The following is a 66,304-nucleotide window of genomic DNA, read 5'->3' as shown; positions in this document are numbered from 1 at the left end:
GAGAGACAGGGCTCTATATAGTACAGTAACTAGATTATAGAGAACAGGGTACCAGAGAGACAGGGCTCTATATAGTACAGTAACCAGATTAAAGAGAACAGGGTACCAGAGAGACAGGGCTCTATATAGTACAGTAACTAGATTATAGAGAACAGGGTACCAGAGAGACAGGGCTCTATCTAGTACAGTAACTAGATTATAGAGAACAGGGTACCAGAGAGACAGGGCTCTATATAGTACAGTAACTAGATTAAAGAGAACAGGGTACCAGAGAGACAGGGCTCTATATAGTACAGTAACTAGATTATAGAGAACAGGGTACCAGAGAGACAGGGCTCTATCTAGTACAGTAACTAGATTATAGAGAACAGGGTACCAGAGAGACAGGGCTCTATATAGTACAGTAACCAAATTATAGAGAACAGGGTACCAGAGAGACAGGGCTCTATATAGTACAGTAACTAGATTATAGAGAACAGGGTACCAGAGAGACAGGGCTCTATCTAGTACAGTAACTAGATTATAGAGAACAGGGTACCAGAGAGACAGGGCTATATATAGTACAGTAACTAGATTAAAGAGAACAGGGTACCAGAGAGACAGGGCTCTATATAGTACAGTAACCAGATTATAGAGAACAGGGTACCAGAGAGACAGGGCTCTATATAGTACCGTAACTAGATTAAAGAGAACAGGGTACCAGAGAGACAGGGCTCTATATAGTACAGTAACCAGATTAAAGAGAACAGGGTACCAGAGAGACAGGGCTCTATATAGTACAGTAACTAGATTATAGAGAACAGGGTACCAGAGAGACAGGGCTCTATATAGTACAGTAACTAGATTATAGAGAACAGGGTACCAGAGAGACAGGGCTCTATATAGTACAGTAACTAGATTATAGAGAACAGGGTACCAGAGAGACAGGGCTCTATCTAGTACAGTAACCAGATTATAGAGAACAGGGTACCAGAGAGACAGGGCTCTATATAGTACAGTAACTAGAATATAGAGAACAGGGTACCAGAGAGACAGGGCTCTATATAGTACAGTAACTAGATTATAGAGAACAGGGTACCAGAGAGACAGGGCTCTATATAGTACAGTAACTAGATTATAGAGAACAGGGTACCAGAGAGACAGGGCTCTATATAGTACAGTAACCAAATTATAGAGAACAGGGTACCAGAGAGACAGGGCTCTATATAGTACAGTAACCAGATTAAAGAGAACAGGGTACCAGAGAGACAGGGCTCTATATAGTACAGTAACTAGATTATAGAGAACAGGGTACCAGAGAGACAGGGCTCTATATAGTACAGTAACTAGATTAAAGAGAACAGGGTACCAGAGAGACAGGGCTCTATATAGTACAGTAACTAGATTATAGAGAACAGGGTACCAGAGAGACAGGGCTCTATCTAGTACAGTAACTAGATTATAGAGAACAGGGTACCAGAGAGACAGGGCTCTATATAGTACAGTAACCAAATTATAGAGAACAGGGTACCAGAGAGACAGGGCTCTATATAGTACAGTAACTAGATTATAGAGAACAGGGTACCAGAGAGACAGGGCTCTATATAGTACAGTAACCAAATTATAGAGAACAGGGTACCAGAGAGACAGGGCTCTATATAGTACAGTAACCAAATTATAGAGAACAGGGTACCAGAGAGACAGGGCTCTATATAGTACAGTAACCAGATTAAAGAGAACAGGGTACCAGAGAGACAGGGCTCTCTATAGTACAGTAACCAAATTATAGAGAACAGGGTACCAGAGAGACAGGGCTCTATATAGTACAGTAACTAGATTATAGAGAACAGGGTACCAGAGAGACAGGGCTCTATATAGTACAGTAACTAGATTATAGAGAACAGGGTACCAGAGAGACAGGGCTCTATATAGTACAGTAACTAGATTAAAGAGAACAGGGTACCAGAGAGACAGGGCTCTATATAGTACAGTAACTAGATTATAGAGAACAGGGTACCAGAGAGACAGGGCTCTATATAGTACAGTAACTAGATTATAGAGAACAGGGTACCAGAGAGACAGGGCTCTATATAGTACAGTAACTAGGGATGTAACTAACTAACAGTAACTAAGGATGCTTCAAAATGACCTAAGTCTTAGGGGATGTCGGAAGAGCCTGCAACTTTTTGTAATCCACGTTTTGAATGGATACAGATTGGTTTCCTCTGTAATCCTTGCCAATCAAACCATGATGACATTTGAAGTAATCATGTTTATGTAGTTGTAGTAATCATGTTTATGTAGTTGTAGTAATCATGTTTATGTAGTTGTAGTAATCATGTTTATGTAGTTGTAGTAATCATGTTTATGTAGTTGTAGTAATCATGTATGAGGTGGGTTGTGTTTATGTACAGTGCCTTGCGAAAGTATTCGGCCCCCTTGAACTTTGCGACCTTTTGCCACATTTCAGGCTTCAAACATAAAGATATAAAACTGTATTTTTTTGTGAAGAATCAACAACAAGTGGGACACAATCATGAAGTGGAACAACATTTATTGGATATTTAAAACTTTTTTAACAAATCAAAAACTGAAAAATTGGGCGTGCAAAATTATTCAGCCCCTTTACTTTCAGTGCAGCAAACTCTCTCCAGAAGTTCAGTGAGGATCTCTGAATGATCCAATGTTGACCTAAATGACTAATGATGATAAATACAATCCACCTGTGTGTAATCAAGTCTCTGTATAAATGCACCTGCACTGTGATAGTCTCAGAGGTCCGTTAAAAGCGCAGAGAGCATCATGAAGAACAAGGAACACACCAGGCAGGTCCGAGATACTGTTGTGAAGAAGTTTAAAGCCGGATTTAGATACAAAAAGATTTCCCAAGCTTTAAACATCCCAAGGAGCACTGTGCAAGCGATAATATTGAAATGGAAGGAGTATCAGACCACTGCAAATCTACCAAGACCTGGCCGTCCCTCTAAACTTTCAGCTCATACAAGGAGAAGACTGATCAGAGATGCAGCCAAGAGGCCCATGATCACTCTGGATGAACTGCAGAGATCTACAGCTGAGGTGGGAGACTCTGTCCATAGGACAACAATCAGTCGTATATTGCACAAATCTGGCCTTTATGGAAGAGTGGCAAGAAGAAAGCCATTTCTTAAAGATATCCATAAAAAGTGTCGGGTAAAGTTTGCCACAAGCCACCTGGGAGACACACCAAACATGTGGAAGAAGGTGCTCTGGTCAGATGAAACCAAAATTGAACTTTTTGGCAACAATGCAAAACGTTATGTTTGGCGTAAAAGCAACACAGCTGAACACACCATCCCCACTGTCAAACATGGTGGTGGCAGCATCATGGTTTGGGCCTGATTTTCTTCAGCATGGACAGGGAAGATGGTTAAAATTGATGGGAAGATGGATGGAGCCAAATACAGGACCATTCTGGAAGAAAACCTGATGGAGTCTGCAAAAGACCTGAGACTGGGACGGAGATTTGTCTTCCAACAAGACAATGATCCAAAACATAAAGCAAAATCTACAATGGAATGGTTAAAAAATAAACATATCCAGGTGTTAGAATGGCCAAGTCAAAGTCCAGACCTGAATCCAATCGAGAATCTGTGGAAAGAACTGAAAACTGCTGTTCACAAATGCTCTCCATCCAACCTCACTGAGCTCGAGCTGTTTTGCAAGGAGGAATGGGAAAAAATTTCAGTCTCTCGATGTGCAAAACTGATAGAGACATACCCCAAGCGACTTACAGCTGTAATCGCAGCAAAAGGTGGCGCTACAAAGTATTAACTTAAGGGGGCTGAATAATTTTGCACGCCCAATTTTTCAGTTTTTGATTTGTTAAAAAAGTTTGAAATATCCAATAAATGTCGTTCCACTTCACGATTGTGTCCCACTTGTTGTTGATTCTTCACAAAAAAATACAGTTTTATATCTTTATGTTTGAAGCCTGAAATGTGGCAAAAGGTCGCAAAGTTCAAGGGGGCCGAATACTTTCGCAAGGCACTGTAGTTGTAGTAATCATGTATGAGGTGGGTTGTGTTTATGTAGTTGTAGTAATCATGTATGAGGTGGGTTGTGTTTATGTAGTTGTAGTAATCATGTATGAGGTGGGTTGTGTTTATGTAGTTGTAGTAATCATGTATGAGGTGGGTTGTGTTTATGGAGTTGTAGTAATCATGTATGAGGTGGGTTGTGTTTATGTAGTTGTAGTAATCATGTATGAGGTGGGTTGTGTTTATGGAGTTCATGAAAATATAATTTTCTTGAGAAGTTAATTGTCTTGAATAACTACTTCCAAGTGTTAAAATAATATTCAGGGCTTTTATAAAATGTCTGAGACAAGCTCTGCCAGTCCAAATCTCAATGGCAGGATGTACATCAAATTTGACAACACACCTATTTTACAAGCTTCCCTTCTGACCGCTAAGGGCCCCATTTATTCAACATTTGCACTTTACATCAGGTATCAATATTGCACAGTAAGTTTACCATAGGGAATTGGACATAAAAGGTTAAATGAAAAGGTAAGAATAAAGGTTCAGAAAGTGAATCATTTATCAAGTATAAATGAAGACAGTTGGCTGTTGTAGCTTTGGTGTTTCATCTAATAAAAACAGGTGCAAACTTTTCACCAGTTCCAAATGCATAGCAAATGTGAACCTTAACTCTGTTCTGGAAAATACCAATCAGGCTAGGTTTATATGCCATTTCACAAAAGGTTTCAGACTGCACATTGCAAAATAGGAATTACACTCTTAGAAAGAAATCTAGAACCTAAAAGGGTTCTTCTGCTGTCCCAATAAGAGAACCCTTTGAAGAACCATTTTAGGTTCCAGAAAGAACCCTTTTGATTCCAGGTAGAACCCTATTGGGTTCCATGTAGAACCCTTTCCCAGAAGAACCCAAAGAGTTCTACCTGGAACAAAAAAAGAGTTATCTATGGGACAGCCAAAGAACCCTTTTGATTCCAGGTAGAACCCTATTGGGTTCCATGTAGAACCCTTTCCCAGAAGAACCCAAAGAGTTCTACCTGGAACAAAAAAAGAGTTATCTATGGGACAGCCAAAGAACCCTTTTGGAACCCTTTTTTCTGAGAGTGTAGGCGGTATGATTACTGAGCTACTGTAAAAGTGAGTACAGAACCTATGATGCCTGTATCTACTCTCACCTAGCCCCAGTAATGTTGTGTTGTATCTAGTCTCACCTAGCCCCAGTAATGTTGTGTTGTATCTACTCTCACCTAGCCCCAGTAATGTTGTGTTGTATCTAGTCTCACCTAGCCCCAGTAATGTTGTGTTGTATCTACTCTCACCTAGCCCCAGTAATGTTGTGTTGTATCTAGTCTCACCTAGCCCCAGTAATGTTGTGTTGTATCTACTCTCACCTAGCCCCAGTAATGTTGTGTTGTATCTACCCTCACCTAGCCCCAGTAATGTTGTGTTGTATCTACCCTCACCTAGCCCCAGTAATGTTGTGTTGTATCTACCCTCACCTAGCCCCAGTAATGTTGTGTTGTATCTACTCTCACCTAGCCCCAGTAATGTTGTGTTGTATCTACTCTCACCTAGCCCCAGTAATGTTGTGTTGTATCTACTCTCACCTAGCCCCAGTAATGTTGTGTTGTATCTACCCTCACCTAGCCCCAGTAATGTTGTGTTGTATCTACTCTCACCTAGCCCCAGTAATGTTGTGTTGTATCTAGTCTCACCTAGCCCCAGTAATGTTGTGTTGTATCTACTCTCACCTAGCCCCAGTAATGTTGTGTTGTATCTACCCTCACCTAGCCCCAGTAATGTTGTGTTGTATCTACTCTCACCTAGCCCCAGTAATGTTGTGTTGTACAGTGCCTTGCGAAAGTATTCGGCCCCCTTGAACTTTGCGACCTTTTGCCACATTTCAGGCTTCAAACATAAAGATATAAAACTGTATTTTTTTGTGAAGAATCAACAACAAGTGGGACACAATCATGAAGTGGAACGACATTTATTGGATATTTCAAACTTTTTTAACAAATCAAAAACTGAAAAATTGGGCGGCAAAATTATTCAGCCCCTTTACTTTCAGTGCAGCAAACTCTCTCCAGAAGTTCAGTGAGGATCTCTGAATGATCCAATGTTGACCTAAATGACTAATGATGATAAATACAATCCACCTGTGTGTAATCAAGTCTCCGTATAAATGCACCTGCACTGTGATAGTCTCAGAGGTCCGTTAAAAGCGCAGAGAGCATCATGAAGAACAAGGAACACACCAGGCAGGTCCGAGATACTGTTGTGAAGAAGTTTAAAGCCGGATTTGGATACAAAAAGATTTCCCAAGCTTTAAACATCCCAAGGAGCACTTTGCAAGCGATAATATTGAAATGGAAGGAGTATCAGACCACTGCAAATCTACCAAGACCTGGCCGTCCCTCTAAACTTTCAGCTCATACAAGGAGAAGACTGATCAGAGATGCAGCCAAGAGGCCCATGATCACTCTGGATGAACTGCAGAGATCTACAGCTGAGGTGGGAGACTCTGTCCATAGGACAACAATCAGTCGGATATTGCACAAATCTGGCCTTTATGGAAGAGTGGCAAGAAGAAAGCCATTTCTTAAAGATATCCATAAAAAGTGTTGTTTAAAGTTTGCCACAAGCCACCTGGGAGACACACCAAACATGTGGAAGAAGGTGCTCTGGTCAGATGAAACCAAAATTGAACTTTTTGGCAACAATGCAAAACGTTATGTTTGGCGTAAAAGCAACACAGCTGAACACACCATCCCCACTGTCAAATATGGTGGTGGCAGCATCATGGTTTGGGCCTGCTTTTCTTCAGCAGGGACAGGGAAGATGGTTAAAATTGATGGGAAGATGGATGGAGCCAAATACAGGACCATTCTGGAAGAAAACCTGATGGAGTCTGCAAAAGACCTGAGACTGGGACGGAGATTTGTCTTCCAACAAGACAATGATCCAAAACATAAAGCAAAATCTACAATGGAATGGTTCAAAAATAAACATATCCAGGTGTTAGAATGGCCGAGTCAAAGTCCAGACCTGAATCCAATCGAGAATCTGTGGAAAGAACTGAAAACTGCTGTTCACAAATGCTCTCCATCCAACCTCACTGAGCTCGAGCTGTTTTGCAAGGAGGAATGGAAAAAAATGTCAGTCTCTCGATGTGCAAAACTGATAGAGACATACCCCAAGCGACTTACAGCTGTAATCGCAGCAAAAGGTGGCGCTACAAAGTATTAACTTAAGGGGCCGAATAATTTTGCACGCCCAATTTTTCAGTTTTTGATTTGTTAAAAAGTTTAAAATATCCAATAAATGTCGTTCCACTTCATGATTGTGTCCCACTTGTTGTTGATTCTTCACAAAAAAATAAAATTTTATATCTTTATGTTTGAAGCCTGAAATGTGGCAAAAGGTCGCAAAGTTCAAGGGGGCCGAATACTTTCACAAGGCACTGTATCTACTCACACCTAGCCCCAGTAATGTTGTGTTGTATCTACCCTCACCTAGCCCCAGTCATGTTGTGTTGTATCTACCCTCACCTAGCCCCAGTAATGTTGTGTTGTATCTACCCTCACCTAGCCCCAGTAATGTTATGTTGTATCTACTCTCACCTAGCCCCAGTAATGTTGTGTTGTATCTACCCTCACCTAGCCCCAGTAATGTTGTGTTGTATCTACTCTCACCTAGCCCCAGTAATGTTATGTTGTATCTACTCTCACCTAGCCCCAGTAATGTTGTGTTGTATCTACTCTCACCTAGCCCCAGTAATGTTGTGTTGTATCTAGTCTCACCTAGCCCCAGTAATGTTATGTTGTATCTACTCTCACCTAGCCCCTGTGCTCTTGAAAGCAGCCCCGTTCACTTGGCTTATAAATAGGGCACACAGGAACTAGCCACTTCCTGACTGATCTCCTCTCTTCTTTAGATCTCTCTTTAGGCAGAGACCAGATCATTTGTATCACACTGAAATGCAGTCCTAGGTGTTGCTATGTGCTAAAACAGACTAAGACTTAGAAGCTAAGTGGTATTGAAGGACCGTTGTATTAGACCGTTAGGGCATCCATTTTGTTTTAAAGGGGCTTTTAAGGCTATGAAATCTTGTTTTGTCAGGTATTTTCTTATTTTATCTTAGCATTAGGTTTAACCTTGGTCTGCTTCATAGATTTGACGTTATTGGGTATTGACCAATTGAAACAGAAGGATCTGATCCATTTTGATGTGAACTCAAATGTGGTTCCTACCTAACATTTGTCCTTTACAAATGCACAGCAAGGATGATAATGCCTTGTCCAAGACTTTAGGAAGTAAAATATGTAAACATGATTAGTTTTATATTTTTAAAGTCTAAAGTTGTACTATTAGGTCTAACGGTAGATACTATGTTAATTAATCTATTGTTATTTTGAATATCAAATTGCACATAACACATTTTCTTATGAACTACTTAATATTTAAGTTATTCATCTTGTCACACACTCCTTGTGGTTGGTTGGTCCGTCATTGTAGAAAAACAATAGATTTATCCCCTCAAACTGGCTTATAGCTGTAGCTGAGTTGCAAATGTATGTTGAGCTTTGTAATATTGTTATGTAATATATGTCATTGTACAAATGCTCTTACTAATAATTGGACTGATAAGGTTTATACGCCCGTAGACATTTTGACACGGTTTAACATGTGGCTTTATAAAGCATGTCTGAATAAATGTTGCTTTCTGTATGAAATATCTTCCGTCACATTTGTTTGATGTGGTACAACTAATTCATTTACATTCATCATATCCATGTTTATTTTCTTATTTCACCTTTATCTAACTTTATAAAACATGTAATCCAAACGACACTACTGTATTTAGGATCAAGCACTGGAGTTATAGCAACTAGAGCCAACTATATTTGTCTGCATCATTTTCTTTACAGTTCCAAAAGCCTACTTCCTCTTTCTGAAGTAGATAAAGCGAACAACAGTTTCACTACAGTTCAGAAGTAAAACAGGAATCAAAATTGTATCGCATTTGTCTCTCTAATCTCAGGCATGAACCCACGTACTCCAGAGTAGTTTTTCAATTTGCTGTCAGTTCCCCATCTGCTCACTGCTGTGGCAGTCATTTACAGTCTTATCAGTCAGTAGTGCATCTCACAGGTCTACCTCCTATAATTCACATGTTTCTCCTCATTGACAGCCCTGCTGCCTATCTCAGATCCACAGGGAATAAGATATGAGCATCAGCTGCCCTCAGACCGATTGTTAAAGGATAACCAGGATTAGTAAGACAGAGCTGACCTCTATACAAACAGCACACAGCGCAACAGAGAGAGCTGACCTCTATACAAACAGCACACAGCGCAACAGAGAGAGCTGACCTCTATACAAACAGCACACAGCGCAACAGAGAGAGCTGACCTCTATACAAACAGCACACAGCGCAACAGAGAGAGCTGACCTCTATACAAACAGCACACAGCGCAACAGAGAGAGCTGACCTCTATACAAACAGCACACAGCGCAACAGAGAGAGAGCTGACCTCTATACAAACAGCACACAGCGCAACAGAGAGAGCTGACCTCTATACAAACAGCACACAGCGCAACAGAGAGAGCTGACCTCTATACAAACAGCACACAGCGCAACAGAGAGAGCTGACCTCTATACAAACAGCACACAGCGCAACAGAGAGAGCTGACCTCTATACAAACAGCACACAGCGCAACAGAGAGAGCTGACCTCTATACAAACAGCACACAGCGCAACAGAGAGAGCTGACCTCTATACAAACAGCACACAGCGCAACAGAGAGAGCTGACCTCTATACAAACAGCACACAGCGCAACAGAGAGAGCTGACCTCTATACAAACAGCACACAGCGCAACAGAGAGAGCTGACCTCTATACAAACAGCACACAGCGCAACAGAGAGAGAGCTGACCTCTATACAAACAGCACACAGCGCAACAGAGAGAGCTGACCTCTATACAAACAGCACACAGCGCAACAGAGAGAGCTGACCTCTATACAAACAGCACACAGCGCAACAGAGAGAGCTGACCTCTATACAAACAGCACACAGCGCAACAGAGAGAGCTGACCTCTATACAAACAGCACACAGCGCAACAGAGAGAGCTGACCTCTATACAAACAGCACACAGCGCAACAGAGAGAGCTGACCTCTATACAAACAGCACACAGCGCAACAGAGAGAGCTGACCTCTATACAAACAGCACACAGCGCAACAGAGAGAGCTGACCTCTATACAAACAGCACACAGCGCAACAGAGAGAGCTGACCTCTATACAAACAGCACACAGCGCAACAGAGAGAGCAAGAAGAAAAGGGACGTGTTTCATGGCTTGAATGGCAAAACATTACTTCATTATGTGGTTGAGAGATCTGGGGAATATATACCGTTTACTGCATGTTGTTCTGGTGGGGGAGTTTCTCCACACAGCTTTTGTAGACATTTATCATGGGACTTCTAGTTTGCACAGCCTTGTATTCCAAATGTAATGCTCGCTAGTTAATATCTGTATACAGCTGTCCACTGACAGAACGTAAAACAACAACTCATGAAAGGGATGAAGGCTCTCGGACTGAAACTGAAACCTTACCTCTGGACTAGAGAGAATACTGACTGGGCTTGTGGTTTAGTTCCAGAGGAGGAGAGTGATGTGACTCACAGTGTGTGTGTGTGTGTGTGTGTGTGTGTGTGTGTGTGTGTGTGTGTGTGTCCTGATGAGAGGGGAGATAAATTCTTCAGGCCATATTTTGCTCACCTACATAATGTGTGATGATGTCATTTCATGATGTGTGCAGCAAATGTCTGATGTAAAGTTGGTTGTTTACTGTGTGAGTGTAAACAGAGGATGTCTGGTGTTTACTGTGTGAGTGTAAACAGAGGATGTCTGGTGTTTACTGTGTGAGTGTAAACAGAGGATGTCTGGTGTAAAGTTGGTTGTTTACTGTGTGAGTGTAAACAGAGGATGTCTGATGTAAAGTTGGTTGTTTACTGTGTGAGTGTAAACAGAGGATGTCTGGTGTAAAGTTGGTTGTTTACTGTGTGAGTGTAAACAGGATGTCTGGTGTTTACTGTGTGAGTGTAAACAGAGGATGTCTGGTGTAAAGTTGGTGTGTTTACTGTGTGAGTGTAAACAGAGGATGTCTGGTGTAAAGTTGGTGTGTTTACTGTGTGAGTGTAAACAGAGGATGTCTGGTGTAAAGTTGGTGTGTTTACTGTGTGAGTGTAAACAGAGGATGTCTGGTGTAAAGTTGGTGTGTTTACTGTGTGAGTGTAAACAGAGGATGTCTGGTGTAAAGTTGGTGTGTTTACTGTGTGAGTGTAAACAGAGGATGTCTGGTGTAAAGTTGGTGTGTTTACTGTGTGAGTGTAAACAGAGGATGTCTGGTGTAAAGTTGGTGTGTTTACTGTGTGAGTGTAAACAGAGGATGTCTGGTGTAAAGTTGGTGTGTTTACTGTGTGAGTGTAAACAGAGGATGTCTGATGTAAAGTTGGTGTGTTTACTGTGTGAGTGTAAACAGAGGATGTCTGGTGTAAAGTTGGTGTGTTTACTGTGTGAGTGTAAACAGAGGATGTCTGATGTAAAGTTGGTGTGTTTACTGTGTGAGTGTAAACAGAGGATGTCTGGTGTAAAGTTGGTGTGTTTACTGTGTGAGTGTAAACAGAGGATGTCTGGTGTAAAGTTGGTGTGTTTACTGTGTGAGTGTAAACAGGGGATGTCTGGTGTAAAGTTGGTGTGTTTACTGTGTGAGTGTAAACAGAGGATGTCTGGTGTAAAGTTGGTGTGTTTACTGTGTGAGTGTAAACAGAGGATGTCTGGTGTAAAGTTGGTGTGTTTACTGTGTGAGTGTAAACAGAGGATGTCTGGTGTAAAGTTGGTGTGTTTACTGTGTGAGTGTAAACAGAGGATGTCTGGTGTAAAGTTGGTGTGTTTACTGTGTGAGTGTAAACAGAGGATGTCTGGTGTAAAGTTGGTGTGTTTACTGTGTGAGTGTAAACAGAGGATGTCTGATGTAAAGTTGGTGTGTTTACTGTGTGAGTGTAAACAGAGGATGTCTGATGTAAAGTTGGTGTGTTTACTGTGTGAGTGTAAACAGAGGATGCCCCCCCCGATGATGATCTGGAGGATGATTTTGAAGTCGCAGGCAGGGCTACCTCATCACGTGACCGTGAGCACATTAGGCAGAGTTACTCATCACCTGAGCTTAAGTTCAATCCATCAGCTGTTGCTGTATGTGTTACTGTGTAGTGAGGAAGGGCCTTCTACCATTTCATCTCATGTGAGTTAAAACCTAGTTAGACAAAGAGGACCTCAGCTCTGAGAATCTCTCCGTGCTTCTACATTCCCCACAGAGCATTCCTGAGTCAGAGCCAACAATGATGTTTATAGAACCAAAACATTAGAAAAGACTAGAAAAAACTACCTCAGGCTGTTTCACTACTGGGACTGTACCTGGGAGTAGTCAGAGTGGAAGACATTTAATGAATTATGAGACAAATTACTGTAATTTTGGATCAGTACCTGCAGTTGCCTTTTAAGTCTTTGTGTGTGTGTGTGTGTGTGTGTGTGTGTGTGTGTGTGTGTGTGTGTGTGTGTGTGTGTGTGTGTGTGTGTGTGTGTGTGTGTGTGTGTGTGTGTGTGTGTGTGTGTGTGTGATATGTGTGAGTGTGTGGTATGTGTGAGTGTGTGGTTAGAGTCCAGTGAGTGTACGTTGGGCCTGTCTGTGGAGGTGTGTATATCATTGTGCTACATGTAGACACAGTTCTGTATTTCTCAGTGGATCTGTTCCATTCCAAGCTCCAGTAACCAAATTATAGAGAACAGGGTACCAGAGAGACAGGGCTCTCTATATAGTACAGTAACCAGATTATAGAGAACAGGGTACCAGAGAGACAGGGCTCTATATAGTACAGTAACTAGATTATAGAGAACAGGGTACCAGAGAGACAGGGCTCTATATAGTACAGTAACTAGATTATAGAGAACAGGGTACCAGAGAGACAGGGCTCTATATAGTACAGTAACTAGATTATAGAGAACAGGGTACCAGAGAGACAGGGCTCTATATAGTACAGTAACTAGATTAAAGAGAACAGGGTACCAGAGAGACAGGGCTCTATATAGTACAGTAACCAGATTATAGAGAACAGGGTACCAGAGAGACGGGGCTCTATATAGTACAGTAACTAGATTATAGAGAACAGGGTACCAGAGAGACAGGGCTCTATATAGTACAGTAACTAGATTATAGAGAACAGGGTACCAGAGAGACAGGGCTCTATATAGTACAGTAACTAGATTAAAGAGAACAGGGTACCAGAGGGACAGGGCTCTATCTAGTACAGTAACTAGAATATAGAGAACAGGGTACCAGAGAGACAGGGCTCTATATAGTACAGTAACTAGATTATAGAGAACAGGGTACCAGAGAGACAGGGCTCTATATAGTACAGTAACTAGATTATAGAGAACAGGGTACCAGAGAGACAGGGCTCTATATAGTACAGTAACTAGATTATAGAGAACAGGGTACCAGAGAGACAGGGCTCTATATAGTACAGTAACTAGATTATAGAGAACAGGGTACCAGAGAGACAGGGCTCTATATAGTACAGTAACTAGATTAAAGAGAACAGGGTACCAGAGGGACAGGGCTCTATCTAGTACAGTAACTAGAATATAGAGAACAGGGTACCAGAGAGACAGGGCTCTATATAGTACAGTAACTAGATTATAGAGAACAGGGTACCAGAGAGACAGGGCTCTATATAGTACAGTAACCAAATTATAGAGAACAGGGTACCAGAGAGACAGGGCTATATATAGTACAGTAACTAGATTATAGAGAACAGGGTACCAGAGAGACAGGGCTCTATCTAGTACAGTAACTAGATTAAAGAGAACAGGGTACCAGAGAGACAGGGCTCTATATAGTACAGTAACTAGATTATAGAGAACAGGGTACCAGAGAGACAGGGCTCTATATAGTACAGTAACCAGATTAAAGAGAACAGGGTACCAGAGAGACAGGGCTCTATATAGTACAGTAACTAGATTATAGAGAACAGGGTACCAGAGAGACAGGGCTCTATCTAGTACAGTAACTAGATTAAAGAGAACAGGGTACCAGAGAGACAGGGCTCTATCTAGTACAGTAACCAGATTATAGAGAACAGGGTACCAGAGAGACAGGGCTCTATATAGTACAGTAACTAGATTATAGAGAACAGGGTACCAGAGAGACAGGGCTCTATATAGTACAGTAACTAGATTATAGAGAACAGGGTACCAGAGAGACAGGGCTCTATATAGTACAGTAACTAGATTATAGAGAACAGGGTACCAGAGAGACAGGGCTCTATATAGTACAGTAACTAGATTATAGAGAACAGGGTACCAGAGAGACAGGGCTCTATATAGTACAGTAACTAGATTATAGAGAACAGGGTACCAGAGAGACAGGGCTCTATATAGTACAGTAACTAGATTATAGAGAACAGGGTACCAGAGAGACAGGGCTCTATATAGTACAGTAACTAGATTATAGAGAACAGGGTACCAGAGAGACAGGGCTCTATATAGTACAGTAACTAGATTAAAGAGAACAGGGTACCAGAGAGACAGGGCTCTATATAGTACAGTAACTAGATTATAGAGAACAGGGTACCAGAGAGACAGGGCTCTATATAGTACAGTAACTAGATTAAAGAGAACAGGGTACCAGAGAGACAGGGCTCTATATAGTACAGTAACTAGATTATAGAGAACAGGGTACCAGAGAGACAGGGCTCTATATAGTACAGTAACTAGATTATAGAGAACAGGGTACCAGAGAGAGAGGAACTGATATCATCATGCTCAACAGCCCACTCATCGTATGGCCCCTCATCTCCTTCCCAACAAACCAATATCGAATACCAAATGTAAATCCCTAACAGCACCCTATTCCTTATGTCATGCACTCCTTCTAGTCAGAGGTAGTGCACTATATAGGGAATAGGGGGTCATTTGGGACACAGAACCAAGCCCAATGAGACTACTGGGAACAATCACTGCCCACTGCATAACAGTGATGTTACCGTACAGTCCGTGTGAAGTAAGACTTGGCACAGAGAAACCTAATTATTGAGAGTTATGGCATGGAAGGGATTCAGAAAAAGTTTGTGAATTTAGAGAGAAAAAATTACCCTTACTGTCCCAAAATTACACATATCGTTTAATATGTGACTGGCTGGTCATAAGACTACATGGGCTTGTGGTTTAGTTACTGAGAAGGAGAGGTGTGTGTGTGTGTGTGTGTGTGTGTGTGTGTGTGTGTGTGTGTGTGTGTGTGTGTGTGTGTGTGTGTGTGTGTGTGTGTGTGTGTGTGTGTGTGTTTTTCTATCCAAACAAATCCCTGAAACTTAGCTCCTAGTCAGGTGTGAACCGTGCACTCTCAAACCACCATGACATACAGTTGAAGTCAGAAGTTTCCATACACTTAGGTTGGAGTCATTAAAACTCATTTTTCAACCACGCCACAAATTTCTTGTTAACAAACTATAGTTTTGGCAAGTCGGTTAGGACATCTACTTTGTGCATGACACAAGTAGTTTTTCCAACAATTGTTTACAGACAGATTAATTCACTTAAATTCACTGTATCACAATTCCAGTGGGTCAGAAGTTTACATACACTAAATTGACTGTGCCTTTAAACAGCTTGGAAACTCCAGAAAATTATGTCATGGCTTTAGAAGTTCTGAAAGGCTAATTTACATAATTTGAGTTAATTGGAGGTGTACCTGTGGATGTATTTCAAGGCCTACCTTCAAAGTGCCTCTTTGCATGGGAAAATCAAATGAAATCAGCCAAGACCTCAGTAAAAAATTGTAGACCTCCACAAGTCTGGTTCATCCTTGGGAGCAATTTCCAAACACCTGAAGGAACCACGTTCATCTGTACAAACAATAGGACGTAAGTATAAACACCATGGGACCAGGCAGCCGTCATACCGCTCAGGAAGGAGATGTATCTATATCCACAGTAAAACGAGTCCTGTATCAACATAACCTGAAAGGCCGCTCAGCAAGGAAGAAGCCACTGCTCCAAAACCGCCATAAAAAAGCCAGACTACGGTTTGCAATTGCACATGGGGACAAAGGTTGTACTTTTTGGAGAAATGTCCTCTGGTCTGATGAAACAAAAATATAACTGTTTGGCCATAATGACCATCGTTATGTTTGCAGGAAAAAGGGGGAGGCTTGCAAGCCGAAGAACACCATCCCAACCGTGAAGCACGGGGGTGGCAGCATCATGTTGTGGGGGTGCTTTGCTGCAGGAGGGATTGGTGCACTTCACAAAATAGATGAAATCATGAGGATGGAAAATTATGTGGATATACTGAAGCAACATCTTAAGACATGAGCCAGGAAGTTAAAGCTTGGTCGCAAATGGGTCTTCCAAATGGACAATGACCCCAAGCATACTTCCAAAGTTGTGGCAAAATGGCTTAAGGACAACAAAGTCAAGGTATTGCAGTGGCCATCACAAAGCCCTGACCTCAATCCTATAGAACATTTGTGGGCAGAATTGAAAAAGAGTGTGGGAGCAAGGAGGCCTACAAACCTGAGTCCGTTACAACAGCTCTGTCAGGAGGAATGGGCTAAAATTCACCCAACTTATTGTGGGAAGCTTGTGGAAGGCTACCCGAAACATTTGACCCAAATTAAACTATTTAAAGGGAATGCTACCAAATACTAATTGAGTGTATGTAAACTTTTAACCCACTGGAAATGTGAAAGAAATAAAAGCTGAAATCAATCATTCTCTCTACTATTATTCTGATATTTCATATTCTTACAATAAAGTGGTGATCCTAACTGACCTAAAACAGGGAATTTTTACTAAGATTAAATGTCAGGAATTGTGAGAAACTGAGTTCAAATGTATTTAGCTAAGATGTTAACTTCTGACTTCAACTGTATTTCTCTTCTAAGGGATGAGCATGGACATGGGGAATGTGTGAAGGGTTTTAGATTGATGATCAAACTAATGTGATGCTCTAGTGCTGTGTTGTAGTGATAGAAGAGGAATCTATCTATGACATGGGGTGGTTACTGGTCTCTGTGTTGTAATGATAGAAGATGAATCTATCTATGACACGGGGTGGTTACTGGTCTCTGTGTTGTAGTGATAGAAGAGGAATCTATCTATGACACGGGGTGGTTACTGGTCTCTGTGTTGTAGTGATAGAAGAGGAATCTATCTATGACACGGGGTGGTTACTGGTCTCTGTGTTGTAGTGATAGAAGAGGAATCTATCTATGACACGGGGTGGTTACTGGTCTCTGTGTTGTAGTGATAGAAGATGAATCTATCTATGACACGGTGTGGGTACTGGGCTCTCTGTGTTGAGTTGATCATGTACTAGTCAACCTTTCTCTGTGTGTGTGTGTGTGTGTGTGTGTGTGTGTGTGTGTGTGTGTGTGTGTGTGTGTGTGTGTGTGTGTGTGTGTGTGTGTGTGTGTGTGTGTGTGTGTGTGTGTGTGAGCATGTGCGTGTGTTATTTATAAACCAAACCCTCTTGCAGAAACTCAATCTACTCTGTACAAATGAATCTCACAGCAAAACAAAAATTATGAGGTGAACATTAAATGTGTTGGTTAATAAGGCCAACTTGTTTATTATTTTTCCTATAATTTTTCGCAGTGTGTGGTGGTGGGGAGACTTTATTATTGGAACCTGTATCTGCTTAGTTCCCATAGCAACAGTGTGCATTGGCCAACACCCATAACAGAACTACAGTCTGTCTGGCTAGGACTGAACACTGTTCATCTGTGTGACAGAAGGGAGCAAACTGTGAATACCTCTCACATCGCTTACAAGACGTAGGTGTTTCATCAGAAAACTCAATATTGTTAGTCATTTCAGCTCCAATTTACTGTTCTGTCACGCCTACCTCATGGCCATAAAAACTAATTCACACTATTTGACCAAAACTGACTTGCAGTGAAAGGGGAATGAGCATGGGGAACTCTTACAGGGACCCCTGGTGGCTGATATTAACAGTACACAGAGGACATACAAGAGACTTGTTAGGGGATGTTGGGTGCCAAACACGTATCCCATTAATGATGTGATTGCAGATCTTGGTTAAACACCATCACACAGGCTCCCTGCAGTACAGAGACCTTGGTTAAACACCATCACACAGGCTCCCTGCAGTAGAGAGACCTTGGTTAAACACCATCACACAGGCTCCCTGCAGTAGAGAGCCCTTGGTTAAACACCATCACACAGGCTCCCTGTTGTACAGAGACCTTGGTTAAACACCATCACACAGGCTCCCTGCAGTAGAGAGACCTTGGTTAAACACCATCACACAGGCTCCCTGCAGTACAGAGACCTTGGTTAAACACCATCACACAGGCTCCCTGTTGTACAGAGACCTTGGTTAAACACCATCACACAGGCTCCCTGCAGTAGAGAGACCTTGGTTAAACACCATCACACAGGCTCCCTGCAGTACAGAGACCTTGGTTAAACACCATCACACAGGCTCCCTGTTGTACAGAGACCTTGGTTAAACACCATCACACAGGCTCCCTCAGTACAGAGACCTTGGTTAAACACCATCACACAGGCTCCCTGCAGTACAGAGACCTTGGTTAAACACCATCACACAGGCTCCCTGCAGTACAGAGACCTTGGTTAAACACCATCACACAGGCTCCCTGCAGTACAGAGACCTTGGTTAAACACCATCACACAGGCTCCCTGCAGTACAGAGACCTTGGTTAAACACCATCACACAGGCTCCCTGCTGTACAGAGACCTTGGTTAAACACCATCACACAGGCTCCCTCAGTACAGAGACCTTGGTTAAACACCATCACACAGGCTCCCTGCAGTACAGAGACCTTGGTTAAACACCATCACACAGGCTCCCTGCAGTAGAGAGACCTTGGTTAAACACCATCACACAGGCTCCCTGCAGTAGAGAGACCTTGGTTAAACACCATCACACAGGCCCCCTGCAGTACAGAGACCTTGGTTAAACACCATCACACAGGCTCCCTGCAGTACAGAGCCCTTGGTTAAACACCATCACACAGGCTCCCTGCTGTACAGAGACCTTGGTTAAACACCATCACACAGGCTCCCTCAGTACAGAGACCTTGGTTAAACACCATCACACAGGCTCCCTGCAGTACAGAGACCTTGGTTAAACACCATCACACAGGCTCCCTGCAGTAGAGAGACCTTGGTTAAACACCATCACACAGGCTCCCTGCAGTAGAGAGACCTTGGTTAAACACCATCACACAGGCTCCCTGCAGTACAGAGACCTTGGTTAAACACCATCACACAGGCTCCCTGCAGTAGAGAGACCTTGGTTAAACACCATCACACAGGCTCCCTGCAGTACAGAGACCTTGGTTAAACACCATCACACAGGCTCCCTGCAGTAGAGAGACCTTGGTTAAACACCATCACACAGGCTCCCTGCAGTACAGAGACCTTGGTTAAACACCATCACACAGGCTCCCTGCTGTACAGAGACCTTGGTTAAACACCATCACACAGGCTCCCTGCAGTACAGAACCCTTGGTTAAACACCATCAGACAGGCTCCCTGCAGTACAGAGACCTTGGTTAAACACCATCAGACAGGCTCCCTGCAGTACAGAGACCTTGGTTAAACACCATCACACAGGCTCCCTCAGTACAGAGACCTTGGTTAAACACCATCACACAGGCTCCCTGCAGTACAGAGACCTTGGTTAAACACCATCACACAGGCTCCCTGCAGTAGAGAGACCTTGGTTAAACACCATCACACAGGCTCCCTGCAGTACAGAACCCTTGGTTAAACACCATCAGACAGGCTCCCTGCAGTACAGAGACCTTGGTTAAACACCATCAGACAGGCTCCCTGCAGTACAGAGACCTTGGTTAAACACCATCACACAGGCTCCCTGCAGTAGAGAGACCTTGGTTAAACACCATCACACAGGTTCCCTCAGTACAGAGACCTTGGTTAAACACCATCACACAGGCTCCCTGCAGTACAGAGACCTTGGTTAAACACCATCACACAGGCCCCCTGCAGTACAGAGACCTTGGTTAAACACCATCACACAGGCTCCCTCAGTACAGAGACCTTGGTTAAACACCATCACACAGGCTCCCTGCAGTACAGAGACCTTGGTTAAACACCATCACACAGGCCCCCTGCAGTACAGAGACCTTGGTTAAACACCATCACACAGGCTCCCTGCAGTAGAGAGACCTTGGTTAAACACCATCACACAGGCTCCCTGCAGTAGAGAGACCTTGGTTAAACACCATCACACAGGCTCCCTGCTGTACAGAGACCTTGGTTAAACACCATCACACAGGCCCCCTGCTGTACAGAGACCTTGGTTAAACACCATCACACAGGCTCCCTGCAGTACAGAGACCTTGGTTAAACACCATCAGACAGGCTCCCTCAGTACAGAGACCTTGGTTAAACACCATCACACAGGCTCCCTGCTGTACAGAGACCTTGGTTAAACACCATCACACAGGCTCCCTGCAGTAGAGAGACCTTGGTTAAACACCATCACACAGGCCCCCTGCAGTACAGAGACCTTGGTTAAACACCATCACACAGGCTCCCTGCAGTAGAGAGACCTTGGTTAAACACCATCACACAGGCTCCCTGCAGTACAGAGACCTTGGTTAAACACCATCACACAGGCTCCCTGCAGTACAGAGACCTTGGTTAAACACCGTCACACAGGCTCCCTGCAGTACAGAGACCTTGGTTAAACACCATCACACAGGCTCCCTGCAGTACAGAGACCTTGGTTAAACACCATCAGACAGGCTCCCTGCAGTACAGAGACCTTGGTTAAACACCATCACACAGGCTCCCTCAGTACAGAGCCCTTGGTTAAACACCATCACACAGGCTCCCTGCAGTACAGAGACCTTGGTTAAACACCATCAGACAGGCTCCCTGCAGTACATAGACCTTGGTTAAACACCATCACACAGGCTCCCTGCAGTACAGAGACCTTGGTTAAACACCATCAGACAGGCTCCCTGCAGTACAGAGACCTTGGTTAAACACCATCACACAGGCTCCCTCAGTACAGAGACCTTGGTTAAACACCATCACACAGGCTCCCTGCAGTACAGAGACCTTGGTTAAACACCATCACACAGGCTCCCTCAGTACAGAGCCCTTGGTTAAACACCATCAGACAGGCTCCCTGCAGTACAGAGACCTTGGTTAAACACCATCACACAGGCCCCCTGCAGTACAGAGCCCTTGGTTAAACACCATCACACAGGCTCCCTCAGTACAGAGACCTTGGTTAAACACCATCAGACAGGCTCCCTGCAGTACAGAGACCTTGGTTAAACACCATCACACAGGCCCCCTGCAGTACAGAGACCTTGGTTAAACACCATCACACAGGCTCCCTGCTGTACAGAGACCTTGGTTAAACACCATCACACAGGCTCCCTCAGTACAGAGCCCTTGGTTAAACACCATCACACAGGCTCCCTGCTGTACAGAGCCCTTGGTTAAACACCATCACACAGGCTCCCTCAGTACAGAGACCTTGGTTAAACACCATCACACAGGCTCCCTGCAGTACAGAGACCTTGGTTAAACACCATCACACAGGCTCCCTCAGTACAGAGACCTTGGTTAAACACCATCACACAGGCTCCCTGCAGTACAGAGACCTTGGTTAAACACCATCACACAGGCTCCCTGCAGTAGAGAGACCTTGGTTAAACACCATCACACAGGCTCCCTGCAGTACAGAGACCTTGGTTAAACACCATCACACAGGCCCCCTGCTGTACAGAGACCTTGGTTAAACACCATCACACAGGCTCCCTGCTGTACAGAGACCTTGGTTAAACACCATCACACAGGCTCCCTGCAGTACAGAGACCTTGGTTAAACACCATCACACAGGCCCCCTGCAGTACAGAGCCCTTGGTTAAACACCATCACACAGGCTCCCTGCAGTACAGAGACCTTGGTTAAACACCATCAGACAGGCTCTCTGCTGTACAGAGACCTTGGTTAAACACCATCACACAGGCTCCCTGCAGTACAGAGACCTTGGTTAAACACCATCACACAGGCCCCCTGCTGTACAGAGACCTTGGTTAAACACCATCACACAGGCCCCCTGCAGTACAGAGACCTTGGTTAAACACCATCACACAGGCTCCCTCAGTACAGAGACCTTGGTTAAACACCATCACACAGGCTCCCTGCAGTAGAGAGACCTTGGTTAAACACCATCACACAGGCTCCCTGCAGTACAGAGACCTTGGTTAAACACCATCACACAGGCTCCCTGCTGTACAGAGACCTTGGTTAAACACCATCACACAGGCTCCCTGCTGTACAGAGACCTTGGTTAAACACCATCACATAGGCTCCCTGCAGTACATAGACCTTGGTTAAACACCATCACACAGGCTCCCTGCTGTACAGAACCCTTGGTTAAACACCATCGATGATGTTGTCCCCACAGTGACCGTACATACCCCAACCAGAAGCCATGCATTACAGGCAACATCCACACTGAGCTAAAGGGTAGAGTTGCTGCTTTCATGGAGAGAGGCTCTAACCCAGACGCGTATAAGAAAGCCTGCTATGCCCTCCGATGAACCATCAAATAGGCAAAGCGTCAATACAGGACTAAGATTGAATTGTACAACACCGGCTCCGATGTTCATCGGATGTGGCAGGGCTTGCAAACTATTACGGACTACAAAGGGAAACACACCCGCGAGCTGCCCAGTGACACTTACTTACCAGACGAGCTAAATTACCTCTATGCGCGCTTCGAGGCAAGCAACACCGAAAAAATGCATGAGAGCACCAGCTGTTCCAGAAAACTGTGTGATCGCGCTTGTCGCAGCCGATATAAGACCTTTAAACAGGTCAACATTCACAAGTCCGCAGGGCCAGACGGATTACCAGCATGTCTCTGATTGAGTCTGTAAAACCAACATGTTTCAAGCAGACCACCATAATCCCTGTGCCCAAGAACACAAAGGCAACCTGCCTAAATGACTACAGGCCCGTAGCATTCACGTCCATAGCCATGAAGTGCTTTGAAAGGTTGGTAATGTCTCACATCAACACCATTATCCCAGAAACCCTAGACCCACTCCAATTTGCATACCGCCCAAACAGATCCACAGATGATGCAATCTCTATTGCACTCCACACTGCCCTTTCCCACCTCGACAAAAGGAACACTTATGTGAGAATGCTATTCATTGACTACAGCTCAGCATTCAACACCATAGTACCCTCAAAGCTCATCACTAAGCTAAGGATCCTGGGACTAAACACATCCCTCTGCAACTGGATCCTGGACTTCCTGACGGGCCACCCCCAGGTGATGAGGGTAGGTAGCAACACATCCGCCACGGTGATCCTCAACACTGGAGCTCCCCAGGGGTGCGTACTCAGTCCCCTCCTGTACTCCCTGTTCACCCATAACTGCATGGCCAGGCATGACTCCAACACCATCATTAAGTTTGCAGACGACACAACAGTTGGTAGGCCTGATCACCGACAACAACGAGACAGCCTATAGGGAGGTCAGAGACCTGGCTGTGTTGTGCCAGGACAACAACCTCTCCCTCAATGTGATCAAGACAAAGGAGATGATTGTGGACTACAGGAAAAAGAGGACTGAACACGCCCCCATTCTCATCGACAGTCATGACGAGGGCACGACAAAATTGACTCTGTACCAGTACCCCCTGTATATAGCCTCCACATTGACTCTGTACCGGTACCCCCTGTATATAGCCTCCACATTGACTCTGTACCGGTACCCCCTGTATACAGCCTCCACATTGACTCTGTACCGGTACCCCCTGTATATAGCCTCCACATTGACTCTGTACCGGTACCCCCTGTATATAGCCTCCACATTGACTCTGTACCGGTACCCCCTGTATATAGCCTCCACATTGACTCTGTACCAGTACCCCCTGTATATAGCCTCCACATTGACTCTGTACCAGTACCCCCTGTATATAGCCTCCACATTGACTCTGTACCAGTACCCCCTGTATATGGCCTCAACATTGACTCTGTACCAGTACCCCCTGTATATAGCCTCCACATTGACTCTGTACCAGTACCCCCTGTATATGGCCTCAACATTGACTCTGTACCAGTACCCCCTGTATATAGCCTCCACATTGACTCTGTACCAGTACCCCCTGTATATAGCCTCCACATTGACTCTGTACCAGTACCCCCTGTATATGGCCTCAACATTGACTCTGTACCAGTACCCCCTGTATATAGCCTCCACATTGACTCTGTACCAGTACCCCCTGTATATGGCCTCAACATTGACTCTGTACCAGTACCCCCTGTATATAGCCTCCACATTGACTCTGTACCAGTACCCCCTGTATATAGCCTCCACATTGACTCTGTACCAGTACCAGTACCTCGTTACTTTCTATTTTCTTCTCTATTTATTTGTATTATTTTTATTGTTTACTTCAGTTTATACTTTCTTAAAACTTTTTTAATTAAACCGGCATTGGTAGTTAAGGGCTTGTAAGTAAGCAGGTCTACCTGCATTCGGCGCATATGACAAATAACATTTGATTTGATTTGATTTGACCACACAGGCTCCCTACAGCACAGAGACTTTGGCAGCTTGTGCACCATCATGCTTCCCATGAAACATCCTCTGAACCACTTCTGTCATACAGAAGTGGTTCAGTGTCCCACCGACTGAACCAAATGTTCCTCCAGCAAAAAACAGGCTTTAAAGGGATAGTTCATGCAAATTACAAAATTACACATTGGTTTTCTTACCCTTTAAGCAGTCTATGGACAATGTATTAAATAATGACAGGAATACATGCTTTTTCTTTACTTGGCCACAGTTTCAAAATGCCAACTTTTTAGCATTTGTGGCACATTCTAATGCAATTCAATGTTACCGATATCAGCATTTTAATTTGGGTGAACTATCCCTTTAACCTAACTCAAAAAGAGCCTTTATTCACCAGTGGATCCTAATCATTCAGCTGTATTGGCTAGTGCAGAAATCTCTTAAGTTCCAGATCAAATGAAATGTTATGTTTTGATGCAGGCCTTCAGAATGCAAAACACACTTTCACCGACATACCTCACTTTATTGATACCTATCAAGTAATCTACGGATTCTGAGAGTCGGGACCAAAATATGGGTTTGTTTACCGACCTTAAGCTTATGCTATAATTGTTTGGCTGCAAAATAAGTTTCAAAGTTTCAACGTTTATTCACCATGTGCCGAGGATACAACAGGTGTAGAACAATACAGTAACATTCTTACCTTGAGAGCTCTTTCCCAACAATGCAGTGATAATAATAATTATAACAATAATAATTACTAATAATAATTATTACTATTATTATTATAATGATAATAATACAATAATAATAGAAAATATATACATTACCAGTCAAAAATTCTGGACACACCTACTCATTCCAGGGTTTTACTTTATTTTAAATATTTTCTACTTTGTAGAATAATAGTGAAGACATAAAAATTATGAAATAGCATATGGAATTATGTAGTAATCAAAAAAGTGTTAAACAAATCAAAATATATTTTATATTTGAGATTCTTCAAAGTAGCCACCGTTTGCCTTGATGACAGCTTTGCATACTCTTGGCATCCTCTCAACCAGCTTCACCTCAAATGCTTTTCCAATAGTCTTGAAGGAGTTCCCACATATGCTGAGCACTTGTTGGCTGCCTTTCCTTCACTCTGCGGTCCAACTGGGTTGAGGTCGGGTGATTGTGGAGACAAGGTCATCTGGTATCGCTGCAGAATGCTGTGGTAGCCATATTGTTTAAGTGTGCCTTGAATTCTAAATAAATCACAGACAGTGTCACCAGCAAAGCACCCCCACACCATCACACCTCCTCCTCCGAGCTTCACGGTGGGAACCACACATGCGGCGATCATACGTTCGCCTACTCTGCATCTCACAAAGACACAGGTTGGAACCAAAAATATTACATTTGGACTCATCAGACCAAAGGACAGATTTCCACCAGTCTAATGTCGATTGCTCATGTTTCTTGGCCCAAGCAAGTCTCTTCTTCTTATTGGTGTTCTTTAGTAGTGGTTTCTTTGCAGCAATTCAACCATGAAGGCCTGATTCATGCAGTCTCCTCTGAACAGTTGATGTTGAGATGTGTCTGTTTCTTGAAATCTGTGAAGCATTTATTTGGGTTGCAATTTCTGGGGCTGGAAACTCTAATGAACTTATCCTGTGCAGCAGAGGTAACTCTGGGTCTTCCTTTCCTGTGGCGGTCCTCATGAGAGCCAGTTGCATCATAGCGCTTGATGGTTTTTGTGACTGCACTTGAAGAAAGTTAAAAGTTCTTCAAATTTTCTGTATTGATTAACCTTCATGTCTTAAAGTAATGACGGACTGTCGTTTCTCTTTGCTTATTTGATCTGTTCTTGCCATAATATGGACTTGATTTTTTACCAAATAGGACTATCTTCTGTATACCCCCTCATGTCACAACACAACTGATTGGCTCAAACGCATTAATAAGGAAAAAAATTCCACAAATTAACTTTTGACAAGGCACACCTGTTAATTAAAATGCATTCCAGATGACTACCTCATGAAGCTGGTTGAGAGAATGCCAAGAGTGTGCAAAGCTGTCATCAAGGCAACGGGTGGCTACTTTGAAGAATCGAATGTAAAATATATTTTGATTTGTTTAATACTTGTTTGATTACTAAATGATTCCATATGTGTTATTTCATAGTTTAGATGTCTTTACTATTATTCTACTATGTAGAAAATACAAAAAAAAATAAAGAAAAAACCCTGGAATGAGTAACTGTGTCCAAACTTTTGACTGGTACTGTATTTAAACATTAGAATACAAAAACACAGTCATGGGAAGCACAAATAAAACATCACAAATCAGGTGTCTATACTTCAACACCAAAGTTAGATGAGATGATACAAGATGCAGTAATGAGTATCAAAACTGTTACCTGTAAGGAAACGAAGGGCACTATGGTAGATGGCATCCAAAGGTTTAAGAGTAGTAGCAGCTGCACTTTGATAAATACTATCACCATAATCAACAACAGATAAATACGATGGGAGTTAAAGAAACATGAGAATGCAAGTATAGTGTGATAAGAGATGCATACTGGCTACTTCAAACGGCAGATACCTACATCGTAAGGAATTGCTTAGAGATGTCTGTCTCCCTCTTGTGGAATACATGATGACTGGCAAAGATGTTTCTTTAGTTTCAGTATTGTCAGCTATGAGCAAACAGTCTGGGGTTTCTTATTGACTGTTCTCTCTCTCGCCCCATTGATACAGAAGGTGGAGATGTGTTTGCCATAAGATGAGAGAGTAGATTTCCCAAGAAATGTGATTGTGTCAGCTATCAGACAGGGGTTTCAACATTTTTTCTCAATTAAATTATATTCGGTTAAACTTTCTATGAAGTACCTACCTATAATGCTTTATCATAAGACACTGACTATAAGCGTCCATAACCACTCATAAGTGGTTATTAAAGTCTGTATGATGTTTTATAGATTATGAACTATAATGACTTGTAAGAATATATACTGCGTAATAAATAACAACCAAGCTGGTTTAAAACACACAAAAATATAGTTATTGGGCTACACACATTAGGCACCATAACACAGTATTATAAGCCTTTATGTGAGGCAGAAAGCCTAGTTTACATCTATGCGCAGCATTACAGGCTAAATATTATTGCGATCTGAGATGATAGATCGTTCCAGTTCTCTCTCATATCTAAATGATAGGCAATGAATGTGGGCTGGTCCCTCTGCGCTCAACACTCAACACCCGGATGTGTGCGGCACTTTGACTGCATAGTAGAATCGCTGGATCCAGATAATCGACTATTTGATGGGAATCAGATCGCGGATTACGACAAAAAAATGAAATCAACCGAATCAGTGCCGTTTTGGAATCACTGACAGAATGGAGGACGATCTGGTTTCAGAGGATGATATCTGTAAGAATTTATAATTATCTCATTACTAACGGAATAGCTGTATGTATTGGTTTTTGTTATGCCTACTCTGCTCATCTGGCCTATATACTGTACTTGTCTAGGCAGCCTGCCTTTAGCAGGTTATTGCACGCGCGGACACAGTATCAGAACAGATTCAGTCAGAATAATTGATTAATTGATAAGAGCTACCATGAACTGAAGCAAGTTCAAATACTAGGCTATGTTATATTGCAATGTGATGGTTGTCGGGCTGCATGACAGGGCTCATATGGTTCCTCCTTATAGGATGAAACCATAGCCTTTTGATTTGCATTACTTCTGAAATATTATATTGTAGTAGTGCTTGACTTGGGCATCAGATCGCTGGAGCTGAATACCAGCACCTCAAATGTTCTACTGCTTGAGCTCCTGCACCACTTATAGAATATTAGCAGGACCTAGTTTGGGAACCCTGGTCAGTGGTGAGGTGTTTAGCTGTTGTTTTTGCGCTAGTTTATCATTGCACGTATAAGAGGTTGGTGGAACATTAATTGGGGAGGACAGACTCGTGATGGCTGGAGCGGAATGGGTGGAATGGTACCAAATACATCCAACACATTGTTTCCATGTGTTTAGTGCCGTTCCATTTACTCCGTTTCAGCCATTTTTATGAGCCATCCTCTCCTCAGCAGCCTCCACTGGTTGCACTAGTTTTCTGACTTGTAATGCTCAATGTACCGTTTGATGTAGGCCTGGCAATGTTGTCCATAGTACAAGCATATAACCTCCGGGATAGACCGATCTAGGTCAGTCTCAACCAGTCTGTCAATGTTGTCTCATAAGAGAAACCAGCGTCTGTAGTCATAAAGAGTCTCAGAGTAAGAGTTCTGATCTAGGACCAGTTCCCCCCTTTCCATATAATCATATTAATTGTGATTAAAGGACTAAACTGATTCTAGATCAGCACTAAGCCACTTCATGAATACAGTAGGAAGACTACACAGACCAAATCACAGTTATCAATATAGAAACAGTTCAGTCTCCCTCACATGTTTGCCATATCCAGTATGTTGTGTACGCAAAGTGGGAATGTAGTGAGAGTTCTACATTGATGTTTTCCCCAATGTTGATTTAACCGTTAAAAAGTTCCTGGGAGGTGAAACGACAGGCAGCTTTGGCTCTTATACGCACATACATGTGATGGACAACCCATCGGGCACAACGCTGATGCAACAACAGAGAGTCTTTTCTGCGCCCTAAAAAATGATGGCACAATGGTTGTGTGAACGTTTTTGTGTAGACAAACTGTCCGTTGTATCACAAAATAAATATCATCTGTATCACAACCACTGTGTCAAATGTGTTTCAGGCTACATCAGTTGCCAACCTGAGTGAGAACAGGGCCTTAGGGACCTGCTGATGGCCGTTCATTCATCCAGACTATGGCTGCTTCTCAAATGTCACCCGTATAGTGCATTACTTATAGGCCCTGGTCAAAGGTAGTGCACTACGTAGAGAATAGGGTTCAATTTGGAATTCAATCTGCTGGCCCTACAGCATTACCACAGTCTATAGAAAGACAGACATCAGGCCTCCCGAGTGGTGCTGTCACACCCTGACCTTAGTTATCTTTGTTTTCTTTATTATTTTGGTTAGGTCAGGGTGTGCCGAGGGTGGTTTGTTTAGTTTTTGTATTGTCTAGGGGTTTTTGTATGTCTAGGGTTTTTTGTAAGTCTAGGTGTTTATATGTCTGTGGTTACCTAGATTGGTTCTCAATCAGAGGCAGCTGTTTATAGTTGTCTCTGATTGGGGACCATATTTAGGTAGCCATATTCCTTGGGTAGTTTGTGGGTTCTTAGTCTATGTTTAGTTGCCTGTCTGCACTAGCCATAATAGCTTCACGGTTCGTTTTTGTTGTTTTGTTCAGTGTTTTTTCTTTCATTAAAAGAAGTATGTATGCTTACCACACTGTGCCTTGGTCTCCTCCATACAACGAGTGTGACAGAAGAACCCACCAAAAAAGGACCAAGCAGTGTGCTAAAGAGGAGTGGACATCCTGGACCCGGGAGAAAGAGGAGTGGACATCCTGGACCCGGGAGAAAGAGGAGTGGACATCCTGGACCCGGGAGAAAGAGGAGTGGACATCCTGGACCTGGGAGAAAGAGGAGTGGACATCCTGGACCCGGGAGAAAGAGGAGTGGACATCCTGGACCCGGGAGAAAGAGGAGTGGACATCCTGGACCTGGGAGAAAGAGGAGTGGACATCCTGGACCCGGGAGAAAGAGGAGAGGAAGACATGGTCCTGGGAGGAAGTAATGGCTGGGGACAAGACTCTGCCATGGAAGCAGGTGGAGATAGCACAGGAGGAACGACGACGATACGAGGGGACACGGCTAGTATGGAAGTCCGAGAGGCAGCCCCAAGATTTTATTGGGTGGGGCACACGAGGAGATTGCCGAAGCCAGGTTGGAGACCTGAGCCAACTCCTCGTGCTTACTGTGGGGAGCATGAGACTGGTCACGTACCGTGTTATGCAGAGATGCGCACGGTGTCTCCATTTTGCGTTCATAGCCCTGTGCGCTCTATTCCTGCTCCTCGCATTGGCCGGGCTAGAATGGGCATCCAGCCAGGAAGGAAGGTGCCGGCACAGCGCTCCTGGTCTCCAGTATACCTCCTTGGACCAGGATATCCTGTGCCGGCTCTGCGCACTATGTCTCTGGTGAGTCTGCACAGACCAGTGCGCCCTGTGCCAGCGCCCTGTGCCAGCACCCTGTGCCAGCACCCTGTGCCAGCACCCTGTGCCAGCGCCCTGCATTTTCAGGCTGAAAATAAACATCCAGCCAGGATGGGTTGTCAGCTCTACACTCCAGACCTCCAGTGCGCCTGCACAGTCCAGTACGTCCTGTTCCTCCTCCCCACACTCGTCCTGAGGTGCGTGTCCCCAGCCCGGTACCACCAGTGCCGGCACCACGCACCAGGCCTACAGTGCGCCTTGGCAGTGCAGAGCGTCCGATGACGGTACCCAGTCCAGAGCGTCCGGCGACGGTACCCAGTCCGGAGCGTCCGGCGACGGTACCCAGTCCGGAGCGTCCGGCGACGGTACCCAGTCCGGAGCGTCCGGCGACGGTCCCCAGTCCGGAGCGTCCGGCGACGGTCCCCAGTCCGGAGCGTCCGGCGACGGTACCCAGTCCGGAGCGTCCGGCGACGGTACCCAGTCCGGAGCGTCCGGCGACGGTCCCCAGTCCGGAGCGTCCGGCGACGGTCCCCAGTCCGGAGCGTCCGGCCACAGTCCCCAGTCCGGAGCCTCCGGCCACGGTCCCCAGTCCACGCTGATCCACGCAGCGAGAGTCCCCAGCCTGGGGCCTACGGCGAGGATCCGCAGTCCAGAGCCTCCAGCGATGATCCACGGGTCAGTGCTACAAGGGCGGAGGGATTAGTGTAAAGAAGGGGGAGCGGCGTCCAGAACCAGAGCCGCCACCAAAGTTAGATGCCCACCCAGACCCTCACATATAGGTTTAGGTTTGCGGCCGGGAGTCCGCACCTTTGTGGGGGGTACAGTCACGCCCTGACCTTAGTTATCTTTGTTTTCTTTATTATTTTGGTTAGGTCAGGGTGTGCCGAGGGTGGTTTGTTTAGTTTTTGTATTGTCTAGGGGTTTTTGTATGTCTAGGGGGTTTTGTATGTCTAGGGGGTTTTGTAAGTCTAGGTGTTTATATGTCTGTTGTTGCCTAGATTGGTTCTCAGAGGCAGCTGTTTATCGTTGTCTCTGATTGGGGACCATATTTAGGGAGCCATATTCCTTGGGTAGTTTGTGGGTTCTTAGTCTATGTTTAGTTGCCTGTCTGCACTAGCCATAATAGCTTCACGGTTCGTTTTTGTTGTTTTGTATTAGTTTTGTTCAGTGTTTGTTCTTCCATTAAAAGAAGTATGTACGCTTACATCACTGCGCCTTGGTCTCCTCCATACGACGACCGTGACAGGTGCAGTGCTAGAGACGTCACTACAGACCTGGGTTCGATCCCAGGTCCAGCGTCGTCCGGGTTAGGGGAGGGTTTTGGCTGTGGGGGGGGCTTTACTTGGCTCATCGCGCTCTAGCGACTCCTGCAGGCTGACCTCGGTCGTCAGTTGAACGGTGTTTCCTATGACACATTGGTGCGGTTGGCTTCCGGGTTAAGCGTGTGGGTGTTAAGAAGTGCGGTTGATTTGGAGGACGCGTGACTCTGAGGTTTAGAGGACGCAAGGGGAAGAAAAGGGGGGTAAGAAAAAAGACAGGCATCAACATGAAGGCAAATAAATACATTTGACAGATCAATCCATGGCTGAGGCAGTGATCCATACATCACAAAATCCATTGGATAGATATTTAAGAGATAAGATTTACAATGGCAGCCTGGGATCAGTATGTTAACTACCTTGTTCAGGGACAGAATGACAGATATTTACCTTGTCACCTCTGGGATTTGATCTCGCAACCTTTCGGTTACTGCCCCCCCCCCCCCCCCCCCCCCACCCCCCACCCCCCACCCCCCACCCCCCCAACGCTCTAACCACTAGGCTACCTGCCCCCTCCTTGTGAACAGAGATAGAGCCTGACGCTTGTTCCTGTTTCTCCCATCCTCCTTTCCATGGCCCATGTCTGTTCACAGTGCTCCGGTCGGAGAAGGAGTTCCACGATGCAGCAAAGAGGAACGACACGGACAAAATGCGGGAGCTGATGAAGAAAGGAGTGGACATCAAGGCCAAAAACAAAGTGAGTGCATGTATGGGATTGGAGAGCATACACACACAGTCACAGTCGTTGGCAGATACACACACACATATGCACGCATGCACACACACTTACACACAATAGTTTACCACTGTCAATTGAATACGGGATGCTATGCATGTTTTTCATGATAATGACTATTGTTGTCTTGAAACCTGACTGAAAGTGAGTTCACAAGAACTTCTACTAATTCCACAAAACTTATACTAAGCTGTACTGATTCCCATTAGTAAACCACAGTGCAAATACCCAGGAAGGATTTGATCTGACAGAGTCGATGCCAGTCAGTCAGTGCCACACTGCCACTGCCAACGCTTTAGCAGCTGTAGCTTTGTTCCTGCCGTTTGTGCTTTGAAGAAAAGGAAACCAGCATCTTGTTGTCCCGGGAAAAGGATATGACCCGGATTTCACCTCACTGTGGTGAAATAACACCATCCGACTTGTTTCTCTTGGCTAGCATGGCCCAAGGTTTCACCGCTAGGTTGTTAACTGTTTCTCACTCAATGTTCTTGCAAATAAGTTGCATAATAAAAGTGTTTTGTTTTTTTTGCCGTAAAATATAGCATGCAACTTATGTTTTCTTCTCTGTGTTGTGATGAACTGAATTACCCTGCAGGGATCATGAAAGTATGAAGCTGTCTATGTGGTTATATAGTGGAAGTATCTTAACCTAGACTTTACATAACCTTTCAGAGCTGTTACTGTATCTGTTCCAGTGGAAAGGGAGAGAGCTTCTGTCTACCTCAAGCTTCTTTATCTGCATGGTCACGTCCACTGCAGATAAACCACCTTTCATGCCTACATTATTGTTGTGTTTTATTCCATTCTGATTCAGAACACTTTATTGTCCTACATTGGGCGATTTGGTTTGCGGCTGTAAAACAACAATATGAAAGAACAGCTACACACTAAAAACACATCAAAAGCATTTCACATTCAAATGTATTTTGCCATCCCCTCGATATGTTCTGCTGTTGTTACTCTCTCCTCTCTATCGTGTTGTTTCTCTCCTCTATCGTGTTGTTTCTCTCTCCTCTTTATCGTGTTGTTTCTCTCTCCTCTCTATCGTGTTGTTTCTCTCTCCTCTCTATCGTGTTGTTTCTCTCTCCTCTCTATCGTGTTGTTTCTCTCTCCTCTCTATCGTGTTGTTTCTCTCTCCTCTCTATCGTGTTGTTTCTCTCTCCTCTCTATCGTGTTGTTTCTCTCTCCTCTCTATCGTGTTGTTTCTCTCTCCTCTCTATCGTGTTGTTTCTCTCTCCTCTCTATCGTGTTGTTTCTCTCTCCTCTCTATCGTGTTGTTTCTCTCTCCTCTCTATCGTGTTGTTTCTCTCTCCTCTCTATCGTGTTGTTTCTCTCTCCTCTCTATCGTGTTGTTTCTCTCTCCTCTCTATCGTGTTGTTTCTCTCTCCTCTCTATCGTGTTGTTTCTCTCTCCTCTCTATCGTGTTGTTTCTCTCTCCTCTCTATCGTGTTGTTTCTCTCTCCTCTCTATCGCTATCGTGTTGTTTCTCTCTCCTCTCTATCGCTATCGTGTTGTTTCTCTCTCCTCTCTATCGTGTTGTTTCTCTCTACTCTCTCTCTCCTCTCTATCGTGTTGTTTCTCTCTCCTCTCTCTCGTGTTGTTTCTCTCTCCTCTCTATCGCGTTGTTTCTCTCCTCTATCGCGTTGTTTCTCTCTCCTCTCTCTCGTGTTGTTTCTCTCTCCTCTCTCGTGTTGTTTCTCTCTACTCTCTCTCTCCTCTCTATCGTGTTGTTTCTCTCTCCTCTGTGTTTCTCTCCTCTCTATCGCGTTGTTTCTCTCTCCTCTCTATCGCGTTGTTTCTCTCTCCTCTCTATCGCGTTGTTTCTCTCTCCTCTCTATCGCGTTGTTTCTCTCTCTCCTCTATCGTGTTCTCTCTCCTCTCTATCGTGTTGTTTCTCTCCTCCTCTCTCACCATTCTCATTATGTTTTCTCTCTCTTCCTCCTCTCGCTCTCCACAGAAAGGCCGTACAGCGCTGCACTGGGCGGCAGGGGCTGGGAACGAGCAGGCTCTACGTCTGTTACTAGACCATAATAATGAGGTGGATGTGGAGGACAGTGTAGGTACACACACACGCTCACACTCACGCTTACACTTACACTCATGCTTACACTCACACTCACAACCACACACTCATACAGACTCTATTTTATTGTGGGCTATGGCCTCACAAAGTTTATTGCAGTTACTCAGCCATGATCTTCATTTTCTAATGAACTGTGCGTAAAATTGCTCATAACATCCCACCTTTGTTTATGAGCCCTTGAGACAACTCTGTCTCTGTAATGCAGTTAATTTGGGTGTCTAATGAGGTAACAGTTAGAGACCCCTTCATATTCATCAGCGTAGACGTGGGGGGTCGTAGAAATGACCTTACTCAGTGTTTCTTGTCTGGTTCTCTGCACAGACACACACAAAAGTGCATGCTCGCACACACCCGCACACACACACACACGTATGCGCGCACACACACACGTATGCACACACACAGTAAACACCCTTTGTCTCAGGACACTGGCATTATAATGACTGTGATGATGAATATTTCATCAAACACAAGTAAGACACAGACAGGCAGTCTAAATGGTGATTTCATGTGTTTTGCCACTGCAATGTGTTGACTGTGTCCTGCTTGTGCTACTGCAATATTCTTAATTACAACATACATAAGGTTGTAGCCTACATTCTAAATGAACCTACAAAATATTCAGACCCGTTGACTTTTTAAACATTTTGTTACATTACTGCCTTATTCTAAAATGGATTAAACTGTTTTCATTCCTTTTCAATCTACACAAAATAGCCTGTAATAACAAAGAATAAACAGGTTTCTTTACATTTTGAAATAAACTGAAATATCACATTTACATAAGTATTCAGACCCTTTACTCAGTACTTTGTTGGAGCACCTTTGGCAGCGATTACAGCCTTGAGACTTCTTGGGTAGGACGCTACAAGCTTGGCACACCTATATTTGGGGAGTTTCTCCCATTTTTCTCTGCAGATCCTCTCAATATCTGTAAGGTTGGATGGGGAGCGTCGCTGCACAGCTATTTTCAGGTCTCTCCAGAGATGTTAGATTAGGTTCAAGCCCGGGCTCTGGCTTGGCCACCCAAGGACATTGAGATTTGCCCGAAGCCACTCCTGCGTTGTCTTGACTATGTGCTTGGGGTCGATGACCTGTTGGAAGGTGAACCTTCACCCCAGTCTGAGGTCCTGAGCGCTCTAGAGCGCTCTTCATCAAGGATCTCTCTGTACTTTGCTCCGTTATTCTTTCTCTTGATCCTGACTAGTCTCCCAGTCCCTGCCGCTGAAAACATCCCCACAGCATGATGCTGCCTCCACCATGCTTCACCGTAGGGATGGTGCCAGGATTCCTCCAGACATGATGCTTGGCATTCAGGTCAAAGAGTTCAATCTTGTTTTCATCAGACCAGAGAATCTTGTTTCTCATGGTCTGAGAGTCCTTTAGGTGCCTTTTTGCAAACTCTAAGTTAACTGTCTTGTGCCTTCTATTGAGGAGTGGCTTCCGTCTGGCCACTCTACCGTAAAGGCCAGATTGTTGGAGTGCTGCAGAGATGTCCTTCTGGAAGGTTCTCCCATCTCTACAGAGCAACTCTGAAGCTCTGTCAGTGATCATCGGGTTCTTGGTCACCTCCCTGACCAAGGCCCTTCTCCCCCGATTGCTCAGTTTGGCTGGGTGGCCAGCTCTAGGAAGAGTCTTGGTGGTTCCAAACTTCTTCCATTTAAGAATGATGGAGGCCACCGTGTTGTTGGGGACCTTCAATGCTGCAGAATTTTTTTGGTGTACCCTTACCCAGATCCGTGCCTCAACACAATCCTGTCTCGGAGGGCTATGGAAAATTTTTGCTCTGGCATGCACTGTCAACTGTGGGACCTTACATAGACAGGTGTGTGCCTTTCCAAATCATGTCCAATAAGTTGAATTTACCACAGGTGGACTCCAATCAAGTTGTATGGAAACAGGATGCACCTGAGCTCAATATTGAGTCTCATAGCTTGAAAACAATTCTAAAGCCCATTTTTTTCTTTGTCATTATGGGATATTGTGTGTAGATTGATGAGGGAAAAAGTATTTCATCCATTTTAGAATAAGGCTGTAACATAACAAAATTTGGAAAAAGTAAAGTGGTCTGAATACTTTCCGATTGCACTGTATACATTACATTCAAAAGGTATTCACACCCCTTTCCAAATTTTGATGTGTTACGGCCTGAATTTAAAATGTATTCAAATGAGATTGTGTCACTGGCCTACTACACACAATACCTCATAATGTCAATGTGTAATTATGTTTTTAGTAGTGTTTACAAATTAATTTAAAAAAAATAAAAGCTGAAATGTCTTGAGTCAATAAGTATTCAACCGCCAAGCCTAAATAAATTCAGGAGTAAAAATGTGCTGAACTTGTCACATAATCAATTGCATGGTACAATAATAGTGTTTAACATGATTTCTGAATGACTACCTCCTCTCTTTACGCCACACATACAATTATATGTAAGGTCCCTCAGTCGAGCGGTGAATTTCCAACACAGATTCAATGACAAAGACCAAGGACATGTTCTAATGCCTAGCAAAGAAGGGCTTTGTGAAATAAAATTTAAAAAAGCAGACATTGAATATCCTTTTGAGCAGATACAGGCATCTTTCCTAACTCAGTTGCCGGAGAGGATGGAAACCACTCAGGGATTTCACCATGAGGCCAATGGTGACTATAAAACAGTTAGAGTTTTTAATGGCTGTGATAGGAGTAAACTGAGGATGGATCAACAACATTGTAGTTACTCCACAATACTAACCTACATGACAGAGTGAACACAACACAACATGCCTACCACTTTTAAGCTGCAAAATATTTTTTATTGTGAAACAAACAAGAAATAAGACAAAAAAACAGAACTTGAGCGTGCATAACTATTCCCCCTCAAGTCAAAACTTTGTAGAGCCACCTTTTTGCAGAAATTACAGATGCAAGTCTCTTGGGATATGTCTCTATAAGCTTGGCACATCTTGCCACTGGGAGTTTTGCAAAACTGCTCCATCTCCTTCAATTTGGTTGTGTTCCGTTGGTGTACAGCAATCTTTAAGTCATACCACAGATTCTCAATTGGATTGAGGTCTGGGCTTTGACTAGGCCATTCCAAGACAATTAAATGTTTCCCCTTAAACCACTCGTGTTGCTTTAGCAGTATGCTTAGGGCCATTGTCCTGCTGGATGGTGAACCTCTCAAATCTCTGGAAGACTGAAACAGGTTTCCCTCAAGAATTTCCCTGTATTTAGTGCCATCCATCATTCCTTCAATTCTGACAAGTTTCCCAGTCCCTGCCGATAAAAAAACATGGTTATTTAAAAAATGTTTTAACCAGGTAGGCCAGTTGAGAACAAGTTCTCATTTACAACTGCAACCTGGCCAAGATAAAGCAAAGCAGTGCAACAAAAAATAAGAGTTACACATGGGATAAACAAAAGTACAATCAATAACACAATAGAAATATATATATATATATATATACACAGTGTGTGCAAATGGAGTAAGGAGGTAAGGCAATGAATAGGCCATAGTAGTGAAGTAATTACAATTTAGCAAATTAACACTGGAGTGATAGATGTGCAGATGATGATGTGCAAGTAGAAATACTGGTGTGCAAAAGAGGTAGGTAGTTGGATTGGCTATTACAGATGGGCTGTGTACAGCTGCAGTGATTGGTAAGCTGTTCAGATAGCTGATGCTTAAAATTATTGAGGGAGACATAAGTTTCCAACTTCAGCGATTTTTGCAATTCGTTCCAGTCATTGGCAGCAGAGAACTGGAAGGAAAGGCGGCCAAAGGAGTTGTTGGCTTTGGGGATGACCAGTGAGATACACCTGCTGGAGCGTGTGCTACGGGTGGGTGTTGTTATGGTGACCAGCGAGCTGAGATGAGGCAGAGCTTTACCTAGCAAAGACTAATAGATGACCTGGAGCCAGTGGGTCAGCCGAATATGTAGCGAGGGCCAGCCGATGAGAGCATACAGGATGCAGTGATGGGTGGTATATGGGGCTTGGTGACAAAACGGATGGCACTGTGATAGACTGCATCCTGTTTGCTGAGTTGGTGTGTTGGAGACTATTTTGTAGATGACATCGCCGAAGTCGAGGATCGGTAGGATAGTCAGTTTTACGAGGGTATGTTTAGCAGCGTGAGTGAAGGAGGCTTTGTTGTGAAATAGATTCTAGATGTAATTTTGGATTGGAGATGCTTGATATGAGTCTGGAAGGAGAGTTTACAGTCTAGCCATACACCTAGGTATTTGTAGTTGTCTCAGAACCGTCCAGAGTAATGACGCAAATCGGGCGAGCGGGTGCGAGCAGCGATCGGTTGAAGAGCATGTATTTAGTTTTACTAGCGTTTAAGAGCAGTTGGAGGCCACAGAAGGAGTGTTGTATGGCATTGAAGCTCGTTTGGAGGTTTGTTAACACAGTGTCCAAAGAAGGGCTAGAAGTATACAGAATGGTGTCGTCTGCGTAGAGGTGGAGCAAGGAATCACTCGCAGCAAGAGCGACATCATTGATATATACAGAGAAAAGAGTCGGCCCGAGAATTGAACCCTGTGGTACCCCCATAGACTGCCAGAGGTCTGGACAACAGTCCTTCCGATTTGACACACATGAATTCTATCTGAGAAGTAGTTGGTGAACCAGGTGAGGCAGTCATTTGAGAAACCAAGGCTGTTGAGTCTACCGATGAGAATACGGTGAGTGACAGAGTCGAAAGCCTTGGCCAGGGCGATGAAGACGGCTGCACAGTACTGTCTTTTATCGATGGCGGTTATGATATCGTTTAGTATCTCAGAGTGATGAGAGGTGTTGGGTTTGCGCCAGATATAGCGTTTTCCTTGATGGCCAAAAAGCTAAATTTTAGTCTCATCTGACCAGAGTACCTTCTTCCATATGTTTGGGGAGTCGCCCACGTGCCTTTTGGCAAACACCAAACGTGTTTGCTTATTTTTGTTCTTTAAGCAATGGCTTTTTTTGCCAGTTCTGTGGAGTGTACTGCTTAAAGTGGTCCTATGGACAGATACTCCTATCACCGCTGTGGAGCTTTGCAGCTCCTTCCTATCTTTGTTCTCTTTGTTGCCTGTCTGATTAATGCCCTCCTTGCCTGGTCCATGAGTTTTGGTGGGCGACCCTCTCTTGGCATGTTTGTTGTGGTGCCATATTCTTTCCATTTTTTAATAATGGATTTAATGGTGCTCTGTGGGATGTTCAAAGTTTCAGATAGTTTTGTATAACCCAACCTTGATCTATACTTCTCCACAACTTTGTCCCTGACCTGTTTGGCGAGCTCCTTGGTCTTCATGGTGCCGCTTGCTTGGTGGTGCCCCTTGCTTAGTGTAGTTGCAGACTCTGGGGTCTTTCAGAACAGGTGTATATATACTGAGATCACGTGACAGATCATGTGACACTTAGATTGCACACAGGTGGACTTTATTTAACTAGTTATGTGACTTCTGAAGGTAATTGGTTGCACCAGATCATATTTACGACACGCAGTTGCGCGTAACGATGGTGACAGGTGTGCGCCATAACGAGCAGCCTGATGACCTAGAGGCCTGAGAGGGAGCACACTTGACACAGAGACAAATTCCCCTTTCAGCAGGACAATAACCTAAAACACAAGGCCAAATATACACTGGAGTTGCTTACCAAGACAACATTGAATGTTCCTGAGTGGCCTACTGTAGTTACAGCTTTGACTTAAATCGGCTTGAAAATCTATGGAAAGACTTGAAACTGGTTGTCTAGCAATGATCAACAATCAACTTGACAGAGCTTGAAGAATCTTTCAAATAATAATGTGCAAATATTGTACAATCCATGTGTTCTCAGGTGTGATTCTAACATGTATTGACTCATGGGTGTGAACACCTATGTACATTTGATATTTTTGTATTTAATTAACAATAAATTAGCAACACTTTCTAAAAACATGTTTTCAATTTGTCGTTATGGGGTATTGTGTTAAGATGGGTGAAAAAATAACAATTTCATCCATGTTGAATATCAGGCTTTAAAACAACATTTGGAATAAGTCAAGGGGAAAATACTTTCTGAAGGCACATGTTATATATGAGGCAGAGATGTAGGCTACATAATCATGGAGATCAAATTGGCTGCGAGTCCAGAAGAGGGTGAGTAAAGTGAACAGCAGCAGATACTTGTGTGTTCATTCTATTTCTACAACATGCTGTCCCTTCTCAGTTTGGTATGAATCCTCTGCTGCTGGCAGCCTGGTTCGGTCACCTCAAGATCCTACAGATCCTCGTGGCCTCTGGCGCAAAGCTCAACTGTGAAAACAAAGTAAGTTATTCAATTAATTACATGAATTGACCCAATACAATGGAATGGATCCTACCCCCAATGATGTAAAAACGCGGATAGAACTACATCATGCAATTATCTTCATGTTTTAGTGTTTTAATTGTGTCTATTCTACAATTGTGTCTAATTGTAACTAGTCATTGCTTGTGTAATTCAGGCAAACAATATGCTGTTTGTATTCACACATATGCACACAAAAGAAAAGCCAACTTAACCAATTGCTTAATCAGGGGTACTCTGAGTTGGCTGGACTTCAAAAGGACAAGAAGTTGAGCTAATGTGTTCGTTTGTTCACTCAACAAATACTGCTCGAAGTTGGCTGAATTTGAACAAGCTTGTTGAGTAAAATTTCAAATTCATGTTTGCTCAAAACCAATCATCTTCATATTTCCCTGCAGGTTTGTTCTCAGAATTGTTGATTAATCTTATGCTACATTTTTCTGAACTAACCCAATCTGTTAGTAGTTGGACTTATTGCACCAGTTACTGAGATGGCTGTTCCAGTTTAGATGATTTAGGTCTCATTAATCAAACTTCTCTACCCCAGCAGTCAATTTTGGATATCCTTACTCTGGCTGGATTCCTCAAAAAATTACACATCACTTTGCAAGCCCGCATACTGTGTTTTGCAGGGTTGTGTCAGACCAGTGTGTTATGGTGTAATTAGACCCTCAAAGAATGATACATTGTCATAAAGAGTTTAATTTGAAAAATAACATTCACAAACATTTTAGCATCCAGGCAATGGCGGAGCAATTTCTGCATATTACGCCTTTAAAGCTTGCAAATATAGTGCTCTGTAAGTTCATTTATATGTCATAATAATTGACTGACTGACTTGATTTAAGCCTTTGGCTCCTATGAGGAGCATAGGCCATTGACAAATGTACTCCATCTCACTCGGTTTGGGGCAAGTGTCACGCCCTGACCTTAGAGACATTTTATTTCTCTATTTGGTTAGGTCAGGGTGTGATTTGGGTGGGCATTCTATGTTTTCTATTTCTTTGTTTTTGGCCAAGTGTGGTTCCCAATCAGAGGCAGCTGTCTATCATTGTCTCTGATTGGGAATCATACTTAGGCAGCCTTTTTTCCCACTTAATGTTGTGGGTAATTATTTATTTTCTGTGTGTGCCACAGTTGCGTCACGGTCGGTTTCTGTTTACCTGTGTTTTTTGTGAAGGTTTCACTTTATTAAAGATGTGGAATTACATGCACGTTGCGCCTTGGCTCATCTATGACAGGGAGTTTGAAGACAGTGAACGTGACAGCAAGTTTTCCAGATCACACCACTTGAGGCGGCTTTCAGTCATTTCTGTCTTACAATTCATTTTTGTATTATAATAAGACTTATAATATGTTATGTATCTGTCTCTCTGTCAGAATGGGCTGGGCCTGCTGCACTGTGCCGCCCAGCGGGGTCATAGCAGAGTGCTGGAGTTCATCATGGAGGACCTAGTAGAGGATGTACTGCTGGACAGGGTGGACAATGTGACTGCCCCACACCACATTACCGGTTCTTCACTAGCACGCTTTCTGCACTTTCCTAGTTCTTCCAAAGACCTTTCATAGCAAATTCCTTGAACTTGTATTTTCCTGGGAGTGCTTTCCTTTCCCAGGACTTTCCCAGTACTGTCCTAGGGCTTTCCTTTCCTTATACTCTCCCTGTGTGTGCTTTAGTCTCAACCCTGCCTGGTTACAGGATTTACAAGGGAAATTGATGACACAATGAAATAAATCTTGTTTACTTTAAGAATTTGATTGATGCAGTATCACCACCCTCTGTGCACAACAGATACCTTGAGGGTTTGCTATGCTACCTATTATTTATCCTGTGCCATGTTGGATGTGTTTACTAGGATGTCAAACCTGCTTGTCGCATGTTGGCTGGACATCAGTGACATCAAGCCCCACCCCCAACAGCCAACTGTCGCTTACAGAGTGACAGACTAGTCCCTTGCTCTGTTGGCTAAAACGGTTGGCTTGTGTGTTTGTGCAGGAGGTTATTAGTTCGAGCCCTGCTTGGGGCAGAACAGAAGACACTGTTATTCCATACTGTCAATACTTTCATACTGTAATTTGGTCATATTGTCATTAGTGTCATTTGTCCATACTGTGATGTTGTCATTACTGTTACTGTCTTCTTCTAGTTAATCCCTCACTCCCTGTTTTACTGTCAGTCTGGGAAGACAGCGTTTCACCTGGCTGCAGAACATGGACAACTAGAGGTGGTTGAGTTCCTCATCGGTATGGGCTGCACTCACGGCCTCAAGGATAAGGTAGGTTGACACGTGGACACATACACACTTATAGGTTAATACATGATTAGGCTGGTGTTACAGTAGCGAGAGTAAACATGAACTTTAAACACATTTTCCAAATGTGTTTAATTACTTTTCGTGTGTTTGTAACTAAGATGTTATCATGTAAATAGCATGATGTCTTTGATGTGTTTTTATATATTGTATAGGATGAAAACATGGCCATCCATCTAGCAGCCAAGCATGGACATAACGAGGTCCTGCAGAAGTTAGTTGAGACAGGAGTGGACATTGACGAGAGAAACATAGTGAGTAAAGAACATATTGTCACTGTCAGGTGTGGTGTAGGGTTAAAAGCAGCCCAGAAACTATATTTTATATTCAATACCTTTTAGCTGTCGTGGTTCCTGCTTCACTTTATATGGATAATGATGAGAAAAAATAGTTTACTGTTAATTTATGTTTTGCTTCTAAACCTTTATTTTGCCAGGAAATAACAAATTATATTTTACTATAATAACAATTAGGGTTACTGCTACTTGTTGTTCTGTTTTATATGGTTGATTATTCCCTATTCTGTTGATAGAATGTAAAGCTGATGGAGGCCTTTTGTGACGTGATATTTGGTTCTCCAGGACGGACTGACACCTCTGCACCTGTCCTCTGATGGAGGTCACTATGAATGTGTCAAACTACTGCTGGAGGCCTGCTGTAATGTCAACGCGCTGACAAACGTAAGGGTCAACTTTCAATTAACTATAACTCATAAAGGCTTTATAGAGCATTCATATAGCTGTAAATGTAGAGGACCACCTAGAAGTGGGTGCACTGACTGGGACCTTCTCTTCCAAGACATTGATGTTAAAACCCTTGCAGAGACAGGCATGGATGATACTACATGATTTCTAAAGCATCTAAATATGTCTTAACAAAGTCTTTATAAACCCTTTCTAAGTCAGTTGTAATTAGTTTAAAGTAGTACCTGATTATCACACTTACATTTAAGAATCTGAGATGGATGGATAGATAATTGGATGGATAGATAATTGGATGGATAGATAATTGGATGGATAGATAATTGGATGGATAGATTGGATGGATAGATAATTGGATGGATAGATAATTGGATGGATAGATAATTGGATGGATAGATAATTGGATGGATAGATAATTGGATGGATAGATAATTGGATAGATAGATTGGATGGATAGATAATTGGATGGATAGATTGGATGGATAGATAATTGGATAGATAGATAATTGGTTAGATAGGTGACATTATACACAGTGCCAACTAATGTGTGAGACTGATGTACATTAGTGAGTCTGAACTGTGACCTGTCCCACTATGTTGTTGTCTGTGCAGAAGAATATGAATGCCCTCCACTACGTGGCCCAGCACGGCTTTGAGAGGGAGACCAGTCTGCTGCTGGAGGCGGGCGTCAACACAGACACGGTGGATGGTGTGAGTATGCAAGCCAACCTTTAACCATACTGTACATGCTACATTAGTTTGTGCATCGGTTAGCTCCCCTGTAGGAATAGTTGGTAGCACTTATTGCAACTTGGTTAGCTCCTCTTTCAAATTACAATAGTGAACAGCCAGGTCTTTTAGTTAAGCCCAACAGCTCAGAATACACCAGTAGGGTTCAGCATCTGCACCATGTCTTCTCCACTCTCTTTTTCCTAACTTTTTCCTACTCAGAGAATTGGTGCCACATTTGTTTGTATAATTCAGTGCATGTCCTATATTGATGTTTTCAGTGAAAGTGTTTTATTTATTTTATTTTTTAAGGAGTAGGACAGTCCCACTCCACTCATATGTTTGTTGTATTGGATAGAGAGAGTCAATAAACAGGTGTTCTGACATGCTAGTTTTAAACCCTTGCTGCAGCAGTAGGGTCCTGGAGGCAGCAGCTTAGACCACTGGATTCGCCCAAGACACAAAAGGTGTTTTTTCAGTGCCTCAGTGCAGAATAGGTTCTCTCCATAGATCTTTGTTTTAGTTTGTGTTTGACACAAGACCACAAGCTACAGTACAACAGGCCTTTTCCTCCCACGTACCACTAATCAAAAGAGAACCATCGCACTCCCCCAGAAGCTTGGCTGGTGTGTAAAACCCGCCAATTCAGACAAACAAAGAGGTGTAATGGGTTCTTACTGAATACCTGTCTGTGTAAGTTATCCCTGATGCAGTGACCATTATAAAACACAGTGAATAATGAAGTAAGATTTATGCAACGTCTTTTTGAGTGTGAACTCATTACACCTCCTTGTTCCTCCCACGTACCACACCTCTGGAACTCCCTCAATGACAATCTCAAAGCTGCTCAGACTGTTGGTGCATTTAAAGCAGGCCTTAAGACTCATCTCTGTCGGCTGGACTAGCCTCGTTCCTAGACTCCTATTGTTGTTTTCATGATATTGTTATATATTTTTAAATGTCTTGTTTGATATATTATCATTAAAAATATATATATTTTACTGTACTTCCTAGTTTATATTTCATTTTATGCACTTTGAGATTATTCTTGCATAATGAAAAGCGCTTTACAAGTATAACTTATTATTATTTACGTGGCATCTGTATGTGGTAACCATCAATGTGTATCTAATTTTACCTTGTGTTTTGAACAGCAACACACATCCCCTCTTCACACCGCCGTGCTCCACAATCACACCGAGGTGGTACGGCTGCTAATAGACGCTGAATGTGATCTGGACATATCTGACAATGTGAGTAATGTTTCCACTCTCTGGGCGTTACAGTAAACACCTTACTGTATGGAAACTTTCTATACAATGCATTCAATGATTTGTTAGGCCAATGGTGCATCGTGTACCTTAGTGTCTGTATCGATTCTGAGTCATCGTGTTGCGTGATCTGTGTGTTAAGTTTTGTGTACATTATCATTGAGGTAAAGACCATAGAACAGAAAGAAGGCTTCTGTACAGTAACTGCCATAACACTTGTAACACTAATGACCTAATTCATCTCTCTTTTTCTGTCTCACTCTCGTTCTTTCTCCCTTCCCTCTCTCCCTCCTTCCTTACAGAGGCTCCAGACAGCCCTGCACATCGCAGCAGAGCATGGAAGACAGGACATCGCTGAGATGATCCTCATAGCTGGGGTTAACCTCAAACTACTGGATAAGGTATTTGATTTAATCTCATTTTAAAGGGTAATTTTTTTATCTTGTTTTTTATTTACCTTTAGAAGTGAAGTGATCCATTAAAACATGGCGCAGCAAACAAGAACGCCTGTATGTGGGAGTTATAATGGATTGTTAATAACGCATGGATAAAACACATTTCAAGAGTTTATCTAAATTCCAATGTGGTTGGACAACTCATTGAGGGTATCAATCACTGAAGATATGGTATCTAAATCATATCAATACAGATAACGTGTTTCACTGACAGTCACACTTGCAATAAAAATTCAATAATGTCAACTTTATTTTCCTTGATGGTAAAATTGCATTGGAAACAATGCTGTGTATTAAAATAACTCATATCATATAATACAAACATTTAACATCAAAATTCCCAACACACTTAAACACAATTTCTAAGAAAGCTTCCATTTTCATATCTCATCAGTCTGGCACAGCAGATGCTTCCTCCTGTGAGTAATAGTCCTGAGACTAGGTTAACATCTCATGGGCTCTTTGTGTAGTATGGGACCAGCCAGTGTCTCACTGGATTAATGAAATCATTTCCCCTATTCCCGTTAAAGTGTGTATAAAGGGCTCAAGCATTATTTAATTCCAGTCTGAAGACTATGCCAGGATCCTGTTAATCAGAGCACACCGGAGAAAAGCATTTTGCAACAGAAAACAACAAGTATTGCTTATTAGATAAGTTTAGGTAGTACCTCTCATTTCACTGTTTCCCCCCCGAATTAGTGCTAATGAACTGGACCCACGACCCAGGTGAATTAGTGCTAATGAACTGGACCCAGGTGAATTAGTGCTAATGAACTGGACCCAGGTGAATTAGTGCTAATGAACTGGACCCAGGTGAATTAGTGCTAATGAACTGGACCCAGGTGAATTAGTGCTAATGAACTGGACCCAGGTGAATTAGTGCTAATGAACTGGACCCAGGTGAATTAGTGCTAATGAACTGGACCCAGGTGAATTAGTGCTAATGAACTGGACCCAGGTGAATTAGTGCTAATGAACTGGACCCAGGTGAATTAGTGCTAATGAACTGGACCCAGGTGAATTAGTGCTAATGAACTGGACCCAGGTGAATTAGTGCTAATGAACTGGACCCAGGTGAAGTAGTGCTAATGAACTGGACCCAGGTGAAGTAGTGCTAATGAACTGGACCCAGGTGAAGTAGTGCTAATGAACTGGACCCAGGTGAAGTAGTGCTAATGAACTGGACCCAGGTGAAGTAGTGCTAATGAACTGGACCCAGGTGAAGTAGTGCTAATGAACTGGACCCAGGTGAAGTAGTGCTAATGAACTGGACCCAGGTGAAGTAGTGCTAATGAACTGGACCCAGGTGAAGTAGTGCTAATGAACTGGACACACGGCCCAGGTGATGTACTGTATGTCATATTGAATCCAGTGTTGTGGCTGTGTGTTGGTACTCTCAGCAGGGGAAGACTTCTCTGGAGGTGGCAGCCAGAGGAAACCATGTCATCTTAGTGGACATGATCATCAAAGCAGACCGGTTTTACAAGTGGGAAAAAGTAGGTTCATATTTAAACGCGCCTGCAGCTCTACTTTGTTCATGTTGAGATCGACTACTTTAGGTCTTCGTAGCTGTACCAGATCATCACGATTCCGGAATGAGTGTTTTGGAATTTCAGAATTAAATATCAGTCTGCTTCGCAGCTCAACTGCAATGCAGTCAATCTCAAACACACCCCCTTTATTTGTGTACCAGGACAACGTGATCAGCGATGATGATTCGTGGCTGGGGAAGCAGCTGAGCTTTAAGCAGGACCACCAGGTGGAGACCCAGCACCTGCGCTCTGTCACGTGGAGGCTGGCCACCAAAGACCTGTCCCGCGGGGAGTGGAAGAGTCTCGCACAACACTGGGGCTTCACGGATGCCCACATACGCTCCATAGAGCAGCAGTGGACAGGTGAAGTGTTGGCTTGGTCTAGAAATAACCCCCAGAGCCTAGCTCGTTGTACTTTTCAGATCTGAAGCAATCACTTAGGTCTAAGTGAAAATTCAACTTTCCATCTAGCTTTCTATCTGATTTTAAGGGCGTTTCCGCCATATTGCTTACATTCATATGATTCCTTCAGATCTGTAAACACCAAAGAGCCTTAGGAATAAGGAGTTAGCAGCCTGGGCGGACAGGTAGCCTTTAGGTGAGAGAGGCTGACCAGTAGCCAGAGGGTTGCTGGTTCAACCTAGAGGGTTAATTGACATATCCCAGGTACCATATCCTGCCGTTGTGCCCTTGAGCAAGGCACTTAAGCCCAGAACTGTCCTTATTGTAGCCCACCTATTTTATATAAGTCTCTTATGACATTCACATATGTTAGGTACAAAGAGCTTCAAGGAGCATGGGCACCGTATGTTGCTGATCTGGCTGCATGGAGTAGTCATCGCAGGGGAGAACCCAATCAAAGGCTTGTATGAGGGACTGACGGGGATCTCCAGGACCGACCTAGCTGGTGAGTCAATGGAACGGGGGACGGGAGTCAACACCCATCAGGTATTCGAACCTGAGCACCAGGGCACAATGGGCGAATAGCATTTTTTTAAATAAAAAAACAACAATGGATGTTCTTATCGGACTGTACTGTCCAATCATTGTCAGTCATTTCATGCCTACTGAACACTGCCCAGCTTCCCTCTAGACCACACTGCTGTCTAGCCTGGGGGAGGTAGTTGTCCAAAAGCTTTATGAGCATATTATGTAGTGGTGTAAAGTAACTAAGTAAAAATACTTAAAGTAGTACTTCAATCTTTTGGTATTTGTTTCATTAGCCCATTGTTGATATAGTCCAAAAATGTTTTGCATGTCAGCAATGAAGTTTTCATGATATATAAGTAGAGAAATACAGCCGGTAAGATGCATTTTGCATCATAAGAGGATGCAAAATGCATCACACCGGCTGTATTTCTGTACTTTGAAAGGGTATCTGAACTTTACTTTATTATTTATATTGTTGACAACTTTTAGTTTAATTCTAAAACAGTCCTAAAGCAAATATGTACTTTTTACTCCCATACATTTCCCTGTCACCCAAAAGCACTGGTCACATTGAGTGCTCAGGTAGGACAGCAATATAATCCAATTCAATTACCAATATAACAGGTTTTCATCCCTACTGCCACTTTTCTGGCAAACTCACTATTATGTCTGAGTTTTGGAGTGTGCCCCTGGCTCTCCGTAAATTTAAAAAACAAGAAAATTGTATCGTCTGGTTTGCTTAATATAAGGAATTTGATGTATAGTATTTACTTGTACTTTTCTCAAGAATGACAATTTAGTACTTTTTCCACCACTGATATTGTGGTTATTAATTACATAAGTACATTAAATGCTGGTTTGACCATCTTTTATCATCTCTACCAGTAATGGTCCGTAGCCCGTAGGTCAACTTGAATGAACAAAGAAGTTTCCTTTTTCTTTCAACAGAAAGCATCAGACAGAAGGCAAATGCAGACACAAGCTCTCCCAAGAAATGCACCGCCATGTGAACAAGTCCATCCTGAAACACACTGATATACTGCAGGAATAAATGCCCATTCCAGGGTTCAAAACTAAAAATAGTGTCTGAATAAAGTTAACACACTGAACAAAATATAAATGCAACATGTAAAGTGTTGGTCCCATGTTTAATGACCTGAAATAAATGATCTCAGAAATGGTGCATTTGCACAAAAAGCTTATTTCTCTCAAATTTTGTGCACAAATGTGTTTACATCCCTGTTAGTGAGCATATCTCTTTTGCCAAGATAATCCATCTGCCTGACAGGTGTGGCATATCAAGAAGCTGATTAAACAGCATGATCATTATACAGGTGTACCTTGTGCTGGGAACGATAGAAGGCAACTCCAAAATGTACAGATTTGTCACACAACACAATGCAACAGATGTCTCATGTTTTGAGGGAGCATGACATTGGAATGCTGACTGCATGAATGTCCACCAGAGCTGTTGCCAGAGAATTTAATGTCCATAAGCCTCAAGTCATTTGAGAGAATTTGGCAGTACGTCCAACCGGCCTCACAACCACAGGCCACAGGTATGGCGTTAGGTGAGCGAGCGGTTTGCTGCTGTCAACGTTGTGGACAGAAAGCCCCATGGTGGCGGTGGGGTTATGGTATGGGCAGGCATAAGCTACAGACAACGAACACAACTGCATTTTATCGATGGCAATTTGAATGCACAGAGATACCATGACAAGATTCTGAGGCACATTGTCATGCCATTCATCCGCCACCATCTCATGTTTCATCATGATAATGTACGGCCCCATGTCGCAAGGATCTGTACACAATTCCTGGAGGCTGAACATTTCCCAGTTCTTTCATGTCCTGCGTACTCACCAGACATGTCACCTGTTGAGCATGTTTGGGATGTTCTGGATCTACGTGTATGACAGTGTGTTCCAGTTCCTGCCAATATCCAGCAACTTCGCACAGCCATTGAAGAGGAGTGGGACAACATTCCATAGCCTTATCAACTCTATGTGAAGGAGATGTGTCGCGCTGCATGAGGCAAATGGTGGTGAAACCAGAGACTGACTGGTTTTCTGATCCAAGGTATCTGTGACCAACAGATGCATATCTGTATTCCCAGTCATGTGAAATCCATAGATTAGGACCTCATTCATTCATTTCAATTGACTGATTTCCTTATATAAACTGTAACTTAGTAAAATCTTTGAAATTGTTGCATGTTGTGTTTATATTTTTGATCTGTATATATTTAATGCTTATGGAGGCACCCATGTAAATATATCTAATATGTTATGGTGCCCCGCAACCTGTAATTCGACCCCTGGATCAGTCAAGGATCCATGTCTGTCATACAGAGAACTATAGCAGTCAGTGTTTTTCTCTAAGTTCAACTGAATTAAATGTTAAGAGTTTTTTTGTGTGTGGGGTGGTGCATTGTAAATGTGAAAAATATTTGCTCTACTGGTGCAGGTGCAATGAAAATAAATGTTCTACTGAGCCATTATATTTCCATATTCAAGGCATGGCCTAACTATCTAGGCACCATGCATTTAAGACCACTTGTTGTTTAGCCTAAAAGGCAAAGAGGGCAAATAAAGAAGGCAAATAAATGAACAATCACCATCTTTTTCATGCCTGAAAATAAAACAAATATTCTACCATTTAATGTTTTCATACCTGAGAAGTAAAAAATGTTTTCTCTCTACATCTGCCATATTAGTATAATGCTTTTTTCAATGTTTTACTAGCGAGACCACATGTTTTATACTGCTTTCAGCTATGTGGTGAAGTATTCCACATTGCTCTCTTCTGTACCGGACTGCAATGCCAACTCAGTCTACTAAATTACAACTGTTCATGACTATGCAGCTCAATAACTAAAATAGGTGGTGGTTCTACCACATGGTAGATTTTTACCATAAAATGCCATACATATTGTGTAAAGATCCGTTTTTAACAAATGCTTAACTATTTTCGATTTTCTTGTATTGATGGACAGTGCACTGGAATGGACTGTTATTTAGTTGATCACTGTTTGGCTTGTACATTTAGTTCAATTAAACAATTGATGATCAACAACTGATGAGGTATGAATTTGTTAATTGACTTTCTATACAGAAACATCTTAGTGAAACTTTCTTTAAAAATATATTTTTTAAGTGTATTTTGAAGATTTATTGACGTATTAAAACAGATGAAATAGATGACAGGGATATAGTGGAGAGGGAGTGGTGGAACAGGGGATCAAACTGCTGCCTTCACTGTCATGTGATCCAGGGGGCAGCAGAATTACCACTAGACCAAGGTTCCCCAACTGGCAGCCTGCGAGCCAAATTCTGTGCTTTTCTTTGGCATCCCAAGTTTTCTGAATACCAAGAAATCAGCTTCAATTGATTTTAATTTGGTAAATTTCCACGAATAATAGAGACATGTGATAAGCAAGGTTTGAAAGTACGTTCTATTTCAATATATCTGTTTGGGCTTCTTGCAGTTAATTTGCAGTTTACAAATAATTTGTAATTACACTACTGTTCAAAAGTTTGGGGTCGCTTAGAAATGTATTTTGTTTTTTTGTCCATTTAAAATAGCATCAAATTGATCAGAAATACAGTGTAGACATTGTTAATGAGGTGACTCCGGAATGCTGAACTTCTAGGCAGAGTTGCAAAGAAAAAGCCATATCTCAGACTGGCCAATAAAAAATTAAACAAATATTAAGATGGGCAAAAGAACACACACTGGACAGAAGAACTCTGCCTAGAAGGCCAGCATCCCAGAGTCGCCTCTTCACTGTTGACGTTGAGACTGGACAGAAGAACTCTGCCTAGAAGGCCAGCATCCCGGAGTCGCCTCTTCACTGTTGACGTTGAGACTAGTGTTTTGAGGGTACTATTTAATGAAGCTGCCAGTTGATGACTTGTGAGGTGTCTGTTTCTCAAACTAGACACTAATGTACTTGTCCTCTTGCGCACCGGGGCCCCCCACTCTTCTTTCTATTCTGATTAGAGCCAGTTTGCGCTGTTCTGTGAAGGGAGTAGTACACAGCGTTGTACCAGATCTTCAGTTCCTTGGCAATTTCTCGCATGGAATAGCCTTAATTTCTTAGAATAGACTGACAAGTTTCAGAAGAAAGTTCTTTGTTTCTGGCCATTTTGAGCCTGTAATCGAACCCAGAAATGCTGATGCTCCAGACACTCAACTAGTCTAAAGGGCTGTTTTATTGCTTATTTAATCAGAACAACAGTTTTCAACTGTGCTAACATAATTGCAAAAGGGTTTTCTAATGATCAATTAGCCTTTTAAAATGATAAACTTGGATTAGCTAACACAAAGAGCCATTGGAACACAGGAGTGATGGTTGCTGATAATGGGTTTTTTGCAAATCATTCCAGTCACTGGCAGCAGAGAACTGGAAGGAAAGGCGGCCAAACGAGGTGTTGGCTTTGGGGATGATCAGTGAGATATACCTGCTGGAACGTGTGCTACGGGTGGGTGTTGTTATCGTGACCAGTGAACTGAGATAAGGCGGAGCTTTACCTAGCATAGACTTATAGATGACCTGGAACCAGTGGGTCTGGCGACGAATATGTAGCGAGGGCCAGCCGACTAGAGCATACAGGTCACAGTGGTGGGTGGTCTAAGGTGATTTGGTAACAAAACGGATGGCACTGTGATAGACTGCATCCAGTTTGCTGAGTAGAGTGTTGGAAGCTATTTTGTAGATGACATAGCCGAAGTCGAGGATCGGTAGGATAGTCTGTTTTACGAGGGTTAGTTTGGCGGCGTGAGTGAAGGAGGCTTTGTTGCGAAATAGAAAGCTGATTCTAGATTTTATTTTTGATTGGAGATGTTTAATATGAGTCTGGAAGAAGAGTTTACAGTCTAGCCAGACACCTAGGTATTTATAGTTGTCCACATATTCTAGGTCGGAACCGTCCAGGGTGGTGATGCTAGTCGGGCTGGTGGGTGCGGGCAGCGAACGGTTGAAAAGCATGCATTTGGTTTTACTAGCGTTTAAGAACATTTGGAGGCCACGGAAGGAGTGTTGTATGGCATTGAAGCTCGTTTGGAGGTTAGTTAGCACAGTGTCCAAGGAAGGGCCAGAAGTATAAAGAATGGTGTCGTCTGCGTAGAGGTGGATTTGGGAATCGCCCGCAGCAAAAGTGACATCATTGATATATACAGAGAAGAGAGTCGGCCCGAGAATTGAACCCTGTGGTACCCCCATAGAGACTGCCAGGGGTCCGGACAACATGCCCTCCGATTTGACACACTGAACTCTGTCTGCAAAGTAGTTGGTGAACCAGGCGAGGCAGTCATTAGAAAAACCAAGGCTATTGAGTCTGCCGATAAGAATACAGTGATTGACAGAGTCGAAAGCCTTGGCCAGGTCGATGAAGACGGCTGCACAGTACTGTCTTTTATCGATGGCGGTTATGATATCGTTTAGTACCTGATTGCAAGGGGGAGAAGTTACGGTGGGATTCTAAATGGTCAGTTATCTGTTTATTAACTTGGCTTTCGAAGACTTTAGATAGGCAGGGCAGGATGGATATAGGTCTGTAACAGTTTGGGTCTAGGGTGCCACCCCATTTGAAGAGGGGGATGACCGCGGCAGCTTTCCCATCTTTAGGGATCTCGGACGATACGAAAGAGAGGTTGAACAGGCTGGTAAATAGGGGTTGCAACAATGGCGGCGGATCGTTTTAGAAAGACAGGGTCCAAATTGTCAAGCCCAGCTGATTTGTACGGGTCCAGGTTTTGCAGCTCTTTCAGAACATATGCTGTCTGGATTTGGGTGAAGGAGAAGCTGGGAGGCTTGGGCGAGTAGCTGCGTGGGGGGGCGGAGCTGTTGGCCGGGGTTGGAGTAGCCAGGAGGAAGGCATGGCTAGCCGTTGAGAAATGCTTATTGAAATTTTTGATTATCATGGATTTATCATTGGTGACCGTGTTGCCTAGCCTCAGTGCAGTGGGCAGCTGGAAGGAGGTGCTCTTATTCTCCATGGACTTTAGTGTCCCAAAACTTTTTGGAGTTAGAGCTACAGGATGCGAATTTCTGCTTGAAAAAGCTAGACTTGGCTTTCCTGACTGACTGCGTGTATTGGTTCCTGACTTCCCTGAACAGTTGCATATCGTGGGGACTATTCGATGCTATTGCAGTCCGCAATAAAAAAGTGACCCCAAACCTTTGAACGGTAGTGTATGTTCCGACCCCATGACCATCCGCTCGAGAAAATTAAAAATCATCCCATGGCTGATTGTAGTTATTGATCCCTGCAATAGACCAACCCCCAGCATTATGGAAAATGTTCTATCAACATGACATCTTGCATTTATTGTGCTTTACATCATTCCAGCACAAATAGGATTTAGGCATTCATAAGTGTATAACAACCTATGGAAATGCATAGAAAGTTGGTTGAAATTACACAAAACCCCACATGGCAGGGCATGTTTTCAAGAAGGCTTTATTAAATTACAAATTAAATTTAACATTATTTCTTCTGACTAACATCCTCCGCTGTATATCTAATCAGTGCAGGTTTTCTAGCTTACCAAGTATCGCCACGGTTGGCAGAGTTAACCATAAACATAGAAGGAAAAACATGGAATTCAAAAGTGCAACATCAATTAAATGCATGAGATTTATATCACATAAGGCAAAAGGTTCATAACATGGCATCGTATGGCGTTTCTTCTCTCAAAGCAACGTAGCCAATTACGCTCTATTTACAGTAACAGTGATAATTAAAATATATATTTTTAACTGTAAAGTAAAAATAGTATCAGTTCAACTTGTGGATTGATTGTATTCAATATCGTAGAAAAAACAGAAAGAAGATCAGGTGAAGAGATTACCTTTTTTAACAAGTGGATCCATAGATCCGTGTGACCAGTCGTGGTGACTGGGTGATGATGGTTGAGATCATAGAAATACAGAAATAGAATTGAGTCATTCTAATTTCTATGGTTGACTTTTTCTTGGCTGTTTTGCTGGTCAGGGAAACGTAGTTCCCATAGTTCTGCCCCACAGAATCAGCCAATCCGATTCTATGGTTCTGGCCTGCCGGTCAGAGCTGGGAGAGAGGAGAAGGTGCTGGGTAACAGTCTCGTCATTGGTCGTTGGCGCTATTCACCAGGTGGCTCTTCTGCACCTCCAGCTCCTCGGCGCTCACCATGTCCGAGTTGATGGCGGCGTACCGCGTCCCGTGGAACTGCCGCAGGTGAATCTGAGGAGAGGGGTCGAGACAGAGGGAACATGTTCAGAAATAGTCTATATGAAATTACATGCAGGAAGCCTCATATGACCATCCTTACAGAATGTAAGCTTGAGATCAGGATGTTGGTACAAGGCTAACTTGCAGGTACAATAAGTAAGGTCATGACAGAAAGAGTGGTAACCCGACACTGTTGAACGTTCTAACAATTCTCAGACTCGTACGTCTAGTAGTGTAGCCTCGGTAATGTATTAAACGTGAGTTTGTGATGAATCCAGCAGTGCAGGCTCCAGCACATTTCTTATTGCCGTTTCATTGTGTTACTACTATGGTGCTATTTCTACTGAAACAACCTTAAACGGTCATAGACCACAAGCATCACTATGTACCATTTGGTACCAGATAGTTACCAATAGTGCTGACTTCTTTGATGCAAGTCAAGTATCCATTGTTGGTACATAGTTACTACTGTAGTTAGTTAATACCAATGTACATACCAAGTACTATCTGGAAAGAAAGATTTTTGGCTGCATCTCCAAACACCAGACAGACAATCTTGTTGAAAAGCACCACTTAAAACATAGTCAGACACTTAACACTAGGGATTAACAAGGGATGTCAGTGGCCAAAACCTCTTTTGTAGCACAGATGCAGCTGGTTGGGTTAGCCTGCAGAGGAAGCTGTGGAATCAAGTGTCTGACTATGTTTAGTGGTGCTATTCAAGATTGTGGTCTATCTGGTGGTTGTAGATACCTACAGCCTGATTTCCAGCTAGTACTTGGTATGTACATTGGTATTAACTAACTACAGTAGTAACTATGTACCAACAATGGATACTTGACTTGCATCAAAGAAGTCAGCACTATTGGTAACTATCTGGTACCAAATGGTACATAGTGATGCTTGTGGTCTATGACCGTTTAAGGTTGTTTCAGTAGAAATAGCACCATAGTAGTAACACAATGAAACGGCAATAAGAAATGTGCAGGAGCCTGCACTGCTGGATTCATCACAAACTCACATGTTTAATACATTACCGAGGCTACACTACTACATGTACGAGTCTGAGAATTGTTAGAACATTCAACAGTGTGGGGTTACCACTCTTCCTGTCATTGACTTTAATGACCTGCCAAGTTAAATACAATTTTAAAGATAAACACCGGTAGCCGGGATCAACACCTCACATTTCCCAAGAAAATAAAATGACAAGACCTGAGAAATTACAACAATGTCGAACTAAAGCAATTCCGCAAATATTGGCATAAAATAGCACATTATCCAAACAGGTTTTCACATGGAAACCTTGAGCATAATTGACACCGCCGGACTGCACAGGAGACCAGAATGCAGTTTAGAGTTCTCATCAGAACTGAAATTCGATCCCGGTCTGACCGAAGCCCGGTGAGCTGAAGCCCGAGCCCAGGCCTGACATCACAGAAATTAAGTGCCAAAAAAAAGAATAAAAAGATTTCTAGAAAAGTGTACATTGAAATAAAGTGGTGTTGAGAACAACATGGCGGAGGCGGACGACAGCAGAGTGAGGAGAGGAGGAAACAGCCATTGGATCTAGAAAAAGCGCAGATAGAGGAAAACTCACCTTAGTTATGATGCACTGAATGATGACAATATTTGAATAAAGTAGGCTAATGCAATTGAAGGCATGTATCAAATTCTTGCTTATACTGAAACTCCCAAAGTCATATCCAGCCGTTATACTAATTTAAAGCAATAGTCGTGTGTGGTCACCTAGATTATAATTTCAGCACCGTTTTGATTGGGACAGCGACATCTCGCTGCTTTGAGACAAGCGTGGGAGACTCCTCGAGATAAATCAATCTATGTCAGATGTTAGTATTCACTGAATCTCCATTTGGATATTTGGTAACAATTAGGCTGGGAAATGTTAGCCACATTGAGGTGAGAGCGGTATGAGAGTAGAACTGTTGACACTATCATCATCAGCTGAGTCTGAAATATACAAGATAAACATACTAAAGTGGTGAGATAATACCACAGCTTCCTCTCCAGGCTAACCCAACCAGCCGCATCTGTGCTACAAGATACATTTTGATGACAGACATCACTTCACTTTCTTATAAACTTCTGTTCCTAATACAATGTAAGGGGAAAGTCACATCATATCCCCACATGAAATACATTGTGTAATATTTATCATATCAGTTTGGTGGTTTAAATGGTACAGTGTGTCTTTTCTACCAACTCTGATGTGCTCACCTGTATGTATAGGTTGACCTCAGCACTCCTACACAGGTAGGGGAAGTTTCCACCCGTTTTGAGGTGAGCCCGTCTGGCATTTGGATACAGCTTATACATTTCCTCTTTCGCCTCGTGTGACAGGGCACTCTGGTCGAACACCTTTAAACCAAATGAAACGCGCACACAAACAAGTAGCACACACACAGTTATACACAGTCGCATACATATGCATAAGCACAGAACACATCCAGGTTACAGCTCCAATGACCCACCCACAAGCCACAAAACAGCCAATCCCTACTGATATGTGAAGTGAGATGTACAGTAAACAAGAATGGAAATAAAATGCTGCAAATGAACAGCAGTTCCTCCTACATCCATAATGGTGACGGCCAGGTCCTTTATCTTGTGAGGCTCCACGTAGGAGTTCTGACAGTTGAGTGTTAGTCTGGAGGCTAGCTCACCCTGGTTCAGGCTCTCCAGCTAGGGAGGGGGGAGAGAGAAAGAGGTGGAGAGAGACAGAGAAGGGGGTTGAGAGAAGGAGAGAGATGAAAGAGAGAAATGGGTAGAGAGAGAGAGAAGGGGGGGGGAGAAAGAGAGAGAGAGGTGGTAACTGTCATACCTCATCAAAACCCAAAATATGCATCTCTGCTGTGAATTTGAGTGGTTACATTTCTCTAGACAATCCCTCAGCTGTTTACCAAAACAATTTCAGATTACCCCTTTAATAGAGGTCTGGAACTTACTCTGTCGACCATAAAGTCGATTGCGTCGGCCATCTTGGGGTCGACAGGTCCTTTAGCGAAGTTCCCCAGGACAATCTTCTTCAACATGAAGGCGGGCATCAACCAAAAGCTGGAAGGCAAGAAATAACATGGCGTCCCTGTATGAATGACTCAGAACAGGGATCTACAGGTAGAGAATAGAGAAACGTATGTGGCTCAAAGCTAAATGGTAAGGCTAAACCAAAAAAGACAAGACTGGCAAACATGTAACTTTAATGAACTACGGAGGCCTACACGGTACACAGATGACATTTGTAATGACAGACCATAAACAAAGGCTATGTTTTGCGTTTTGACAAACACCTGGGTCACGTTCAGCAGGGTAAAATGGTGCCTTTCTGACATGTAGAGAAAGGAATCATGTCAGCTCTATTCATGGCATTTCTATCTGTACCGCTCCACAACGTCTGTCCACTGAACAAGACCCTGTTCTTCCTCCACAGCACGGTAAGGGTAAAACGGTCTTATTCATTAGGCACCAAATCGAAAAAAACAGACAAACCGGGCAGGACTACTTGAACTTGTCCAATAAGAAATGCTTGTTTTAATTTTGCTACAGTGTTCCTTAAGGAATACAACCCAGGACTGTACCTGTTGGCTGTCAATGTCTGGTTGAAGATGGTGGTGTCACTGAAGGAGTTGCACAGGATCAGAGAGTGGACTCTGGGAGACTTGTGTGTGTGCTCGGCAAACTTCTGGGCCAGGAAGCCGCCCAGAGAAGCACCAAATAGATGGACCTATAACAATAGAAATAGTCTGACACTTTACTTAAAGCCTTAATGCATTATGATGCACTTAGAATGGAAGTCCATAATGATCATGACTATATTGAACATTTGCTACATAAATTATAATAAGACAATTATAACATGTTTATATAACAAGTAATAATGTATTATGTAATAATACCATTAATGTAGTAATAATATGGTCCTGTATGGCTCAGTTGGTAGAGCATGGTGCTTGCCCCGCCAGGGTTGTGGGTTTAATTCTCAGGGACACCCATACGTAAAATGTATGCAGTATAGACGCATGACTAAGTCACTTTGGAGAAAAGCGTCTGCTATATGGCATATATTATTATATTAAAAACGCATTATAGCTGTCGGTTTTGCATAATTCCAGGTCATACCATTGTAAAACCATAAAAGACTAGCGTTACAAGTTTTCCATGGTAATACAAACCTTGTCCAAATGCAAGTGATCGAGAAGCTTCCGAAATCCATCACAGAACTCCAAGAGATCCCAATAAACAGGATACTGCAGCTAAGAGAGACAGAGAAAAGTCATTTTCAGAAACCTTAACTTGTAGAATATATCCAGTCTAGGAACCCCTGGGGCTAGTTTAAAACACATTTAATCCAGATCAAAACAGTCCTGTGTTGGGTAAACTTATTCTGCTTCGGATGTGTTTTATCCTTGTTTGCATACAGTTCTAAAACAAAACAAAGCCAAATCTCTAACAGCTAAAAGCACTAGATGAACCTAGCAGCTACAGAGAACCGGAATCAACTCTATGCCACTCAGTGTGATGTTAAAGTCATGACATTCAATGGTGCCTGGCTCAAATAAAAATCACTTGGAATATAGCCTAGTGAAAGACTTCTACTCCTACATCAGAATAGACTTGTATTGTACCCTGGCTGGTCTAGAGGTAAAGCCTCCAGCACGCGTCTTTAGTATCGGCATGTGATCAAATCCAGCCTACTGCCCTTTCACACAACCTCGCTTTAACCTTCCCCACTGTCATTCTCTCTCACTATTTGGTCAATAAAAATCTGAAAACACCTTTATGAACCTATAGCGCAATTAAAAGTATACCAGCTTCATAAAGATGCTTATAAAAGCATTAGACTTAACTACACTCCTCAGTTTTGCCTGTCTTACTGTTATATTCGTTATATTAACTGTGTAGGTCAAATATCAAAATACCAGCATTCATCCATTACTGATCCATTCTAAATTCTCACCATACAGTCCGAATACAGTTTTTCCAAAGTTCTTCATATAAAAGGCGTTTTATTTTAAATTCTAAATATGGAGGATGGCCTAACAGCCAAAATGTTTGATTTGCACTGGTTGCCTCTATACTGAATAAATAAGCATCACATAACCTGTAGAGTGGACCCAGTCTAGTGTATCTAATATTCCAAAAGGAGTGCCTTGGTCATTTGACTGTGGATGATGAATATCTTAATGAATATTATGAGCCACAAGCCATAATGGTGTTCTTTCACAGTGACTCACTGAGATGACTCTGTAGCCCCAGCCTGTCAGGGCTAAGACCTGCTGGAAGAACACCTCTGCTGTCCCACTCACAGGGGGAAGGAATATGATGGGACACCTGATGCTCTTTGGGCCTGCGTCATACAAGGACCACACCTTGCTGTCATCGTCGTCCACTATAATCTTGAGAGATGATACAGAGGTGAAACATGAATGTACAACCCATAAATGCAAAACATTCCATGTAATATTATAGCAAATTCTATAACAAAGAACTGTGTTTCTAGATGGGATCACGTCAATGAAAGGGATATTTAAGAAGACTGTGTTGGACTCGTCAATGTCAACAAACTGAAGATATATAGTATAACTGTTCAATTAAATATTATTGTATGGAGTTCATACGGGCTATGTGAATGGCCAGCAACGGAAACAACTGTAGTGATAAAGCTAGCTAGGCTATTGTGGAGTGCGATATGGTGTTTTTGCTTACTTTTTTCAGTGGCACTGTGCTTCTGAACCAGTTGTAATCAGGAGATATTCTTATCTCCTCCATTTCTGTGGAAACAAGAAGACGAAGGCTAGTAAGAAAGCTAATAGGCTGGTATTAAGTATCCTCCTGTTAAAGGAAGGAAGGAAGTATGATGATTCTGAAACTGATTAGCCATCCTTCAGCGTGTGCTTGTTTATCTCTTTAGTAACTAAAGAGGGGGGTTGATGAGAACCGTCAGCTAACACCAGTTTGCATTTATTTTATTTGGCTAGTTTGTCGCATGTCTCTGTCTAGTTCACGTTAGCCATCCTAGCTAACGTTAGTCACCACTCGTGACGAATACTTAAGCTGTAACGTTAGCTAACGACTGTACGATTTTCTCTCTCACAAAGTTATTACCTGCAAACCGATGATCAATGACAAAAACAAAAATATGTAAAAATACATAGGGTCAATATTACCGTGTTTGCTTTGGATATCATTCACCGTTAAGGTCCACTTTTATCCACAGATTAGCAACATTTTATTTCTCGTTCTGAACAAGTCATATGACATTACTTGCACGCACTTCCGTGATGCTCAGGGGCGTGTTTCAACATTCTTAAATTACTTCCTTCCTCTCCTCGTCTCCTTTACTTCATGATTATTGATCTCCTAAAACCACAGACTTCTATTAAAAACCTAAAGCCTAAAACCTTTGTCTATACATTAGAGAAAAGATGGTCATGAGACCAATGTATACATTTTGTTCACCAAGATTTTACAATAGGACATGGTGTGTTCCCTTTTAGGCTCATATATCTACAGCGAATAGTCAAGGGGCCAGACCAAAAATGTGTCCACTTTGAGGTGTCAAAGGTTTGATGGCATTCAATTGTTCTATGTTTTTCACATCTTTAAATATTTTGTTGTATGGGGTCTATTCAATAGAATGTTCACAGGCTGATAAAGGAATGTTGAGACAAGTTGGAATGTTCACATGTTCATTGAAAATGACAAACAAACAACATTCTATTGGATCTCTTAAAAACCATGGGATTAGGTACATTTTTGCCTTCAGATCTAATGATTTACTTAGACTGACTCATCATTGAAACAACAATGTAACAAACTACATATTTGTTGTAGGGAAATTGGTTATAATGGGAAATTCTACAAGTCCAAGAGATCCAAAGCTGGTAGCGTATTTTTTTATAGTTTTATATAGCCACCTGTAATAGTCTGTTGTACACTGAGTGTACAAAACATTAGGAACACCTTCCTAATATTGAGTTGCACCCCCTTTTGCCCTCAGAACAGCCTCAATTTGTCGGGGCATGGACTCTACGAGGTGACAAAAGCATTCCACAGGGATGCAGGCCCATGTTCACTCCAATGCTTCCCACTATTGTGTCAAGTTGGCTGGATGTCCTTTGGTTGGTGGAACATTCTTGATACACACGGGAAACTGGTGAGCATGAAAAACCCAGCAGCTGTGCAGTTCTTTACACATTCAAACTGGTGCGCCTGGCACCTACTACCATACAAAGGCACTTACATGTTTTGTCTTGCCCATTCACCCTCTGAATGGCACGCATACACAATCCGTATCTCAATTGTCTCAAGGCTTAAAAATCCTTCTCTAAGTCCTCTTCATCTACACTGATTGAAGTGGATTTAGGTGAAATTAATAAGGGATCATAACTTTCACCTGGATTCACCTAGTCAGTGTATGTCATGAAAAGAGCAGTTGTTCCTAATGTTTTGTACACTCAGTGTGTAGAGGTGGAGTTGTCGGACCAGGCTATGATAAAGCCTGACAGTATGCTCTCGATGGTGCTCCTGTAGAACACTGTGAGGGCCCTCGGGGACAGGCCACATTTCTTCAGCCTCCTGAGGTTGAAGAGTCACTGTCGTTCCTTCTTCACCATAGTGTCCGTGTGGTTTGACCATTTTAGCTCCTTGGAGATGTGTACCAGAGGAACTGTCTCAATGGCGGCCCCGTTGATGAGGATGGGGGCATGCCCAGCCTGGTTCCTCCTGAAGTCCACGATCAATTCCTTGGTTTTGCTGACGTTGAGGGAGAGGTTTTTTACCTGGCACCACACCGTCAGAGGGCCTACCTCCTCCCTGTAGGCCATCTCGTCGTTGTTGGTAATCAGGCCTACTACTGTTGTGTTGTCAGCAAATTTGATGATGGAGTTGGAACTGTGTGAGGTCACACAGTCGTGGGTATACAGGGTATACTCCATGTTTATTGGATTTATTTTATTTTACCTTTATTTAACCAGGTAGGCCAGTTGAGAACAAGTTCTCATTTACAACTGTGACCTGGCCAAGATAAACAAAGCAGGGCGGAGGAGGAGGGAGGAGGTTAGAAACAGCCTCTCCCTCAACGTCAGCAAAACCAAGGAGACGATCGTGGACTACAGGAAACAGGGGGAGGAGCCTGCACCTATTGTCATTGACAGGGCTGCTGGGGGAGGGTAAAAACCTTACAGTTCCTCTGTGTGCACATCACAGAGATCCAGACATGGCCCAATCACATCACCATCATGGTGAAAAAGGTGCAGCAGCACCTCTTCAACCCTAGGTGCCTGAAGAAATTTGGCATGGCCCATTGAATCCTAAATAAGTTCTATAGCTGCACAATCGAGAACATCTTGACTGGCTGCATCACCGCCTGGAACGGCAACTGCACCACCGCCTGGAACGGCAACTGCACCACCGCCTGGAACGGCAACTGCATCACCGCCTGGAACGGCAACTGCACCCCCCTCAACCAGAAGGCCCAACAGAGAGTGGTGCGGCCGGCCCACTGCATAACTGGGGGAGAGCTCCCTGCCCTCCGGGACAAATCAAATCAAATGTTATTTGTCACATACACATGGTTAGCAGATGTTAATGTGAGTGTAGCGAAATGCTTGTGCTTCTAGTTCCGACCATGCAGTAATATCTAACAAGTAATCTAACCAAACAATTTCACAACAACGACCTTATACACACAAGTGTAAAGGAATGAATAAGAATATGTACATACAAATATATGAATGAGTGATGGCAGGACGGCATAGGCAAGATGCAGTAGATGGTATAGAGTACAGTATATACAGTACATATGAGATGAGTAATGTAGGGTATGTAAACATTATATAGAGTGGCATTGTTTAAAGTGGCTAGTGATACATTTATTACATCAATTTTTCCATTATTTAAGTGGCTAGAGTTGAGTCAGTATGTTGGCAGCAGCCACTCAATGTTAGTGATGGCTGTTTAACAGTCTGATGGCCTTGAGATAGAAGCTGTTTTTCAGTCTCTCGGTCTCCGCTTTGATGCACCTGTACTGACCTCGCCTTCTGGATAATAGCGGGGTGAACAGGCAGTGGCTCGAGTGGTTGTTGTCCTTGATGATCTTTTTGGCCTTTCTGTGACATCGGGTGGTGTAGGTGTCCTGGAGGGCAGGTAGTTTGCCCCCGGTGATGCGTTGTGCAGACCTCACTACCATCTGGAGAGCCTTACGGTTATGGGCGGAGCAGTTGCCATACCAGGCGGTGATACAGCCCAACAGGATGCTCTCGATTGTGCATCTGTAAAAGTTTGTGAGTGTTTTTGGTGACAAGCCGAATTTCTTCAGCCTCCTGAGGTTGAAGAGGGACTGCTGCGCCTTCTTCACCACGCTGTCTGTGTGGGTGGACCATTTCAGTTTGTTCGTGATGTGTACGCCGAGGAACTTAAAACTTTCCACTTTCTCCACTACTGTCCCCTCGATGTGCATAGGGGGCTGCTCCCTCTGCTGTTTCCTGAAGTCCACGATCATCTCTTTTGTTTTGTTGACATTGTGTGTGAGGTTATTTTCCTGACACCACACTCCGAGGGCCCTCACCTCCTCCCTGTAGGCCATCTCGTCGTTGTTGGTAATCAAGCCTACCACATTAGTGTCGTCTGCAAACTTGAGGATTGAGTTGGAGGCGTGCATGGCCACGCAGTCATGGGTGAACAGGGAGTCCAGGAGAGGGCTGAGAACGCACCCTTGTGGGGCCCCAGTGTTGAGGATCTGCGGGGTGGAGATGTTGTTACCTACCCTCCCCACCTGGGGGCGGCCCATCAGGAATTCCAGGACCCAGTTTCACAGGGCGGGATCGAGACCCAGGGTCTCGAGCTTAATGATGAGTTTGGAAGGTACTATGGTGTTAAATGCTGA

General features: G+C 43.2%; 2 protein-coding genes across 4 annotated transcripts; one reads left to right on the top strand and one right to left on the bottom strand.

The window, feature by feature from the left end:
- Positions 1-27,420: 27,420 nt before the first annotated feature.
- On the top strand, positions 27,421-50,383 carry LOC110526688 (ankyrin repeat and death domain-containing protein 1A). Of its 2 annotated transcripts, none has more exons than XM_090222821.1 (15): positions 27,421-28,105; positions 32,731-32,834; positions 34,831-34,929; positions 41,137-41,235; positions 42,637-42,744; positions 43,434-43,532; positions 43,724-43,822; positions 44,150-44,248; positions 44,882-44,980; positions 46,153-46,251; positions 46,572-46,670; positions 48,125-48,220; positions 48,418-48,619; positions 49,032-49,163; positions 50,135-50,383. In XM_090222821.1, exons 1-15 carry the CDS (start codon positions 28,072-28,074, stop codon positions 50,194-50,196), a joined length of 1,530 nt encoding a protein of 509 aa, XP_090078947.1. In that variant the 5' UTR covers positions 27,421-28,071; the 3' UTR covers positions 50,197-50,383. The 2 variants fall into 2 exon arrangements, with proteins under 2 accessions (XP_090078947.1, XP_090078946.1); XM_090222820.1 differs by having other exon boundaries at positions 27,922-28,105; positions 43,404-43,532.
- A 5,251-nt stretch (positions 50,384-55,634) lies between these two features.
- LOC110526689 (maspardin) lies at positions 55,635-62,732 on the bottom strand. 2 transcript variants are annotated; one of them, XM_036981175.2, is made up of 10 exons: positions 62,586-62,721; positions 62,125-62,189; positions 61,653-61,814; positions 60,591-60,671; positions 59,997-60,142; positions 59,367-59,475; positions 58,996-59,103; positions 58,639-58,779; positions 57,889-57,969; positions 55,635-56,412 (listed from the first exon to the last, which is right to left on the bottom strand). In XM_036981175.2, exons 2-10 carry the CDS (start codon positions 62,185-62,187, stop codon positions 56,296-56,298), a joined length of 1,008 nt encoding a protein of 335 aa, XP_036837070.1. In that variant the 5' UTR covers positions 62,188-62,189; positions 62,586-62,721; the 3' UTR covers positions 55,635-56,295. The 2 variants fall into 2 exon arrangements, with proteins under 2 accessions (XP_036837070.1, XP_036837071.1); XM_036981176.2 differs by lacking the exon at positions 57,889-57,969 and having other exon boundaries at positions 62,586-62,732.
- Between the last annotated feature and the right edge of the window lie 3,572 nt (positions 62,733-66,304).

This window comes from Oncorhynchus mykiss, chromosome 26 (genome assembly GCF_057628025.1).
Source record: "Oncorhynchus mykiss isolate SJ-2025 chromosome 26, ASM5762802v1, whole genome shotgun sequence".
Taxonomy (NCBI): Eukaryota; Metazoa; Chordata; class Actinopteri; order Salmoniformes; family Salmonidae; genus Oncorhynchus; species Oncorhynchus mykiss.
Note: the sequence above shows the minus strand (reverse complement) of the source record. Positions and strands in the feature narration are given on the sequence as shown.

What these genes read in the sequence shown, in the direction of transcription:
- LOC110526689 (XM_036981175.2), bottom strand. Translation starts at nt 62,187, where the DNA reads ATGGAGGAGATAAGAATATCTCCTGATTACAACTGGTTCAGAAGCACA. An exon ending in GCACAGTGCCACTGAAAAAA is followed by an intron (nt 61,815 to 62,124) that starts GTAAGCAAAAAC and finishes TCATCTCTCAAG; the next exon opens with ATTATAGTGGACGACGATGA. An exon ending in ATCACTTGCATTTGGACAAG is followed by an intron (nt 60,143 to 60,590) that starts GTTTGTATTACC and finishes CTATTGTTATAG; the next exon opens with GTCCATCTATTTGGTGCTTC.
- LOC110526688 (XM_090222820.1), top strand. Translation starts at nt 28,072, where the DNA reads ATGGAGGACGATCTGGTTTCAGAGGATGATATCT. An exon ending in TGCTGGACAGGGTGGACAAT is followed by an intron (nt 42,745 to 43,403) that starts GTGACTGCCCCA and finishes GTCTTCTTCTAG; the next exon opens with TTAATCCCTCACTCCCTGTT. An exon ending in CTCACGGCCTCAAGGATAAG is followed by an intron (nt 43,533 to 43,723) that starts GTAGGTTGACAC and finishes TATATTGTATAG; the next exon opens with GATGAAAACATGGCCATCCA.